The sequence below is a fragment of the Carassius auratus genome, linkage group LG28B, assembly GCF_003368295.1.
Source record: "Carassius auratus strain Wakin linkage group LG28B, ASM336829v1, whole genome shotgun sequence".
NCBI lineage: Eukaryota > Metazoa > Chordata > Actinopteri > Cypriniformes > Cyprinidae > Carassius > Carassius auratus.
The window spans coordinates 5,627,476-5,687,546 of record NC_039293.1 but is presented as its reverse complement, the minus strand read 5'-3'; the positions used below and the strand labels follow the sequence as shown (position 1 = coordinate 5,687,546).

The window sequence follows — 60,071 nt, the reverse complement described above, 5'->3', positions numbered from 1 at the left end:
CGTCAGATAATAGACATGACTCACTTAACACACACTGAACAACAGCTTTCTGTTCTCCCTCCTCTAGGAAGATATGGAGCGGCACGAAGGGCAATAACATAAAAACATACCAAATATTATTTGAATAAAATAAAAATAAAATAACTAAATATTAAATAATTAAATACTAAATTTAATAAATATTAAATTACATTTAAAAAGTAGCAATATAAAATATAATAAATATAAGATAAATAAAATAAAATGTGAAATATAACTGAAAATAAAATATAAATTATAAAAAAATGAAATATAAAATAAACATAGAATTAAATATATATTCTTAATATATTAATACATTTTAATAATTTAAAAGTAATATCATAAGAAAAAAAATTATATAAAATAAAATGTAAAATATAACTTATAAAGAAAAAAATTACATAAACTACAGTAAAATAAAAATGCAAAAAGCTCTGGCAAATTTCTTATAAATGAAACTATTAATAAAATGAAATAAAATGTGCTTCCTTGAGTTACACAGAATTATTAATTTTTTTCAATATTGGTGAGTATGTGTTTTATTCAGCAAGCTGAAATGTATGTGACGGTATGTAAAATATATATGAATAAAAAATGATGTTCCACCATTTTTAAATCAGCTCATGCATAATTAATAGTGTCATAAAAGCTGCATGCATGTGTAATGGTTACACAAGAGGTGTGTCTGCTGTCTGAGAGAGAGAGAGATAGATCCCACATCCTCTCCTGTGTCTCCTGGAGGTTTGTATATCACACATCAACTCGCTGCAGTTTAGAGATGTCCCACCCCACAAACCGTCAGAACTAGTTCCCCTCACTGACTGTCAGCAGCATGTCAGGATCCTGCGACCTGATTGGCCGACGCGGTCATCCGCAGTGAGGCTTTCAGTTAAACCTTATAATCAAGGCCATAGGCACTAGTTGAGAAATACATTTGTAACCGAATATATTCCACTTTGATAATATTAGTTAATACATAAAGTATAATACAAATTAAATTAATGCTTATTCAATTTATTCCGATTAAAGTTTCAGTCCAAGCACTTTACAACAAGGTCCCAATAGTTACATAGCAAAATATTTGCAACAGCATACATTAATCTTTTTTAATGCAAGTTAATATAATATATGTGTAAAATGTGTCTTTTTTTTTCCTTCTAGAAGAATCTTTCTGTCCAGTACGTTTACACTAGCATCCCATTAGTTGAGCAACACATTTGTAAACGTATTTCTCAAACACAATTGTTCATTGTTAGCTCATGTCAGCTCAGGTACATTAAATAAAACTAACAGAAACTTTTGATGCATCAGTAAATATTGAAATGACCATTAATTGAGATTATTACATGCTTTCTTTCATTGTCAGGTCATGTTAACTAATACAATGTTCACAAAGGCAGTCTTATTGTCAAGCACGACTGGTTTTTCTTGTCACATACTAAATTAATTTCAATATTTCAGCTCCATGTGATGCATTTTTTGTTGATTAGTCACGTAATGAGCAAAGACACGGATCAGCCCGTCATGCATTATTTTGCAATAACGCCAGTTTTACGGTACATTATCCCTAATAAAACCTCCAGCTAACTCAATGACCCGTGTGTGTGTGTGTGTGTGTGTGTGTGTGTGTGTGAGATACGGCCCTGCCCTGTCATAAAGATAAATCACACACTCCAGTCAGCTCACAGCTATTACACATAAACCGCTTAAAGACAGATCTGCCATTCATTCAGGTGTGTGTCTGTGATCTTATGACCCATAATGCTCTCGCTACAGGTGTAAACATCATACGAGAGCCAACAGAAACAAGAAGTGATAGAAACTCACTGCCCGGCCTTGACAGGACTGTATTCCTTCTTCTTAAACATGCCGTGTGCTGCGTCTGTGATCCGTCTCTGCGTCTCTGTGCTGTCCAGGTCCCGTCTGTCTTGTGCTATGCTTGTCTGTCACCTGCTGTGGCTCCGCCCACTGAAACAGGTGTGTCTCATTCAGGCAGTTCAGACTGGACGTACCTGTTCCTGTCCAACTCTTCCTCTTCTGCACTCTGACCGTCCCCTGAAAAACCTGCTCGACTGACGATCCCCAGAAACAGCGATCATGTGTCACAGAGCAGATGGAAATGCTGATTTTAATGCATAGACAACTTACACACATATATATACACACATTACTGTTCAAAAGTTGATGTTTTTTTAACAAACTTAAACTTTTATTTGGCAAGGATGCATTCTTCTGATCAAAAGTGACAGTAAAGACATTTATAGTGTTACAAAAGATTACTATTTCTGTTTTTGGGCTTTGCATGAATGTAAATATACGGCAATGAGAATTATTGGGTCTGAAATGCTAAAAATCAATAGATTAGATTAGATTCAACTTTATTGTGATTGCACATGTGGGTACAAGGCGATGAAATGCAGTAAAGAAATATTAATCTGCTCTTACAAACGTATAACAGGTGTGTAAATGCATGAGTGTTTGGTGTGTGGTGGAGCAGGAATGCTGTCAATCCAGTCAGATGAACATTAGAAACTCTCTCTGACGCTGCTCATTTATCAGCATAACTCAAAAGACGAGGCATTAAGCCACTCACACATGACATACTGTCAGTCTGTTATTAATCCCATCGAGTCACAGAAGGGTAATTCAATGCACAGTCACCTGTGACAGAAGAAACTCTGTGTACTAGCGTCCCACAGACAGATGAAACACCTGAGGGACACATTAAAGCTAAACCTGCTCCGACACGCATGCGGCGGCGTGTTAGCGTGCCGTTCTCAGCATTAGCGCTGATCTCTAGAGTGTGTTCAGCCTGCAGGGCATCTCAAATAATGTTTAGAGCCAAATTAAATATTTTGTCTGCATATATATGGTTTTTTTTTTTCGTTCAAAAAGTACAAATATCTAAAGATTCTTATGCCAAAATGCATTTATTTAATAAAGAAAACTGACTAATTTGCCAATCAAGAGTGAGGTTTAAAAAAAACTTTTTTTCTTTTAACTGAAGGATTAGTTAACCCCATTTGCAATAAATATAATCGCCCTCAGACCATCTGAGATGTAGATGATTTTGTTTCTTCATCAGATTTTGAGAAATGTACTGCAGCATTACATCTCTTGCTCACCAATGGATGCTCTGCAGTGAATGGGTGCCGTCAGAATGAGAGTCCAAACAGCTGATTAAAACATCACAATAATCCACAAGTAATCCACACCACTCCAGTTCATCAGTTAATTCTTGTGAAGTGAAAAGTTGCAAGTTTTTAGGCAATACTTCAATCCTTTGCTAAAATATGATTCCATTATCCGCATTATTGCTTTCTCCGCTGAAAAAGTCGACTGGTCTGAATGAGGAGAGAAATCTGCACAGATCAAACACCGTTTATGAGTCCAAAACAGATCTAAACAGCTCTAAACAAATATTTGGGTGTATTTTGATCATGTGAGAGACAACAGATGGACTTTTTCACTGGATGAAGATGATGATGATGATGATGATATGGATTATGGAGTTGGAAGCAGCAGTTTGAAGTTAAAACATCTTAATAATAGATTTGTTTCTTACCAACACAGCTTTTCACTTCACAAGTCATTAACTGATGAACTGGAGTGGTGTGGATTATTCTGATGTTTTTATCAGCTGTTTGGACTCTCATTCTGACGGCACCCATTCACTGCAGAGGATCCATTGCTGAGCAAGTGATGAAATGCTACATTTCTCTAATTCTGTTCTGATAAATCCTTTAAGTTTATTTTTCTAAACACACTGGCAGATAGGTGTTTTTTTCAACATTCACTATGAACTTCAAGAGCATCTGTACAGAATCCCTGTCGAAAGTCCCTGAAAGGATCAATGACTGTAAAAACAGTCACAATATCATCAATCAGAATAAACATGCCAAGCAACATAGCAACTTGCCGCATCACTTTAGAATCTACTGAACATTCCAAACACAGCTCGTCCCATCAGAATTCTGAATTTAAATTATTTGTTGGAATATAATTCTCCCATTCACTTTTCTTTAAACAAAGACTTGTGTATAATAACATGCACATCTGTTAGGTTTTCAATATGGAAGAAGAGGATCATCCTAGACAGTGTTACTAAATATTTATTCATATTCGATGCATTTTAGATTCTATTTGTTTTTAATGTTGGACAACACTGAATGTGGATTCAGTCTTGTTATGCATCCACCCTACAAACAAACACAGATGAATAACACACACACACCGGCTCTCACACTGATTAAAATAGACTGTGAGAGAGAGAATGTGTAAAAAAGTCAGCGATTATGACCTTAAATATTAATAACGTTCTTCGCATCATTACATCCAGCTTCCTATTACATCACATAAATGTTACCTGACCAACACTGACCTCAAAAACACTTCAGTCACAATTGAACTGCATTAGATAATGCAAAACAATCTCATGGCAGTTCCTACATATTTTACAAGCAGGAGGCTAATTAATATGAATTCATCAGACCTCACTCATACAAATTCGTATGATTTTGACGTACAATAGCTTAGCCCTAACCCGCCTCTAAACCTATCCGTCACTGGGGTCTAGACAAATCATACAAAATCGAACAAATGAGGTACTACAAATGTGTATAAATTAGCCACCTCATAAAACATGCACGAATTGACCGTGAAATAGCATTGGATAAATGTTACAATATACAACGAACAAAATTATAAACCCAACATTTTTCATGAGCTGAACTCAAAGATCTAAGTCTTTTTCTGTTGTTCACAAATCTGTCTAAATCTGTGTTCGTGAGCACTTCTCCTTTGCTGAGATAATCCATCCACCTCACAGGTGTGTCATATCAAGATCTGATTAGACAGCATGATTATTGCACAGGTGTGTCTTAGGTTGGCCACAGTAAAAGGCCACTCTAAAAACAAAAGTGTTGCATTTATACTTTTGTTCAGTGTATATTGTCTTAGTTTTCAATATTGGATCTGATATTTTTTAAACCAAACTTTTTTCTTTTTTTTTTATACAGTAAATTACATTTTGCTTTTATTTCTATATTACTGCCTTCAGTAGAGCTGCTTAATAGCCAAGTTGTTTTGCAGTTATATAAATAAATGTGTCTATGTTGACATCTAATCCAACGACATTCAGACATTAAGTAGGACAATTATTTAAGTATAATGCATATTGCACTGCACCGTAACAAACACTATGAAAAAGCGTGACTGGTCACCAGCACTCAAAAGAGATGCATTTCATCCACAGATTAAATGAGCCTGTCACTTATACCTCATACTGATTAGATTATCTACTGTACATTCACTTCAAAGAAAATACATAATCAGTTTATTTAAACAATACTGGTGCAAAGAAGACATAATATTTACTGATCCTGCAGTGTATTAGAACTTAACCAGGATAAAAGAAAGCCTCTAAAAGTGACAAAAATGGCATTTTCCCATATAGCTAGTAAATCAGCTTGATATTTTATCTGTTATCTAACATTCAGTGTATTTTGAAATATTATATTAGTCATCTCAGCGGGAGTCTTGTTGAATGTGGTGCCAATTAAAGAGTTTTAGTTCTCTTTTTTCATGGAAACAAACTAAATCAGTTTCTAGGTAGAAAAATAATTACTAAAGGTCAATTATGACACCTGTATTTGGCAACAAGAGTTCTGCAAACGTGATTCACAATTAAAAAGTGAATTAAGCCGATATCAAGTGTGGAATGCCTGAGCGATCTGATGTGTGTAACATCAGTTTATTTGTACCCTAGTATCTGCAATGGAAATGTGTTTTTTTGTGTTCACAAGACTATTGAAACAGGTGTGTCTCCTTCACACCCTACACAGGAACTTAACACACATACACACCTACATACCTGCGTCCGGACAACACACACACACACACACACACACACACATGTAAACTGTAATCATGACCAAACGCTCACACACCGACCGTTGTTATATTGACCGAATATTGACCTTGGCTTGAAGATGACTTCTGTGTGAACAGTGCTTCAAACATCACTACGCTTGGTCGCGAAATTTTGCTAATGTGACTGCATATTAATTTCTATGATACTGTTATATTTAGGGGTGGGGTTATGGGGGAAGCTTCATTCGTTCATTTTTTATGGTTCACATTGTGCAAATTCTTACAATATCACCACCTCTTAAAAGTGTTGTTTACCCAAAAATGAAAACTATATTAACAGCAAATGAAATTTTGGGGTGAACTATCGCTTTAATCTGCAGAACTTTATTCTTACCCTCCTCAGTTACGGTTATATCAAGGGGCGTGGTTAAAGGCGGAGCCTCATTCTTACGTTTTTCATTTTTAGTTGGAAGCACTGTCTCACGAATAACAGAGAATTTGGCGGGGAAAGAGTTAAAAATTTTACACTTTTCTGTTCTATAAAATAAAAGCATGTACAGTATTATAATGGTACAAAAAAATAGTGATAACATCACACAGAAACATAATAAACCGTTACGAAGTTCATACCTGTTCAGGTTCTTCTCCAAATAGTCTCGATGCCCTGCAGGTTCTGCTCACAACACACATGAGAACACTTTTAATGTCATTCAAGACTAAACACACAGCATTTGCATATGTATGCAATAATGTGAGATGATCTAACACACACTCATACACACACACACACAGCACAAATCTACAGGGAGAGACTCGTCCCAGATACTTCAGTCCAGCTCCACCTACTAATTACAGATGATTATAAACACAGAAATAGACTTCACTGTACAGAGAATGAGATATTTATATCATGTGAAGTGCGGTTAAACCGTATGAATAACTGTCAAATACTGTGAACTTACCGGTTCAAGTCAAAAAGGCCACGCTCTCTAGATGAGACTCGTGCCCCTCTTTCATTGAGAAGTCTTTGAGATTTATTGATGTTGTTGTTGTTTTGCATCCTCTTCTAAAATTCTAAAATTGGAATTTTAAATGTAAGACACAAGAGGCAAAGACACTGTTTTAATGCACTTCTGAGATATTTGGGCTATTTTGTTTCCATAAATGTGTCTTATTTCAGACTATAGTGGAAATAAAGCCACTCTGAAGTACACATGTTTTAGACCTTTATCTATATTTGAAGGACAAAGCATACTTAATCTTTACAAATGTTACTGGAATGTTGGTATCCATTAACATGGCAAGATTAAAACTATCTTTAGAGCACTGCATCTTTTCCCTGTCTGAGTGGACTTTGAAGATGATCCAGCACTGAAGCTGCTGTATACGAGCTGTCAGCGTCTGTCATCTGAGCATCCGCCCGTAACAACCACATTTATTAGCGGCAAACAACAGGGTTTGAAGAATGCAGCGCTGCCTGATGTGTGCCAGAGGTGAACGTGTGTAATAACATCAGCAATAAAACCTTATCGGCACACAGTGAGGGCGATGTGTGTGTTGTGAAAGTGTGTTTCTCAGTAGAGGGTTGGAAACACTGAAGCTTTATGGCGGAGGTTTTGTAGTTTAAAACTCAGAAACCTATTAAACGCTTACATCTTTGTCAGCGCACTTTACTTCTAGTGTCAGCAAAGTCTGAAACACACCTTCAGCTGCGATCAGACGGGACTCTGATGTTGTTCCACACATATTTCTGCCAGTATTTACTCTAATACGACGCTGGAAATATGCTCGCCTCGCCCTTCGCCTCTGCAGAACACAAGATATGAGGCACAATCTCACGAAAACCTGTCGAGATCAGCATGTACTGAAGAGAACGCCATCAAGACTTCCATGATCCTTTTTTAAACTCCAGATTGTCATCATTTTAAAAATGAAAAACCTAGAGATTGTGAAGTTTTAATAATTCCTGGTTTGTTTTCCTGCCCTTGATTATTGCTGATTTAAATAAAAATATTGCATCAATCGTCAGTGAGAATACAGGGAATCTCAACCATTTTGGATACATTATGATAAATGTTTTCTTACATAACAGTATTGAGAATTTTGCAAGAAAATATTGTCACAAATGCATTAAAAAAGTAAAAATAAATGCAAAAAATATACCCTTGTTAAAAAAAAGATCTCATTTGTAAACGACATAAAATTAATTATAGCATCTAATAATCTTAATGTCATTTTCAAAACATTTTTTTATCAAAATGTGCATCTTTTGACATAATTGATTCATTGTGAATGAACATGAACAACTATTTCTACTTTAGTAACATTAATTAATATTAAAAGTAAAAATGTACTGCTTACTGCATTAATGGAAACTAACAAGAACTCACTTTTATTAACTGTAATTCTGACATTTACAAGTATATTCGTTTTTTTCCAAATCAAATCAAAAATTGCATCAGTGAATGCACTGTGAACATCTGTATTTGTATTAACTAACATTAGTAAACGCTGTAAAATGTGAGCTAATGAGATCTCATTGTAAAGTGCTTTCTTTCTATGAAATGTGACCTGAGTGATGTCGGGATCAAATTCATCAGTTAGGTGTGGATCTGTGCTGAGAAGCGACATTCATGCATGTAAGCCTCTTTTAAAAGTGTGGCTTTAAATCTTTTCAGCCGTGCATGTGGAGAATTTCTGACCTTTAGAGTTTGCCTGATCCGTCAGCAGTGAATGAGTGAAGCAGCGCTCGTGGTAAATCACAAATGTAGACTGAGTCTCATGAAGTGGTCAGGAACGTCTTTGGGTCATACTGCAGTTAACCTCTAGATACAAAGAAAGAACAATACATGACATTTAGAGAGTCAGAGGACTACTGTAGTGGGACAAATATAATAACTGCATTATTTCAACTGACATCATTTTTTATGCACATAATAAATTTAATATATGCCAATTAAAAATTGCTGTAAATAAGGCAAAAAAATATTTAAAAATATTATATATATATATATATATATATACAAAATGGACAAGAAATAGCTTTCATCTTCTTTATGTAAAATATAGCCTACTTTCTTTTACTATATTATGGTAGAAAAAAACCTATTGTTAACAGGCAATAAAAATTTAGGCAACTAGATTTAGTCATCAAAGTTGACTGAATGAAGCTGTAATTTGGTTTCGAGTTAATTCTTAATTAGGCGTCTAAGTAATTATAGTTTAAGAGAAAAATCTTCATTAGCATATGAGCACTTGACACATACTTGCCAACCATTTCTCATAATAAACACAAAATAGCTTATAACAGAGAAATATTTACACATGAGACTCATCATTCATGCTGTACACAGACAAATAAACATGCAAACGTGTGAATAATTACTCATGAAGGAGAAGTAATGCTGATTTCACTCACCACCAAAATATAACGTTTTATTTACATAATATATGCTTGTTCTGTGTATATTTATTATGTATTTATAAATACACACGTGCATGCATATATATATTTAGATATAAAATATACTGTGAAATTGATCAAATGAAGTTGAGTTTAAAACAAGAACAAATATCTACTAATGGGGTCAGAAAAATCTACTTAAATAAAAGGTAAAACCAGTTTTCAGATCCCAGATTTGTTCTTGTGTTGAGCATGAATTTACCTAATTGTGTCCAGTTTCTCAGAAAACAAGATTTAATCTCTTCACGTTGCATCGCAAGACAATGTATCTTGAATTAAGGATGTTTACACATTAGTACTGGAATAAAGGACAAAAACACAGAAGATGTGCAGTTATTTCTTTCTTTTTGCAGTGCTTTCAACATTTACTTAAGATTTTACACTCTGATTTGAGAGCTTTATAAGATCTTTAATCCTGTAAGGACAACTTACAACTTTTTAAGAACCCTAGATATCTAAATGAGGATTTCTGGATGCAAACAAGCTTTTGTCCTTATAATTTTTGCCCCCCCCCCCCCCCCCCCCCAACACCTCAAATCTTGTCCTGGAGGGCCAATAAGCTTCAGAGTTTAGCTCCAACCTTGATCAAATTCACCTACCTGATGCTAAAGACAATGATTAGCATGCTCAGGTGTGTTTGATTAGGGTTAGAGCTAAACTCTACAGGAAAGTGGATCTTGTGGGCCAGATTTGAGGATCCCGGTTTTACACTGTCTATAAGCGTGACTGATACTCGAGCCAACTCTGCTCTAACTGCGGACTAGGTGGGAGTCAGACTGCCCACTAGTGGATGGTTAAAGGTTTGCTAAATCACATTCATAAATCCTCAATGGAATGTCTCTGAATTAACTGATGCTCACACACCCCTTGACAGGTGCTTGAAAACCCCTGGCTTTAAGGCACCAATGTGCAACCTAAAGGGGTAAATAAAATGTGTTACTTTTTTTGGTACTGCTACAGTGACATCTTTTGCACTTTTTCTGAGAGTGTAGGTTGGATGGATCAAGTCAGTCATTAACAACATATTCTTGACCTCTTTCTTCAGACCATTAATGACTGTTCAAGGGTTTTAGTGAGCTTTAAACCAAACAAGTTCTTCTATCTCGCTCTCTCTCTGTCTCAGATTTACAGTGGCATTTGTGGATGAGTTGCCTCCGGGTTCATCTCAGTTTGACTTGCTCTGCAGTCACATGCGTTTGGACCTGCGGGAGGTGAGGAAGGTGATGCCCCAGAATGCTGTCTTCATCACGCTCTTGCGAGACCCAATCAAGACCTTTGAGTCAGTCTTTGGGTACTACACCTCCACTGTCCCAGCGTTCTTTACTGCACATCGAGCCGCCTCCAGCGAAGGTAAATCTGCACTCTGTGTTGCTGGACTCTCCGGAGATCTTCTGGGACCCGAAGGAACCTAGGAATGGTCTTGCCAAGAACCACATGAGCTTTGACATGGGGCTCAACCACCAGAAGTGGAACGGCTCATGGCCGGAGGACTTGGCCCAACTGGAGGAAGCGTTTCACCTGGTGATGTTCGCTGAGCACTTTGATGAGTCCCTGGTTCTCCTGGGGGCTCTTTTCAGACTGGAGCATGAGGATTTGGCTTATCTTCGGCTCAATGTTCGTGCCGGCAACAGCATGACAGAGCTGAACGAGAACATGCAAGCAAAAGTGCGATTGTGGAACGTGCTGGACATGCTACTCTACGACTTCTTTGTGCAGGTGTTCTGGGAGAAGGCGGCTCAGTTCGGGACGGAAAGGTTGAAAGCAGAGGTGGAACGACTCAGGGCCTTTACTGAGGATGCAAGACAGAAATGTGTATCCAGGGCTGAGGTTCCTCCGGGAGAGCTGGAGGACTTGCTGCGCCCATGGCAGGTGGAAACGGCCACTAGTTTGGGATAAGAGGTGCAGGGGAACCTGTCGCTACAGGATCAAGGGTTCTGCATTCGGATGATGCTTCCTGAGCTTCAGTATCACTCGCACTTGTACTTCAAGCAGTATGGTAGAGATACGAGAGCCGCTCCAGCTGACTGAAACCTTGGACCAGGTGGGGACTCAACGGTCCCAGGCCTGGTCTTGGCTCATGGGACTCCATCAACTCTTCACAGAACACGTCTGGTGGAGTTGAAATAAGATGGACCATTGCACCATTAAAATGCAAGTCCTGGATAATACAGGATAACAACACTCCTTGCCCAAACGGTGGTCTTCATCAGTGGTTCCCAACCTATGTCCTGGAAATCCCCAAACAATACACATTTTGGATGTTTCTCTCATCAGACACAACCATTTCTTGGAGTTTTTAATATCAAACTGATGATCTGAAACAGGTGCTTCTCATTAGGATAGTTGTGTCCAGTGATCCTGCTCTTGGAGAGCCAATGTGCCAATGTGAGCCAATGTCAGCTGTTTTATTAAAGTTAGCGCTAAACGCAGGTCAGTGGCTCTATATGGAGAAGGACTGGACACCACTGTATTAGGAAGACGTACAAAATGTGCAGAGTTGAGGGTAATTTAAGACAAGGATTGGGAACAACTGGTCTACATCGATCTTGCACAAAGATCTGCACTGTGATAACCACTCGCTACCTGTACTACACTTACAGCCTTTGATGTAAACCATGGGTGTCCAATTCTGCTGAGCGTCACTTTCTGGCTTCCTTCACATGCAACTGGGAATTTCCTACTACCCGATTTTTAAGACAGAATTATACGCTTGTTGCATTTAACGGCTTTATTGTTGGGAAGAATAGGAATCATGGAGGACACCTGGTTCATTCATGCCTATTTCTTGGGAAAAAGCTAAAATATTCTGAAGAGTTTCAATGAAAATCCTATTAATTTTTAATTAAATGCAGCGTCCCATTCTTTGACAACCATATAAACGTTAACTGCACTATTGTATACATTTACCATAGATTCTAAAGTTTCAATCGAATACATGCTGTTATCATGTGAAACTATACAATATGCATCAAACTGTTATTTATATAAGTAAATATAGATGGCTGTAAGGGCAAGTGAAAGAAAGTAGAAGATGTGGGGGAAAAACATTGCGGTTACCATTTAAATATTTCTTTCTTCTTGCATGTTCAAAGTTCATGGCATGGAAAGTCAGATATAAACATTTTCAACAAGTATCCCAGTTGCAAATATGACTTGAGATGCTTTTCATGTCTATTTTTCATTCTGGGTTTACCGACCTCTGTTCAAAAGGGGACTGCAGGGGGGAAATCATAAGTTAAAAAATAAATGAAATGAAATAAATAAATAATCAGTATATACAGTAGTTGCTGGTGTTAACAGCAGATCATATGTCTTAAGAATTTGGGTAGAAATCTACGTCACAACACCGACAAAAAAGGGCTGATTTAAAATATTTTACTTTATCTTTGAAAAATTAACATGACAATAAAAGCTCTCACTTTATACAGTAGTCAGACAAACAGCAAAATGCAGATAAAACGATTCTAAATCACAGTGTTTACAACAGCCAAATCCCATGTTTGCCTGTCAAAGAGTAACGTGTGCACCTCGTCTCTCTGAGAGCCGCACTGTCTGCTGTCATTAGCATCACACCAAACACATGTAATCTGCTTAGCCTCCTGCGCAGCCAACTCTTCACAGCCTCCCGTATGGTGCCTTTAAATACAGTAACAGCAGCAGTCTGTAAAAAAAACACTCGAAGACAGACAAAATACTCCAAGTGAGTGTGGCAGTCTTGATCACATGACTGAAACTGGAGGAAGTACTGGAGCACCAAACAGGAAATAGAGTGTGTGCATCACAGGAGCACAAACTCCTCCAAACAGCTCTTCTTTTTGATTCGGGCCGGCCTGTCTTTGGACTTCATGTGAGTGAATGAGTCTGACGTACAGCTCATCTCCTCCTCATTATGACCCTCCACAAACGTGAAGATGGGGTACTTCTCCTCGGATGACGTCAGAGCCTGTCCATCAGAGGAAAGACGGAGGGGAAGTAGTAGATATTGCAGGAATTTAGATGCGTAATATATTCAGAAAAAGCTTTGGTTTTGTAGCATGTGCTTGTCTTCCTCTCACCTTAGTGACGTCTGAGCACAGATCCTGGAAATCCGCTCTGCTTCCGGCGTAGAAACCCACCGTACAGCTCGGGTCCATGCGGTTAAACGGCATCTTCCTGACAGTTTTACAGTGAAACGACTGCAGACAGAGACAACAGACAGAGGCATTTATATAATCAATTCAGATTTATCTGTAAAGCGCTTTTTACAATGCACATTAATTCAAAGCTTATCATCTGAAATATATTAGTAGCAGCAACTTTACATGGATGCTCAATCTGGTGTTAATCGAGAAATATGTGTGTTTATAATGATTTAAATGGTTTATTAATAAACGTACGATTAGTCGACTAATGCTTCAAATGAATGACTACTTTTATTATATTGCATTTCAGCAAATTTGAATTAAATTGAAAATCAAATAAGTTTTTTTTTGTTCATTTTAATCAATGAAATTATTGACATTTTAATCAACTATAACCCTGTATTCAAAAAGGGGAGGCATTTAAATATTTATATAGTTTTGATTTATATTTTGAATCAGTTATCATTTTTATATTTTCAATTTTACATATTATAATTTAAATTTTTGTTAAAGTTGTAATAAATTTTATTCAATGTTTTTGTCATTTATATGAGGTTTTATGTATTTTATGTATAGTTCTTGATTTCTATTTTAGTTTTTGTTTTAGTCATTTTAGAAATTTAAACAGAAATAAAAATATGTTGAGTTGGACACTATCTGCAATAAAGCAGATTAAAAAAAAAAAAAATTATATATATGATTAATATTTTTCTTAGTTAAATTAAAAACAACCATGTTTTTATATTTTATATTTTAAATTTCTGTTTTGCAAGTATTCCATTTTAACTTTCGATTTAAATTTTGTGCAGTTTTTTCCATTTACTGGTACTCATACTTTTATTTATATGTATATTTTTGATTACTAATTCAGTTTTTGTTTTAGAAATCTTTGTAAAAATAAAAATAAATAAATAACGAACTGAAATAAGTTTACTGTATTATATATTAGTTTTTATTATAATGTTTGTTTGTTTTTTCAGTTAAAAAAAGTTTTTTATTAGTTTTAGTTAATTATACAAACCCTGTAAAAGAGAAACGGAGGTGTGTTCTTTAGATACGTGCTCACCTCTAAAGGGAAGTTGTCCTGTTGGACGTCTACAGCAGCCTGACAGTAATGAGGATCCAAATAGATCAGCTGATCATCTGCATGAAGCACACAGAAACCACAAACACACAGACGCTGAGCGATTCGTTACACATTACAAACACAAACATGTGTCACGTGACTCACCCTGGAATCCCACGAAGAACAGCGAGTGTTTGGGTTTCCCTCCGATGATCCCCATGCAGCAGCGCAGCTCCAGCAACCTCTGCACACACACACACACACACACAGAGAGAGAGAAAACATGAGTTCAGACCATCACAACAGCATCACTTCACGTCTGTGTGTGTCTCGTAACACACCTTGACACATCGGGTGTAAGCCGGATTCAACATATCAGAGCCCAAACGCACAGGCACCAGCAGAACCAGCGGCTTCCAGCCAGACCTGCAGCTCGCGGAGAGATCTGTACGGGACGTCCCGCACAGGTTTAACACGTCTCCAACATACACTACAGAGAAACACAGAGATTTAGTGCTGAGGAGTTACAGCCTGCTCACAATTGATCCATGATTATTGCAGTTTGCGCCAAATTTGCAGGTAATCTCCTGCAAAAATAAAGACCGTTTCCAGATGAGAAAAAAAACAGGGGGACCTAAAACTGACCAGGATTCATTGCTAAATCATGACTGACGGACCTGTGCAGTTCTGTGCCACGTACACCGCCAGATCGGACACCTCGGACGCTGCCACGGCCTTCCTGAAACACACGAACATTTACCTTCAACCATCACCGAAAGGACTCTATATTGACATGCAATTCAATTTATAATATGAACAATAATATATGTTATAATGCTATAATGTGTTTTTCACATGTTGCATATGAAATTACTGAAATATAAAAAATGCCAGCAATACACTATGAAATGTTGTGCATTACAGTGATTTTACCATAACATTTACTAAAAAACAATTGCATTATTTCAAAATTAAAATAAATAAAATATAATATTAACATTTACTTAATTTTACAAAAACATAAAAACCTTTTTGTTTCAGTCAGTCACGAAATAAAAATTTCACATTTTATTTAGTTAAGTACTAAATTTACTAACACTACAAATGAATTAAAAATTGCAATAAAATTAAAAGCTAAGGAGACAATGACTAAAAAGCAACAAAAGTACTAAAACATAAAACAATTTTTTTAAATTCAATTCTTTGTAAAAACAAACTGCAAAAAATTATTAAAAACTAAATAGACATACAGTTTTTAAAGAAAAACGGATAAAAATAGGTAAAACAACTAAATTGCTAAAATGTTTAAATATAACTAAATCAACAAAATAATCATCTTTGCGCACAAAAAGTATTCTTGTAGCGACATGAGGGACATGAGTGTGAGTATTTAATGACAGAAATTTCATTTTTGGGTGAACTAACCCTTTAATATAGTGTCCAGATCTGTGTTCACAGGTGTATAGTATATTGGCTTCAAATATAGCTCATCCAATCACATTAATATTTCCTCGCATGTATGTATGTAGAAGCTGTGTTCTCAGATCAGTTCATTAAGTCCCCTGTGCTTTAACCCACTGCACGGTTCACTTACTGCAGTATGTTGGCCACAATGGCCGGTCCGTACCAGTCGCCCGCTCTCTTCCCAGAGTCCCTGCCCAACTCCACCAGCCGGTGCAGGCCGAACGGGGCGGAGGGCAGATCGCCGAACCAGGACACGATCCTCCTGTGAGTCTGCTCCTCGTGAGTCTCACAGTCTAGCGTGGTTCCCAGACTGCGTCTGCGATGCTTTCCTGAGTCGCGCCGGCTCTCTCTGAGGGGACCGTCCAGCACACGAGCGTCCACCACCTCCAGGTCATCTTTGGTCTGATGATGCGTCACAGGCCACGTCCAGCCTGAAGAGAGTCACACAGACCAGATTAATGCTGCTCTTATTTTTGTACATAACTGTGCAAGTATAGTATAACTTAAAATAACTGTTTTCCATGTGAGTATGATGTAAAATGTTTATGCAGAATTGTGATATATATATATGAATTTTTACTCATAATTTAATGATTTATTTGCAACATTTTATCTCAACCTTTTTTCTCAAATGTTTATTCTCGAAATCTAATTCTCCAGGTTTAATTTCAACATTTTATTTCCAAAATTTTCTTGAGATTTAATTAGTTTAATCTCACATTATTATAACTTTAATCTTGGTTTAATCTGGTTTTATTTATTTATTTTATTATTGCTTGGTCCTAATCCTCTTCCCTAAAAAGGGACATATCTGTTAAAAATAAAAAAAATTAAATAAATAAAATTGTTATTATGTGTATTTTCATTTATAATCTATAATCATTTATAATTGCATTAATTCATATGAATTAATCCAATATTAAAAATATTAGGGGTGTAACGGTTCACAAAATTCACGGTTCGGTTCGATTCGATACACTGATGTCACGGTTCGGTTCGGTTCGGTACGTTTTAGATACAGCAAAATGTAAAAACATCTCAACTTTTCAGAATGCCGCAAGCGCACCGCGGGTCATGTGACAAGAACTAACCAATCAGCTTCATCCTTTCCTGTAACAACGTTGAGAGCTCAGCCAAGATGTAGGAACAGCTGATCATAGTTGTATATGGATTGCAATTTTGAAATAAATTTAGTAGCAGAGTTACTGCAAGCGATTTTTAGAGCTGCAAATCCATTTATCCTTCGCTGAAATTTCCGCGTCTCATGGAGAGAGCACGTCATTGTTGCTTAGCAAAGACAGACGCCTCATGAGCGCTTCTGCCCGAGCGCTTTGGAAAGGAGGAGAAAGACGCGCTTAGCGTTTTCTATGCGTTTTTAGGCACGATATGTGAACGCTCGCTCGCTCACTCAGGCGCTCGCTCACTCAGCACGCGCTGAAGGCTCGTTGCAAAATGTCAAATGCATATAACAGACCAGAAATATAAGATCCTAAAATAACCAACAGGTCTGGTGTTTGGGTGCACTTTGGATTCCCTGTAAGCTATAATACCGGTGTCTAAATGCTGCAGGGAGAGTTTGTTGCGTGCATGTTTCTCCTTTTTTTCGTCTTTTCCCAGATAGTACTGACGCATATATCCCAGATATTCCCGCTGGTGTTTTTTTTTTTTTTTTTTTTTTTGTATTCCCGCTGGTGTACCCTGTCATGTTGCAGATGCGACATACCGTTGTTTTTTTATCCACCACTCTCTTGCCATCACCATTATAGCTTAAAGGGAATCCAAAGTGCACCCAAACACCAGACCTGTTGGTTATTGGAGGATCTTCTCATTTCTAGTCTGTTAAACGCATTGGCTATTTTGCAACGAGCCTTCAGCGCGTACTGAGTGAGCGAGCGCCTGACTGAATAGCCTAACATAAACATATAAGTTGGTGTTTTTTCCTTCTTCGGGAGTGTCAGGGGCGTTGCCTGTTGCGTTGTTTGGGTTATTTGGCTACCTTGTTGAACGCATATCATTATATTTCTCTCTCGCTTTTTTTTTTTTTTTTTTCAAATATAATTAATCACTCCAACGAACCGTTCGGTATACATAATGCGTACCGCGTACCGAACCGAAAGCGTCGTACCGAACGGTTCAATACGAATACGCGTATCCTTACACCCCTAAAAAATATGCATTTTTTTTTTTCAAACTATTACAATTAATTTCTGTCAATAATGGTTATACATGTTGTCCTGATATGTACTGTCTATAGTTTAGTCAGACCAATATTAATTGATCTCACACTAAAACCTGTGCAACTTTTTGAACCTTTCAGAATGTGTTGCAGCTTAAAAAGGTCTGAATGCATTAAAGGGTTAAGTCCCTTTAGGTGTGTCTGTACCCGCGGGCATCATGTGCAGCATCAGTCCGTGAGCTAACAGCATCTGTGCGCTGCGGAGCATGCAGCCCCATCCCGCGTCAGACGTGAGCGCCGAGCCGTCCAGCGGCGGGATACCTCTCCTGTAGGTCATCCACAACAGAGAGGAGAACGCCCGCCGGAAACACTCCCGCTCTCCTGAGAGGAAACACACACACTTACAGTGAAAACACCACACAGCGAGCCTTCAGTCACTCACTGCTTACCGCTGTAGCTTAGCTGATAGGACTGTCCCAGCAGACACACGGGGATGCTCTTACTGAGGCGCGGCCTGCTCTTCAGAGACCAGCCTGCACAGAAACAGAGCTGTGTCAAGATGACAGTGTGACCTCTACATCTGGCTTTAGTGAAACCAGTCGATTAGTGAGGGAGGAAGGTCAAGGACAAAACAGTAGAGCTATCAAACAGCTAGAAATCTACCGGCTATCTTTTGATATATATAAATATAACTTATATAATATAATATAACATATCATGGATTCTGGACGGAACCGTTTTCAACATTTACAATAATAAAATGTTTCTTGAGTACTTAAACTGCAAGAAATAAAAATGTTAGGACACCAAAATATAGTTTTTTTTTTATAAAAAACTGATCCCACACCTCCGTATCTGACATTATTCCATGCTGAAATGAGTTTTGTTTTGAGCTTGGTCCTGTCCTTTGACTCCTGGACGTGTCCGTCAGCGTCTGTGCCCAGCTCCAGCAGGCCCGGGTTCGACAGGTTGACCACCTCAAACGACGCTAGGTCATCTGTGGCCTCCGTCCCGCTGTCAAACTCATCACTCAAATCCATGATCCCTGGGATACTGTTGCCATGACGCCCGGAGACTCTGAATCCCTGCTGTCCAATCAGAGAAGGGATGCGATGCTTGGATGTTATAGTGAAGCTGTGGGACAGTGATACAAAAGTTAATGTGTAACACAGCTCTTTAGAGGAAAGTACTGAGCCATGTGACAACCACGTGACTGAAGGAATCTGACAAATGTGTCAAAGCAAATGTTAAGCCACATTATATCTTAACTCCCATCTACAGCACACTACAGTAATAAAAATGTTAGATAACTATTATGTGTTTATGCATTAAAAACACGTGATGATTTCGGTTTATCTTCATCTTATAGTGTGACACTACTATGGTAAACTAATGGGAGTTACAGTGAATTTATAAGTTTGTTGTTGACTGAGGTTTGTTGATACGGAAATCATGTTTATACGTGCAGATTCACCTCTCGGATAAAAAGACGGGTCAATATTTGAATATTTGAATAACGTGGTCAAATCCTTACCTTAGAAGTAGCTTTAACTGTTATGTCATTGTGAAAAACGCAAGATTTTAGCTGGAAACTTACCGCAGTAAGTTACAGACATACCACGACGCCACTGCCTGACTGAAACTCCGCCCCTTTCCTCCTTCACTCTGCAACGGAGTTCGTATCTGTTCTCTGATTGGCTGTCTGGTTCCTCAGCGCTCTGATTGGTCAACTGGGTTACTATGCAAGTAGAACGTACACTTTCCTCATAAGTATTAGCTAGCTAGATCATTAAAACTGGGTGTTATCATATTATGTAGCGTTTGGTCTGAGGCAACACAAAACGGTAAGAGTTTGTACCTTTATTGATTTATCTGTGTTAAATCACATTCAAACTACTGCTAAATTATCAGTAAGTTAGTTCAGACTCATCTATTACTATATGATTGTTGACATTACATATAACGAACACTTCATGAAATTATAGCTATTATACTTTAACTAAGCTTTTTTATTATTATATCATTTATCTACAAACACATGCAAGTGGACAGACAACACAAAACAAACAACTGGCTTAATTCGTATTACTGCACTTTATTATTAATATTTTTTTTTTAATTGCATTAGTTTATAACATTGCCTGAGGTGAGAAAACATAAAAAAATGTAAATAAACAATGCTATAAGAAGTGAACATACAAAACCAAAAAAATTCACAGGTAAAACAGTTTGAGGAAGATTTATGCAAAGCAGCAGTTTTTAATTATCAAACAGGGTGAAAATCTTTCAAATTAAGTTTTAAACAATTAAATGAATACAAAGAGATAAATCAATAAAGTGCATTCTGTAACATTGTTTGTACTTTTTGTATGGGTAACAGTGTCTCAGGCAAACGCTATGCCTACAGAATCTAAACACAGACGGAAAACTGACACGATCTATCCTACATACACACAGTTCACAGCACAAATCAATTGGAAACACAATAAGGGTTTTTACACCGTACCCAAATATTATTAAACAAATAAAAGATGACATCCTCATAAAAAGTACTGTGTTGTTACCGTGGTACAATGATGCTACGTGATCCATGTATATTCAATATGTATGTCCAAAAATGCTATTATTATGGTACAATGTCAAAAAAAAAAAAAAACATGATAATACCAAAGAAAATAGTTGGGTTAATAAATTTGGGTAAAGTGTAAAGTCCTTTATTGGCAGAAGATAGTCAATCAGGGATCAAGGATCAGCTGATTTGGAAGAAAATCATTGCAATAACGTGGCACCATACACTCCTAAGACATCGCTAGATTTACTACACAAAGAGTCTCCAAAAAGACGTTCACACAAACGCGAGAGTGACCGTGTGATTTAAAGTGTAAACAGATTGGATCAGTTCCACATGTAACATGAAGCCCCTTCCAGAACATCGTTGCATCTCTCGCAGACCACCAGACACGTCAACCTACTACGTAATTAATTCCTATAAATGTTGGACACAATGTAGCAAAATTGAATTAAAAGCCCTGAATGGATTAAAATTAAACACATCTACACACGTACTACCTCATACTTTTACAAACTCTTCTGCATATACTTAAGAATAATTCAGGCTTCTTCAGAGTTGTAAGAATTCAAGTGTATAATCCACAGTGCATTTACTGGCCTATAATATATATATAATCTAACACAATGACATCATAGTGACCAATATTTTTCATAGACTTAATCTAATAATCTCAATATAATCTCGCAATGTCATTTTTGAGATTTTCCCTCCAGTCTCAGAGTGGCAAATTAAAACTATATACACTCTCCTTGTTTCTTTCCAAGGATATTTAAATTAATCCACATAAAAGTCAACATGAAACGACATCTGCAACCCAATTTACTTCCATAATGGTCATGCTTCCAAATCTATGTTTATTACTGCCATTTTGATAATTGGTATTAAATTACTCCACTAACTAGTCGATAAAAAGGCTGCATTTTCCTACTACTAGTAGTAGTATATTTTTATTTAATGCCAAGTCAGGATCTTAGGCTATTTTCATGGCAAAAATTAATAAATAAAAATACAAGGATAACAAATACAATCAAAACCAGCAAACAAACAATCACAAGTTAAATTACACAAGATTTTTTACATTAATATATGATAAAAATTCTAAAACTTTTTCTGGCAAAATTATACTAAATAACTCTTTAAGGGAGTTCACTTCATAAAAGAGTTTTCTACATACATAAAAAGCTGGGCAGTCCAATAAAATTTGTTTGACAGAAAGGAGAATCTTGCAAAACATGCACTGAGTAAGGTCTTCACCTTAAAGCAAAAATGCATGAGTATTGCATTTTCCTACTAAGTAGCTATTTGACTACAGACCTTAGTCAGGGTGGATGCAGATTAAATAACATAGCAATCAATTAAGAAGTAAATTGATTTCATGTTGCCTTTTTGCTGGGCATTTCCAGTGCAAATGTAATTAAGACAGCAGAAACAACCACTTATACACATGGTTCTGTCCTTGTGCAACAATCATTTCCCTTTTTCCACCAGTGCAACCCTCCCAAACCTCTAGTTAGGCATTCTGTTGTCTCTAGTATAGCGCTACTGTTGGCAGTTTAACAGTATAGCTGAGGTACTGGACTGAGATTGTTTAAAGTCTATGGTGTTGGTCACTAGGTAAACACTGACTACCTCTCCTTTCTAAATCTGACAAACTTGATTGGTTGATATGGTGATGAATGACATGTCATGCCCTCTACAGGCCACGCAGCAATGATTGGATGTGCAGTGTTCACTAGCATTAGGTCTTTATTTTTCATCTTATTTTTTTTTTACTCTTCTATTCACAATATACATGTAACATGCATCTAGAGAGACATACTGGTTTATACTGGCATATGCACAAACAAACATATTTGACAACAGTCATTTTGAAGCACCTTTACTTGTTTACGTTTTTTTTTTCCGTTTATATCTTGGTTTGATGGCTGTAGAGTCTTTTGAGTAGTCTGCATTTGGACAATTACAGGGAATGCATTCCATTTAAAGTTCCGAACAGAACATATCTGTTAAGAATATTACGGATGCTTGGAAGAGCTCTTCGATGCCTTTTCAGCCTTTGATGATCCAGGACCGGGCCATGTTCCCGTCAACCCGCGGCGACTCCCAGACGAGGCCTCTGACTTTCCCAACGTTGCTGCTCGTTTGTCCTCATTGGTTTTGGAGCTATCCTTGGTCTTCCCGCCATCCTGAGAGCCCAACTTCATCGGCCCAAGAACGGTTTTAGCCACACTGGTGAGCTGCGTCACAAAGCTGGACCTGTCACCAGGAGATACGGCACGTGATTTGCTTGTGCAAGGTGACCTGGCGGTTGGAGACGGAGAGGCTGGGGACTCTTCAGCCACTTCCAGACGACATCTTTCCTCTTGAGGGACTCTGGATGACCCTGATGGGGTTTGAACGCGTTCTTCAATAGATTTGGACTGGGCAGGAAATGCTGCTGAGACTTTCATTACACCAGCAGAACTAGCTCCAGTCCCCTCAATGGTCAGAGGTCCTTTGCCTGACTTGCTTGCCTCTGGAGCCATTGTCTGTGCATTTTTCTCCTTCACTGGAATCTTTCCCATGTCTTTGCCATTTTCCAGCCCTTTAAGACCATCGGTTTGAAGGCTATGGGGTTTGAGTTCCTGTGATCCATAGCTCTGGACAACCGGCGTTCGTTCTGGAACCTTGGGACCAGATCCCATTGCATAAAGTGATTCACCCTTTCCCACATCCTTGGCTGCCTCCTTCCCTGTCAAGATGACTTGAGAAGACTCAGATTTGGAGGCTACTTTCTCCTCCTGAGTTGGCTCACCAAACTGGGTTGAGGATTTAGGATCCAAAGTGGTTGCTGCTGAAAAGTTTTTTGACACAGTCCTTAAAACGGCTTCACTTGAGTCATGCTGCCTCACTGTCCCTTCGGTCTCTCTTCCTGCTATCGAGTCTTGTCTCCCGAGTTGCCTTAATGGACTCATTGTGAGCTGAGTGGGTGTGTGTATTGGCTTCTGGTCGGGTGGAGAGGGCGGAGCCGCAGGTGTATTCTCACCCTCGATCTCCATCAGGCTCTGGAGGGCATGTTCACAGTGGAACGACTCCCGGCGGTAATCGGCATGCACAACCTCCAAGCCATGCTTCCTCATGGACACGCAAAGCCCTCCTTTTCTGTCCGAGCCAACAGAAGATGTGGAGGATGGAAATGAAGGTGGAGGGGGTGGGCCAAGCTTCTCGGCTGACTGCACCCTTTGGAGGAGAGGTGAACGGGGTGGTTCTGCACTCTTGGGGCGAGGGCGTGTGATTGGAGGAGAGGCGTGGAGCTTGGCAGGGAAGGCCTGGGTAGTGTTAGAGCTGCCGACAGTGTGTCCAGCAATGGGAGGTGGAGAAGATGAAGTAGGGGATGGCGTGTGGGCCAGCGGAGACAGAGGAATGTTGCCAGCGGATTTGCAGCGAGCAGAACGGTATTGGCGGTGGAGTTTGGGCGATAGGCCGTAAAGAGAGCTCGGCCGCATGTGCTGAGATGTTGCAGGCGAGTTTGGTGTGCTGGACGCCGGTGAGCTGCTCTGAGATGAGGTGCCTGAGAGGACAAGGACAGAACGGGTCAGAACCTCAAAGAAACATGAAAAGGGCACACAATCAGTCGAAAAACCCAAGACTGACTGAAGCCAAATATCAAAGGCTAATTTAGGTCATTTCAATACACATCTGCTTGAAAAGAAGAGTGACTACACTTGACAGAAATGTTATCTTCAGTTGGCCAAATGTCACTCAAGTACATGATATGAGGCCGAAAGTTTTAATTAAAACTCAATGTTACACTTATTATTTCTTTCTCTAGAAAGGCATTATTTTGTAACCAGACATTTGTGTATGCATAAAACTATTAAAATTGTACAGCTAAAACTTGCCTGAATCATAGTTATGTCATGCATTATATTTATATGAATATGTACATGAACAAATGCTTCTAGCAATAAACTTGGTCTTCAGAGACACTGGATTCTGTGAGTCAAATAATGAGTGATATTCATGTACATATATAAAATATATTTCTTGTTTTATTTACCCATTTAAAAAAATACAATTTATCTAAAATAATATTGTTTTTTTTATTTATTAATAATATTGTTGAATTTATAATTTAGCATTGGCTTTTAACTGGAAAACGCTGGTCTAGAAAAACTAATTTACTAAAAGTGTAAATCTGTGACACTACCAAATCAGTCAACGAGATTCCACATCTGACAATCATTTTCAATAGATAATAAAGCAGTGGGAGGAGCTCTGACCTAGGTAGGCGGAGTCTGGAGGAGAGCGGTACGTCTGCGTGGGCGAGCGAGCAGACAGGTTGTGAGTGGGCGATCCAGGCAGACTGTCTCCAGACGAAAGAGAGCGATTCAGAGAGGACAGACTACGACTAGTGTGAAGCAGGTTGGACTGTTTCGTGATCTTACGAAAGAGAGAGCTGCGCTTCTTACTGCAGACAGAGAAGGAGTAAAGCAAATGAGTAAAGCATTTACATAGATAATATGTATATTTATGTGAAGGCATTCACTCTTTCTGACCTCTCTTGTCCATCTTTTGTGGCTGACTTCTTGTTGCGTCTGGCCATCTTGGCTTTGTAGCTAAGCTTCCTTGCTGGTCCGACCTTTATGGACGTGTTTTCGAATGGAGTGGTCGTCACTGTTACTTTGCTGTCACTCTGAAAATTCAGTGAACCATGTTAAATTTATTGAGTGATATCTCTAGAAAGTAACAGTCAGAAGTGTTTGTGATGACCATACCTTCAGAATGAGCTCCACCACCTCTGTGTGCACCAATCCGTGCACAGACTCCCCGTTCACATGGGTGATGAGGTCGCCAGCACAAAGCCCCGCCTCCTGGGCTGGCCCGCCACACTCAACATTCTGTGATTGGACAAAAGCAATGTCAATCATCACCTGTAACACATTCTTTAGCTATAAATGAGAAGAATGTTCCAGAATGTGTCCGTACCCAGACCATGTGCTGTACGCTGTAGATGTTACTGTCACCCATGTAGACTCTGATGGCGCGTAAGGTGAAGCCATACTTCTTTCCAGAGCGATGGATGGTGATTGGTGAGCGCAGGACATTGACAGTAGGTGAGTAATCACGACTCGGAGACGAGTCACGAGACGAGGGATTGGAGGAGATGGAGCGAGGAGACATGGGACTGGCTTGTGGTGACGTACCATGCTGCTCAACTATGAAACCAAACATCAAAAGAACGAAAATTACACTTGCTACATTTCTGGACCATGATCGTGGTAGTACCCTTGCTGTCTACAGAGGGTCAGAGAGCTCTCGGATTCCATCATTAACATCTTAATTTGTGTTCCGAAGATTATTTTGGGGTGAACTAACCCTTTATACATAAACTACGTAGTTTATAGAGCGTATACACAAATAATAAAAAAAACAAAAAATACATTTGTACATTTATTTAAATTAATCAGAATATTTTCTATATATAGTGTATATACTATAGAGTATGAAAAGTAGTGTTTCAATTTTGTGAGTTGTTGATCTTTAAACTTAAAATATCCTAACAGACACTGAAATATTTCATGTAAATGTATTTTTTTTATATATGCATGAAAAAAAATACATATTATATAAAAAATACATATTTTTTTAGTTGTGAATCAATATTAATGTATTTTTTACTATTACACATAAAACATGAGCTAAAAAGGGCAAAAATAAAAAAGAAAATATTAAATTTATTTTAATGTTGAATTGTTGTGATTTTATTGGGTTTTGCTAACTATAATAATAATGATGATAATAATAATAATAACTGAATCGTGTCTGAGGCCTCACCTGCAGGTATGATGACAGACAGGGCCGTGGCAGAGGCTGACTTTATGACTTTGGTTCCAGAGCGAGTCGCGCTAAGTTTCTCGGTATCGGTCGGAATCTGATGATGTCGCGCTCTTCGTAAGACGAGGTCACTTCCGACGCGAGGCACAAACGGGTCTGGCATGTGTAGAGGAACCGCGGGAGTGGCAGCCACGGCGTCAGCAGGCCGCAGCAGTTTATCTGACAAACAGGAAGATAAAACATGAAAATGTGAGACCTCACTGGACGTCACAATGAGTGATTGAGACCCAGGAACACAAGAGTAAAATGTATGACGGTATTCTATTTATGTTTATAGTGAAAACCAAATAACCTCCAGGATGTCCCACTGATGCCGTGGAGCTGGACTCCACCAGTCCGGAGCAGACGGGCACGCTGGCGCCCTCTAGTGATAAGCCCCTGGTTTTGATGGGTGTTTGTCGTGTGTGTACGTCACCGTCTCCCTCTAGCGGAGAAGCGAAGCGGTGCGTGTCCATCAGTGCTGAGAAACGCCGGCGAGCACCAGGAGGACTGGAGTCTGATTCAGTGAAAGACAACTCTGAGCATGACAAACGCTTCCTACAGAGACAGCAGAACAACATGGAGGGTGTTAGTGAAGATTATGTCTCTCTGAATATCATCGTTGGTGTTGGTAGGTTGTTGTGAGTGGTCAGTGGCATTTTGAATGTATTTAAATGCATTCCTTCCAGTTGTTTTCAGTAGTTTTAAAAGTATATGGTTGCCAGTGCTGGGTATATTACTTACAAATTGTAGTCTATTACTGATTCTAAATTACATGACAAAAAATGTAGTCAGTAACGTAATCAATTACATTAAACATTTTAGGTAATATAATCAGACTACTTTTAGACAACCTTTAGATCAGATTTGACCTACATTGATCTGAACTGAATCACATTGATTTAAACAGGATATTCCTGTACATTACTTATATTAGTATACTGCTTTACATGCAAATAAGAAATAAGGTGAATTTGTGCATTTTATTCTGGGAGGTTGTTGTACTGTCTGTCTTACATCTCTGGAGATCTGGTTCTCCAGCTCTTGTCTCGGAGGGTCAGGCTGCCCAGACTTTCTCTCTTGCTGCGGTCTTCTCTGTGAGCTTTGGGCTCTCGACGGGTCACCACAGGTTTGTGCTCCAGCTGTGACAGGTGCTCCATGCTGCTGTACACCTGTGATTCAGAGGCACTAGATGAGTCCTTGAATGGACTACATTACCCATAATCCTCAGTGTGGTGTAAAGAGCAGAATCTAGGTCTCACCTTGCTGAAGCGCGGCGAGCAGGAGGAGAAGCGGTGAATCTCCACTGGCTCGTCGTCATTGGTGTCGTCTTCATCGTACGAGTGAACGTGATGATATCGCTCTGATCGCGCTGAGACAGACGAATGGGTTACTCACTAATGCACACCAACAGCACAAACACACACACACACATCATCCATCCGTCCATTTACTCACTGTCGAAGTAGCTGGTGTCCTCTTCCGACTCCAGATGAGGGATGAACTCGGCTTTCTGCCGGAGCAAGCTGCTCCAGTCCACATCACAGAAGAACGGATGCTGCTTCACCTCGAATGCTCCACCTGCGCACAAACACACGTCTTAATTCAGTGCATGGAGAACATGTGACTCTGTCGACCAACAGCAGCAATATGAATAAAGACATTCAACGATCACTAATCAAATTAACTATTTATAACAGAAAAAACAGACTTAAACAGTGGTTCAGAGTGGTGTTAAACGTGCTACAATGTGTTTGCTAAATTGCTAGGTAGTATAGATGGTGCTCTACTTGATTGCTAGGGTGTTGTTAAGGCGTTTTAGTGTTTAGGTAGTTACTATGTGGTTGCTAGAGTGATGCAAGGGTGTTATTGTCATGTTGTTAAGTCTTTGGGAACTTTTCACTTGTTATACTGTCAACCAAAGGACTGTAGATCAAAAGTGCTTGAGTTTTGAGCTATTCTTCTGCCAAGATATAACACTTTTTAATCATCATTATTGATCATCTAATGGTCAGTGTTACAGTACAGCTTCAATCCAAGTGGTGAACAGCTGTAACAGTCAGAGCACATCAGCGTGTAGTCACATGACTGGAGGTGTGTGACGTCACCTGTGCCCAGTCTGAGCAGCGGGTTGGTCTGCAGGAGAGATGAGATCAGGTGCTGCGCGTCAGTGGGGAGAGCGTCATCATCCTCAGGCCACACAATGTCATCTACACACACACACATCTTTTACATCGTGTACACCTTTTTTATTTAGATTCATGAGATTAGATTTTTGTCTGTACCTGTGATCACCTGACCAAACAGCTCCTCTGGTGTGTCGCCGAAGAACGGCACGCAGCCCACCAGGAACTCGTAGAGGATGATGCCCATGGCCCACCAGTCCACCGGCTTGCCGTAACCCTGCCGCAGGATCACCTCCGGGGCGATGTACTCTGGGGTGCCGCACACCTGGGGTCAAAGGTCAACGTTTCTACGTGGTTTCTGCACGTTTCTATGATGTTTTGAATTGTTTTCAGTGTATTGTTATGTAGTTGCAAGAGTTAGAGGGTCAAATAAAGATATAAAGAGATGGGTTTTAATGCAGATTCTTGAAGATGGCTAAGGACTCAGCTGCTCGGATTAAGTTGGGAAGATTGTTAAACTTGAATGTGTAAATTTAAAAGTGATTAAAAGTGTGGTTTGGTGGCTTTTTAACCATGAATATGCACAGAACAGAATATTGAAAGTGGTACCTGTTTATCCAGGAACTCTCTGGTGTCCTTCTCAATGTGTCCTTCATACAGGTTTGTGGTGAGACTCATGAGACCCATTTTAGACAAACCGAAATCTGTGAGTTTAATGTGACCCATTGATGTGATCAACAGACTGACAGAGAGAGCGAGAGAGATAGAGAGAGATGATGTGAGACAGTCTCTACAGTAACACACACTCAAGCTGAGTGGCACTTCTGACATGTGTTTAATTATATAACACAATCTGTCCAAATTAAATGATTTCATTAATCTCACACAGGAAATGCTGTATGTCATTGCCCAACAGATGGCAAATGAATCCCAGCAATCATTTAATTGACTGTGCATGGACACTTAGTAAATAACATGCCCCCGGCCATTGTCATTACATATAATGCAAAATTATTTGAACTGTTATTGGCATATTACTTGTCCGGTTTGAGATCTCGGTGCACGATTCCATAGTTATGTATGTATTCGAGAGCCAGGACGGTTTCAGCGAAGTACATGCGTGCCATTTCCACAGGCAATGCTCCGATATTCTTAAGCAGTGTCGCGCAGTCGCCTCCTGAAACGAAACACACAGATCAGATCTCGTTGACATTCACAAATAAATCTTTAAAAGAGCATTAGAAGTGTATGCTTGTCTCACCTTCCACATACTCTATCACCATACACAGGTGTCTTCTGGTCTCAAAGGAGCAGAACATGCTGACCACGAAGGGGTTCTCAGCGAAGGTCAGGATGTCTCGCTCAACAAACGCCTGCTGGATCTGGTTCCTCAGAATCAGGTTCTGTTTGTTGATTTTCTTCATAGCGAAGCGCTGTCGTGTCTCCAGATGGCGGACCAGATACACCGCGCTGAGAAACACAGCGTCTTCTGTCAGTGTCTCAAATCCTCTGTGTGTGTTTGCTTATTTAGTGACAGTACTTATGTAACATTTTCAGCTACAAATAATGCTGTGCTTTTAAGCTTTATATCCCCATTTAGATATTGAAGCAAATGTGTGTGCGCACATGTGTTTCTGTGAATTGTGGGGACTTTCCATAGACTTCTAATACTTTTATACTGACCAAATTATATTTTCTATTCCTTAACCCTAAACCTACCCCTAACAGTTTGCATTGTTACACTTTCAGATAAACATCATTTACTATTTTAACAATTTTTTTCCCTCAATGTCAGGTTTTATAATGTGGCATGAACAAGTACACGTGTGTGTGTGTGTGTGTGTGTGTGTGTGTGTTTGTGTGTGCTGGTTTACCCATAGGCTCCATTGCTGATCAGTTTGATAGTCTGGAAATCTGCCTCTCCAGGTGGCTTCATGGGTTTTATCTTTCCCTGGAAAAGAGAAAAATCGCCTCAAACTCTTGCACAAAGATGTTATCATCATCTTGTGACAGACGCTTTACTAACAAACAATCGTTTTCAGATTTCCTGGGGCTATGTGTGTGTGTGGGTGTGTGTGTGATCAGACCTCTGCGGAGTCATCTGTCTCTGGTGTGACCGGCCCCTCGCTGTCATAATGCTCTCGGCTGACTATCTCTGAAACACAGATGTGGCAGTCGCTCAGTGATCAGCAGTACTGGGATCAGTGTTGTGTGATTGTTGTGTGACCGAGGTCTCACCCTCCAGAGGATCTCTGGTCAGACCCAGCTGACTGATGATGTATCGCGGGATGTCGGTCTTCATCAGGTGTCCTTCTTTAGCGTGATCTTCAGCCGCCTCCAGCAGATGATAGAACTCTTCAGGATTAAACTCCTGGAAAACATGGCAGAGCAACATCTGTTAGTGCTGCTGTGAGGTTGCTGGTGTTTGTTTTAATTTTTAGAATATTGCTCTGAGGTTGCTGGGGTGTTTGGAATAGTGTTTAGAATGTTGCTCTGAGGTTGCTGGGGGGTTTGGAATAGTGTTTAGAATGTTGCTCTGAGGTTGCTGGGGGGTTTGGAATAGTGTTTAGAATGTTGCTCTGAGGTTTGTTTAGAATGTTGCTCTGAGGTTTGTTTAGAATGTTGCTCTGAGGTTGCTGGGGTGTTCGGAATAGTGTTTAGAATGTTGCTCTGAGGTTTGTTTAGAATGTTGCTCTGAGGTTGCTGGGGTGTTCGGAATAGTGTTTAGAATGTTGCTCTGAGGTTTGTTTAGAATGTTGCTCTGAGGTTGCTGGGGGGTTTGGAATAGTGTTTAGAATTTTGACTACATGCTGTTTCATTCTGAAATAAGTCGTAAATGCAATACAAGTTCAATTGGATTTAGGGTTGGTTATTATTGTTTGGTTGAAGATCCACACTGGTTCAGTTTCTGTGACAGTCTAAAAATAAAGTTGAATTATACTGAATATTTGTAATTTGCTGAAGTACATGAACACACTCTCATTTTGGGGACATCTCTGTTTAACAGGGATAATGAATGGCTCATGTGGTTTAATCCTGGAGGAGCACAGAAACATTTCCAAATGAGTTTTTCAGGCAGTGAATCACAGAAGGTCAATGATAACAGCAGCACGCTCGCAGCTCCCAATCTAAATGCTAATGCAGCCGAAGGTTTAACTCACTCTCTCGCCTTTTGTGTGTTTTGTGGCAACTCTGGTTTAAAACACTTTTCTGAAGTAGGAGTGTAAATTGGAGAACAACAGGCCTGTGTTGTTGGTGTCCAGAGGGGTTTGAAGCATCATGTTATCTGATGAATGGATAAAAGAACAAACAAAAGAAAGCATTTTCTCACCAAACACTCCAAAAGTCGAGCAGGCCGAGCGATGATGAAGAGGAGTTTCTTCACCAACTCTGTGACGAAGGTCAACTCTGAACTCTCCGACCGCTTATAAGCCTGAGAGACACAAAGACAGAAAAAAAAAAACTAAATAATGTTTCATTACTTCTTCACATTACAGTAAAGGGACCGTTCTTGGCCGGTTTAATGAGATCACAGGTGTGCTGATGAACTCACATCATCCAGAAGTTTCTCCAGGTTCTCCTGCAGCTCAAAGAAGTAGATGGACGTGATGAGACCCTCCTTAGATTTAGTCAGGCAGTCTCTGGACAGCTCGATGATCTGGTGGTGGATGAAGCTTAGGACCCCATCGGCCAGTGGCAGAACGCTCTCGGGACAATTTGAGTGAATGAAATCACACAACCTGCCCTCCATCTGCGCCGTAGCCTGACAAGAACAAATTATTTATCATTTTATAATAATTTGCATATGAGAGTATTTTAAAACTACTACTAATAATAGCTAATAATAACATTGTTATAGTTATATAGCATTTTGTAATAAATTATCTATTATTATTTATGTTTGAGGAGTATTTCTAGATTATTTATATATATAAAAAATACTAAATAGCTAATAATTATAATAAAGTATTTTGGATATTTTAGAAATGTATAATAATAATAAATAAGCATTTTAAATATTCTAGATTTTTTTATAATAATAATATATAAATAATAATTCTGCAAGTTATTATTACTATGACGTATTTTGTAATAAATACTATTATTACTTCAAGAGTAATAATATAATTATGTGAATTACATAATATAATAATTTGTATTAATTATATTACAATTATAACTATTAATAACATATAATTATTGTAATTATACTAGGTAATAGTAATAATTACTTAGTAATATTAAGTAGATGTTAAAATATAAGTATATTTCATATATATTTATCTTAAATATGCACACATGTGATGTATGATGCATAGTTGTGCAAATCAAGATTATATATTAGTATATTATATATTAGTGATTTTATTTAGATTTTTCATCTCTACACTGTCGATTACTCCAGTGGTCCTCAGTTAACCTGGTGCTGTTCTGACCATATTAATGTGTTTATCTTACAGCAAACTGAGAGACAGACACCAGACACCTCTCTTTCTCTCTCTCTGTGTGTGTGTGTGTGTGTGTGTGAATCAATACAGTCTCCCATAAGACGGCTAATGTTAGAGAAGAGCGTCACGTGACGAAGCTCATGAAGTACACTCACAGCAAAGCCTTTTACAGTAATTTAACACTAAGATTCATAAATGCTATATAAGTATTGTTCATGTTTACTTGTATAGTTAACTAATGTTTCCATAGGAAACCTCGTTGTAAAGTGTTACTGTAGATAATTATAGAAATTATGATATTTAGAAAAGTTCATATTAACATATATTGATATTGATATTATTGTAGAATCTGTTCAGCATTTCTGTGTTGGAGAGGTGGACAGGTGTGAGAAACAGACAGGTGTGTGTTACCTTAGGGAAACGCTCCCTGTAAACATGATTCATCATGATGATCTCATTGTCGTAGCAGGAGTGAGAGCGACCCGGACTGAACACATGACAGAGAAAGAGAGAGAGAGTTAAACACAACTACTGCAACACACACACCTGAGCATGAGTGTGTTTGTGTGTGTGTGTTTGTGTGTTTGCAGACCTCAGGCTGCGCGAGCGGGGTCTTATGTGGGGTGAACAGCGTCCCCCGTCATCGTCAGTGATGCTCTCTGTACTGCCGAAGTGTTTGGACAGGAAGTGCAGCTCGTCCATGGTGGGCTGATACGGCAGCTGGTGCAGACGCTCCTGAGACGAGCTGGAGGACTGCAGATAAACAGACATTAAACACATCTAATATGCATCATAAATGAAGTGCATCTGATGTGTGTTTGTCATAAGACGTCTCTAGATCATGTGTTCACATGAGAAACTCTTACCGTTGAGCTGGGAGTGTTTGTTCCATAGCCAGAAGACGGAAGAGACGCCAGCGACCATCGACGCCCATCCCTGCACACACAACAGGACAGGAGATGCATTAACAGCAGCTAAGGGTTTCTGTTAGACGTCCAGTCTGAAGTGTGTGTGTGTGTGTGTGTTTGTTTACCTTCTTGAGGAAGCAAAGGAGAAATGTGCCGGAGTGCTGGGAGAGAAGTTTCGAGGGCTGTCCAGAGGACTACTTCCTGTGAGGACAGGAACAACAAATGATGCACAGTTGCGAACAAAACTCAAGAATGTGAGAAAAGCGCATCGGTGAGTCTGTAAGCAGAATCAGAATCAGAGACACATCAGTATCTGTAAAGGTGTTTTGTCCAGCAGGGGGCGTGGCCTCTCACCGATGTGTCCTGGTAAAGGGGAATGTGGGCGGGGCAGAGTCGGGGAGGTGGAGGTCAGAATCAAACTCTTCCGGTTACTGCGGCAACTGCACACACAAACAGAGAATTCATCCGTTTAAAACATATCAATAAAAAATCTTAAGAACATCAAACGTGGGACATCCAGAGGAAAGGAAGAACCCGCTTAAGATCAGCACAATACACCACTGCTAAAAAAAAAAGTCATAAATACAAATGAAAATAAAGAATTTAATAAACGAACAAATGAACAAACAAAGAAATAAATGCAAAAAATAAATGCATTTAAAAAAATTAAAAATAAATAAAACATTTTTAAATGAATGAATAAATAAACAAACCAATAAATAAATACTGAAAGAAACCTTAAAAACATTAAAAATAATAATAAAAGAGTTAAATAAACTAATAAATAAAAAATAAAGAAAGGAACTTTAAAATTAAACAAACATAAATAAAATAAATAATTAAATAATAAGAATAAATAAAACTCAATAATAAAATAAAAATGAAAAACAAATATTAATAAATTAAACAAAAAAACTATTTATAAACAAACAAATAAATATTAATAAACTAAAAAAATAAATACAAATAAAATAAATACTTAACTGTAAAAAATACATCACCTTACTAAACAGCAAATACAACCAACTGAATATGCCAAACCCGTGTTTATGTTCAAGATTATGTTCATGAAAAATCACATCAGAACCGAGAACAGAGAAACTGCTGTGTGTGTGTCTGTGTGTGTGTGTGTGTGTGCACGCTCTGCAGCAGAACCAGTGCGATACAGAAAATTCCATTTCCACAGTCATCAATCTGAGTCAGCATCTCAAGAAACAGAGAGACACTCTGGGCGAGAGGGATACAGATAAACAGAGAGAGAGAGAGAGAGAGAGAGAGAGCTAATGGAGGACAGAGTAAAAGAGAGACACTTGATATGCCTTGAGTGACTGTATGAGAGCCATTACACACCATTACTGTGTGTGTGTGTGTGTGTGTGTGTGTGTGTGTCAGGCTTCATCTACATTGTGAGCAGTGACTGTCCCCACAAGGAAAGCTAAAATCAGCTACACTGAGCTGGAAAAAGCTTAATAATCAGACTAAACAAAGCCTTTCAAATTCAATTTCATTAATAAATCAAAATCCCAAAAAGCAACATTTGATCTTTTTAATTTCATGATCTTTTTCACAAAATGATGATGGCATCATGACAGAGCACATACTGTGCAGCTAATAGAGCACTAGTAAACACACACACACACACAGGTGTAGACAGATGGTTAATTAATGGTCTTTGGGGATCATCCTGAACAGAACCCTGTCCCTCTCTTAAAGAGACAGCGACCTTATTTAATATACAGTACCTCTCTTAAAGAGACAGCGCTCCTTCTAAACATTTGCTTCCAGAAGCTTTACTTTCACTGTTCCTTAGTGGAGGAATGACCTTCGCAAACCTCTAATTCATCTCACATCTTTTAAGGAACATTTATTTGTCAATCATCATTGTATTGCATTGCATTATAGGTTTTGATCATCCAACTAAGCAGGTAAATATCATCTTACTGAGACATTTTATTGGGAGATATTGTGCCATATTTTAACGATCTAAGTGAATGGTCTAAAGTGTCCGGTGCAGGTACACTCAGGGAGTGTCCTAATCCACTTTTGCTAGTTTAACGATGGGTAAACAGTCGGTGTGCCCAGCCGCATGGTCTAAACGGGTTGTCCCTATTCTCTTAATGAGTAATTGGTGGGGTTTTTTTGGTGTAACGTGCAATAAACCAATCAGAATCTCATCTCCCATCCCCTTTAAAAAGACTTTAAAAAGAAAGAGTTAAAAGCACGGTAAACCTCTCTTAAAGAGACAGTACCTTCTAATGTCACCATTCAAGAACAACAACTACTGAGAAATTTTTAGTATCATCATGGATGATTTAAGACAAAAACTACAAGCTAATAGATTAATTAGTCACCAACGCATTCAAACGATCAACAAGTTGTTTACAAAACAAAAATGTTCACAGGAGTTTGTTACCAAAAACACTCATAAAACTCAACGAAAAGTAAATGTAGTTCATTTTGAGTCATAGTTATTGGCTCAAATACACAAGATAAACAATTTAATGCAACTCAATCAAAACTATAATATATACACTACACACATGAAATATCATATGAAAGCAGATGCTTTAATCACAACATTTACTAACAAGTGAAACTCACTACACGAATGATGTCACTCAGTTAAGTGTATCGCCAGCTGCAGGTAAACAGTGACCTCAGCAACATCCTCATGTGCAGAAAGACACATTTCAAACAGATTTTAAAATAATTTCACCTTTTAGTGCGACGAAACACACCGCCCTGCATGACTGAGAGCACAAAGCAGCCGAACGCTCAGAAACACGCAGCATGCATCACAAACATCATCAGATGGAGAGCGCTCAGACCGTCTGCCTTTCCCTGCACACTGGAAAATAGAGCGCAGGGGGGAATTCTGGGTAAAATCTCGAGGGCAGCGGATGATACCAAGACGAGCATTAAAAGAGGGGAGCAGGTGCAGCACATCCGCTCACAAGATGCACACTGTGTGTGTGTGTGTGTGTGTGTGTTTGTGTGTGTGTTTCAAAGCGTAAGTGCAATATGCTTTTTTCCCAGAGGTCATGGTGATATAACTGAGATTCATGGAAAAAAGTAAATGAGAGTGAAAAAAGAAAGCTTTTAGAGAAATGGACAGAGAGAGACGGAGAAAGACAAATAAACCTGACAAAGAAAGACGGGTGAGTCAGAGTTAATACAGTTAACTAAAACTAAAAGCATAAAAGCATTTTCCTTCCTTAAAATAACATAAATGTCAACTGAAATAACTTAAAAATTATTTATTTCAGCTAGTTGGTAAGGCAAAATTTCTTGAATCACTAAATATCTAAATTGATCTAAATCTTATGAGACGATGTTAAATGAAATACAATATATTACAAAAAAAACGTATTTTATTTACGCTGACTGCAAACACAACATTTCCTATTTTAGTTTCATTTAACTTGAAGTACTAAAATAACTAAAACTAAATAAACCTCTAAAAAAATTATTACTACAAATAACTGAAATACAACTAAATATAAAATAAATAGATGCAAATACAAAATTTTTGTTTGGTTTAATTTGAAGTATTGGAAAATAACTAAATAAACTAATTAATAAATAAAAGATATATGGACATAAAAAAACTAATAGGCCTACAAATTACAAAAAAAACAGATGATTAGCATTACTGAAAGGGTAAAACATACATGTTTAATTGTAAAATACATATTAGTTAATATTTAATTATTTATAATAATTTCAATATTATAAAATTGTTTCGTAAAAAACAACATCCTACTAAAAATAAGACGCAGTTTCTAATGAAGTCGATATTTTAACGTACAAATGACAAAACACACAACAAAATGACCAAACCTTCGACTAAAGTGAAAACAGAAAAATACAATCTAATTCAAAATATTAAAGCATGCTATAATAATATGATCTTAAAACACACTGGGCTGAGTTTATACTGTAAACAAAATGATGCCATATGAAAACGGACCACAGTAATCTCTCAAATACCACAGTTACTACACTTACAGTATCAGTGGGAGGAAACTACTCGGTTTAGTAGCTTGACGCCTCCAACCCAAATTAAAAATATAATTTAAGAATTTATTTATTCATCTATGTATTATTATGACTTAAAAGAGACTCACCTGCTGTTTTTACGAGGCAGAGGAAGATCCTTCATGGCCAAAGACAGAGAGACAAAAACGACCGAGAAAACAGAGAGAGAAACCAGAGATCAGACATGATAAACGCACATAAAGTCACGCTTGTACATGTCATTAAACAGAAATAGCATCACAAGCACACATTACAAGCAGAACCTCAAATACATGAGAAGCTATTTAACATGGATGTGAAGTGTGTGAATGTCACTGAGTTTGTATTTGAAAGAGTTTGGCACATCATTGTTGCGCATGATGGTTTCTGTGGACGAATGGATCAAGGAGAGATGCTGCTGCTGTTCTTCACTTCTCTCTGTGATCGAACACATAATCCGCTCTCATTCGTCTTTCTGACAGACTCTGTCTCTGTGACAAACAGGCCGTGCATGCTAAACACATTCACCCAAACAAAACCACTCCATTTACAGTACTACACTGACTCAATTTGGCAGTGCATGTTAGCGTACAGAACTGAGTTAGACAAGCTTCATCCCATCAATCACTCTCCAAGCCCCGCCTTCCAAAGACATCTCAGCCAATCCGATGTCAGCAAAACGTTTCCTGGCTAAAAAAGAGCACAGGCCACTATTATAGTTGAGCAGAGCAATAATAAAATGTGAATAGGACATGTATCATGCATGTTATTCAACATGAAGTTGACTCTGAGGAGCTTTAGTCAGCAAATTCCATTAGCATTGATTGGCAGACATCACTAATCGATAGGAGCAGCTCAGATGTCCTTGAACGCTGATGTGCTTTCAGGATTAACCCTGTGCCTCATTTAACAACATTCACACTGGAAACCAGATCCACATGAAACACAGTCCAGAGACGAAACCTGTCAAAACATGTCAACAACAACAGATCAAACTGATAGTTCCGTCGCTGCACTCTGATTGGTTGAGCCGTTTGTTTACTTCTGTGTGTTGCTCAGCAACCACTTTGTTGGAACCACAACTGTTTCTGCGGAACTACATTGTTTTTATTTGTATCATCAACTTTATTTGCTCTGTTTTATTATGTGAGACCTTATACGTATATTAAAGAACCGTTTTATAAAAGCAACGAGCCCTGTGAATTTACAACACCTCGGCTTCTTATTGCTTTAAAAATAAGACAATTCGTTTTGCATAAAGAAATGTGATCCTAATTTCAGGACCAGCGAGATACTGTGGAATTATTTTGAGGATGATTATACACAATCTGTCACCTGAGTTTATGAACAGCTACAAGAATAAACCCAGGTTTGATCATATAAGAAGAGCTGGACAGCATCTTAAGGTGTTGTATTTTTAGCTGTATTATAACTCAGCAGCAGAAGACGCTCAGTTTGTGTTGAGTGACTGATCAGACGCAGCATCTCTGCGCTCTCGTATTGATCCTCAATATAAGCGTGTGCTTCCATGACAACAGTTAATGTGCTGCTGACACGTTAAGGCCGCTCGTCCCGTGAATAATCGCTGCTGAGGGTCTGACCGAGCCGTCGGGTCAATTACACTGTACATAACCTGAGAGATCAACCCAAGGACATTACAGCACACACATAGATTCACACAGCTGCGCCAAACCTTTTCTCCTGCATCCTTCTGTTCGATCCTACTGCGCATAAACATGATGACTGAAGAAGATCTTTCACCAGAATATTCACATTTAATAAAGATGTGCAGGCAAAAGAATAGCATGCAGCACTTTTTCCTAGTATTTCCTCATTTCATGAATAATAATAATAAAAGATTGTTTTATTAATATATAGTGATGATGCTTATTTGATGACTTTATTACTTTAGTAATTAATAATCAGTAATTAAAAAATATTTTCATATGTTTTGATTTAAATTGTTTAATTTCTGCAACCGCAATATGTTAAAAATGACATTTAAGAAATAATTTATTACAAATTGAATTTAAATGTAAGAACATGGAATTTGTGCCTTCATTGTTTTAAAAATATAATATAATAGATAAAAGATTTGTTTTATATATGCATAATGTTATTTTTTTGTGCCAAATATATAACTTAAACCTGGGGTAATTATAGCTAACTAAAAGTAAAACCATATTTATTTCAGCAATGTATAAATAAACTTTAACTGAAACTTAAAAAATTCAGCTTGTTTTATTTCAGCGAGTTGCGAGGGCAGCATTAAAAAAAAAAATCATTTAGTTTACCTTGATGTACATAACTAAAACTAAAACTGAAATAAAAACAAATAATTAAAACTATACAGATGTAAATGAAAATGAATAAAACACACAATAAAATGATTAAAACTTTAACTAAAGTGAAAATGAAAACAGAAAATATAAAAAACTAAACTATATCTCAATAATACTAAAACTACACTGCTCAAGTTTCTAGATGTTTTTAAGCATTTTCTGAGCTGTATTAATTAATTGTAGAAGTTAAAACCGTTATTTTCTTTGAACAGGTGATGCTCTCCGACTCATATAAAACACTGAAGCTCTTAGAGTTAAACTCAGTCATATGAAATGAAATTTTAGACATAAAAGTTGTGTAAAATGTACAACTTGCATTTTCAGTGTGCAATTTTATCAAACTATCCAAATATTCTCTCATTATCGTTACACAATAAATAATTATTATTATTATTTTTTGTTTGTTTTATGATGTGTACCATGTACCAAAACATCTGGCAATGAAAATATGTATTCAGTTTCAGCGTCGTGAATTCGCGGAGCATTATTAACTTGTTTAAATGAGTTTTCCACTCATGTAAAGCTGCAGAAGGCTGCAGATCATCTCTAGTTTCTCTGAAGAAAGACACTCACGCTGTCTGTTTGTTTCTCTGTGACTCACGTGTTTAATTTTAGACAGTAATTGAGTTTTCCGTCTTTAAATGCTGTAAAAGCTTCCTAGAAACCCTGTGGAGAAGAGCAGCCCGGTAAACTCATGAGGACAGATGGAGCCGGTCCAGAAGCCAAACTCTGAGCAGAGCTCAGCCGAGCAAAAGCACTTCAGCTGCGCTAATGAAGCGTTCTCTCCATGCGTCCGTCAGCCATACTCAACACAGAGATGCTCCTAACACATCACAGCTAGGAGTCATCACAATATATCTGGGAAAAAAACATATCAGTATATAACACATAATACCAGTCACCACTGGTTAGAATGTATTTTTGTAGTCCAATCAGAGGTAAAACCATGGTATTTTTGGTATATACTGATATGTATTTTTGATAGTACTGAATGTTTACAATATTCATATACCACGTTTCTTTAAAGTACTTCAAACAATACCACGGTACTACCTCTATAGGCTATATGGACAAAAACTACATTATCATTGTGCATAAAAACCAGAAAACATATTACTAAAATGAACTACAAATAGGAGAATTGTTTATTAAAAAGGCTTTAAAAAAATGCTTTTTCTTTTAGTTAAATTACAATAAACCCTACCACATAACCCTATGACAATGAGTTTTCAATGAGTAGGCTCATTTTCTTAAAAAAAAGACATTTCTGTTTGTGATACAGGTTGAATAGAGTCTGATCTCCGTTGAAGTATTATTCCAGATGATCTGTCTGGATGATGACGGGCTGAAGAAGCAGTCTGAGCGGTAATGAAATAGCACTATCTGGGCCTCCTGCCCACCGTTTGGTGCAAGCCCATCATTTCCCAAGCCAACCCCATAATCTGAGCCTCATTAACCTAAGAGCGTCCCGGTGCCAGCGTACGCAAAACAGCCCCTGAGTTATCACTGCGCCTTCATTTTCGGGATTTCCTCCAACCGTTTTTACTAATGGCTCTGCGCATCAGGAGAAAATGTGCACCGGACGACTTCAGTAATTAAACGACAGACTTCCGGAAATCTGCTGGAGTCTGCGTCACAGTGAAAATCGCCAGATTTGAGGGACAGCTACAGAGACGAACACTGAGCTGAGCGCCCAAAAATGACAAAATGTCAAATATGATAAAACATTTTTTTACTTAAGTCTAATTTAGAGCCACATGCATGCACCTAAAACCCTCCTGCATCAGCCCTTAATCTGTACACAGCACCCTGCTGCATGATGGGAGTGACCTTTGACCTCTGAGACAGTGTGTTGCACCATATGGCAGCAAGAGTGCAGTGAAGCGGGGAGGGGTGTTAACTGAATAACCAACACAATGAGTGTGTGTGTGTGTGTGTGTGTGTGCGCGAGCGCGCGGGATGAACGAGACAGACCCGGGGGACACAGGAAAATTCGTTGAGGGCAATTATTTTCACACCAAGCGAAAAATATGTCACATGTTTGAAACACGTTTAAACAAGATGCCAAGCAATTATATTTTGCATAAATGAATTCTATTTTTAGGAGCATTAGGGGTTTTTTTGCACTGTGACATTGTTTTCATGACAATGAAACGCATTTCACCCCAAATTCTGTGGCTACATGTGGCTGTTTACAGAAAGATTAATGTCTGCATTGTCTAAAAATGCATGTGCATATGTTGGTTACATTCATATTGTGATACAATGTATTCTTTTTTGGTTTGGTTTTTATTTCTTTTTTTCACCCCTAATTCTCATTAATGCCAAATAATCTTTGAAAACCGATAAGATGTCAATATAATTTAACTGTAAAATGATTGTACATGATGCAACTTTTTGTTGTGCTGCATTTAGATACATTTTTGCATTAAAATAATGATAAATCTGGGGTAAAAGTTAATGTGTGCAAAATGAGCAGTTACTGAGAGCTTATTGAAAGGTTTCAGGATTCACTGTGCTCTCAGATAACACAGACGCTCCGTCTCTCTCTGACCATGTCTGAGACTTCATGATTGACTCTCCACTGATGATACTGTGTGTGTGTGTGTGTGTGTGTGTAATATCATATCAGACTGTTTAACTTATTGTGCAAATCCTAGATACAGAACCAGTTTGTGTCGACACACACACATTTGTCCTGACAAAGCAGCAGATTCTGATAAACCTCACTTAACACACACACACATGCAAATATCTCATCATCGCAGATCAGAGATGCTCAGCATTTTCACCTTAAAAAAGCCTCAGATGCCTATATATTCTCTAAAAATGGAAGTAAATGAAAATCACATGAAAATACCATTGTATTTACATGCAAAGAAATCCATATTACTGCCAGTGTTCAAAAACATGGCATTACCATGAACAGTTGTCAACTTCGTTTACAATGGTATTTCACAGAATACCGTTTCCTTACACTCTTCTTATGTGGACTAGAGTATCAGACAGTATATTATTACAGTATATTTTTACAGATAAAAACATACGTATCCCATGTTATTATACTGCATGCGATGATATGTATTAATTTACCATGGTACTCCAAAGAATACCACTCTTCAGTCTGTCCAGTTGTGGTCCATTCGGAGAATAACAGTAGTAATACCATGATATTTCAGTACATAATGTTTACTATATTCAGATACCATGTTACTTCAAGGTAATTCAAAGAATATAATGGTGCTACCCCAGTAATGGCCATTGATATATACCATGGAACTGAATGAATACCAAATTCATTTACCATGGTTTTCCAAAGAATCCCACTCCCCATTGGTTACACTGTGTCTGTAGTAATGGGAGTATCAGACAGTAACCCCATGGTGTTCTTGATATAGTCTATGTAATGAGCTGAATGTTCACCATACTCAGATACTATCTTACTTCAAGGCACCTCAAAGAATACCATGCTAGTACCTCAAGACATTGCCAAAAACGCAATATTACTATAGTACATGTCTAGAAAGCAGGGTTTCACTAAATGTCTACAAAAACACACTAATAGCAGGGTACTGAAGGATTACCATGGCCATTTACCATGGTATTTCAAAGAATACCACTCCCCACAGGTTACACCTTTATTATGTAGTGTAGTATCAGATCAGCATACCATGGTATTTTTGATAGTAATGAACGTTTACCATATTAAAATACCATGTTACTTCAAAAATTACCATGATACTACCTCGATACATCACCAAAACCACAATTTATGTACGTATTTGTCCAGACAACATTGCACGTTTACAGAAACACACTAATAGCATGGTACTGAAGGACTGCCATGTCCATTTACCATGGCATTTTTAAGAATACCACTCCCAACTGGTTCCCCTATCTTTATGTGGTCCAATCAGATCGTAATACAATGGCGTACCATAGTAATGAATGTTTACCCTATTAAAATACCATGTTAATTCAAGGTACTTCAAAAGAACACTATTGTTTCTCCACTATATGTGACCCGGGACCACAGCATCATCGTGGTACACATCCCGAGCTCACGGTGTTGGTGTTAAACGGTGCATGTCTGACCTGGAGCCGCCTGCGTCTGATTATCCCGGAGTCGTCCATGTCGTGTCCGGCGGAGAAGACGCTGCTGCGTGGATCAGGAGGAGAGCTCAGTCCGCTCGCGTCCACCGGGACTCCGTCATCCGCACGACACCGTAATCCGACTCATACCGAGCGTCTGAGAGGCTGGAGGGGGCTTCGCGACGCTCGCATCCCGCAGAAGACCGAGCGCTGGACGTGACGTCATAAAGGACCGTGCGCGAGACCAACACGAGTGACTGGGCGCGAGCGCGTGCGCTCCTTTTACCATCACCCTCTCTCTCTCTCTCTCTCTCTCTCTCTCTCTCTCTCTCAGTGTTGTTTCATTCATGACATCCCCTCTGTCTCCGGGATGTTTTTGTCTCCTCCTCTCGCTCCTCCCTCCAAGACCTCATGAGCTGCATCGGGGAGTTTTATTAATAATTACGCATGTTATTTTGGGATATCATGGGCATGTTATGCGTGTGAGCGTCATTCAGCATTTGTTTGATACAAAGCAGCAGATTTTTTGGCCAACGCACAATTATCAGTCCCTAAATTCCTGTTTAGATAGACAGCTCCCTGGATTTTGAGACACAAGCCAATGCCCTCCAGTGACCCATGCAGCGGTTCAGTGACATCTGCTTTCTGTTCGCGTGACATCTATGACGACGGGGCGCCGTTTATAAAATAGTTCTGCCATATTTATTATTATTAAAAATAATAATATTAAAATACATTTGAAAGATTGAAATAAATAAGCTTTATGCAATTTTTTAGTAGGCTATCAACATAAAAGACCAACGCTAAATCTAAATCTAAATATTTTGATTGTATTGTATTGCAATGTATATAGATTTAACGTTTTAAATTTAACATTATATATTTTAAACGCACACATTTTGAGTTCTGGACTTCAAAAAAAAAAACCTATAGCTGAATGAATATATCAGTTATTTATTTTTAAACATGTGTCTCTTATATATATATATATATATATATATATATATATATATATATATATATATATATATATATATATATATATATATATATATATATATATATATATATATTTTTTTTTTTTTTTTTAATTTATGCATTGATTGATTGATTCATTTTATTTTTAAACTATGTCTCTTATATTCCAAACAATATATTTATTTATATATGCATTGATTTAAAGTATGTTTCTTACATACCAAACACTATGTATTTATCGATTTGTTTAGATCTTTATTTTTTAAAGTATCTCTCTTGTTTTATTTTTTATTTTTTTCAGCATGGGTTCTCTCACATAATAAACACTATACTGAAAAAAATATGTCAGAAGTTTATGTAGTTTTATATAAAAATGACCAACATTGTAGCTATATAACTCATGATTAAAAATAAAATAAAAATAAAAATAATAATAAATAAAAAGGCTTGCACAGGGTTAACAGTCATATCTTCCTCCCAGAGACATTCGTATGTAGAATGCGGTCAATAGATTTGCCCCCCATTGACACATTCACTGATGGATTTATCTCTGACATGGTTTACACACAATGACTTTGATCAGGACAGGAACTAGAATCCTGTTGCTTTGGCCCGATGAGCTCCTGATCGCACAGGAGAGCATGACATGAAGAGAGTAAAATGACAGAATTAGAAAAGCTCTGATTCTGTGCTAAATCTTTTCTTAGTTTCATTGTGGCCCTCGGATGAGAACGACACTACTGGATCATCGCATAATACTGAGCAGCGGAGGATTAGGTCATGATCTCACTGTTTTTACATAACATATGGCCACATCAACAGTGTTCTCTAGCACTGGTGACATCACTCATCCGTACAGGAAAACTGGACAAATGCTGCGCTGGGATCAGTCCGACAGACCCGATCTGACTAATCCAGACAGCAGCGCACTGGATGACTGACATACAGCAACACATTTCTGTCACACATGGCGAGAATGCCACAGTAGCATGCTAACATCACAATTTCAGCAGCATGAGTACTGTGTTAGGAATTTTGTTTGTTTAAAAGTATAAAATTGCATTCAAGAAATTAAAATTGGCTGAAAATGTGCTCACTCTCAGGTCATTCAAGATGTAGATGGGTTTGTTTCTTCATCAGATTTGGAGAAATGCAGCATTGCATCTATGGATTCTCTGCAGTGAATGGGTGCCGTCAGAATGAGAGTCTAAACAGCTGATTTAAACATCACAATAATCCACAAGCAATCCACCCCAATCCAGTCCAATAATGAATGTCTTGTGAATCAAAAAGTTGTTTTTATAAAAATATAATAAATATTCATTCATATGTACTATATTAGTACACTGTATATTAACAGCGGCTATATTTGTTTGGATACTGAATAAGGTTTGGAAAATACAATGCTTTAATAACAGATGGTGTGTGGAGCATCTGCTCTTCTCTAAAACATCCAAATGAACAAATCAGGGTCCCGTGGGGATGTCCAACACAGGAACAGATGTAGGAGCTTTGAAAAGATGTCAGCTGTTCTGTTCTGAACATTAAACTTTTGAGATGATATTTAGCATCATCACATCATCACATGGTGACCTCATCAAAGACAGACTCATCTATATGTCATCAGTAGGTCATGATTGACTCACAGCAGTCGGTCTGTAATGACTCACTGTATTTGTGTTACAGTATATTGTGAGATATAGGAGATGATAACTGTAATATGTTAAAACTGCATCTGATATTTCAGAGTTGTTTAAAATATATATATATATTGTAAGTATTTAGTCTTGCTGGCAAATACTTTTAAATTCATTGAGGTTTATGCTTCAAAACCAGCAAAACAATGTGCTAACAGTCTGAAACAGTTTTAAACCTCTAGTTTTGGATGCTTGGTTATAATTTGCCAGTTTTTATTAGCAATGTGCAGAATGTGTGGGTTTTGCACACAAGCAAATGCACCAGTGAGCTGTTGCTGGTTTTCATATTTCCACTGAAGCATTGTTGAGTCTCTGTCCATGGTGCTGATCATCAGACCGATGAACTTCACTGCGCTCACATTCACCACAAAACATTCCTGATTGCTTAAATCACACTTGACATAGTGTGTGTATGTCATCAGACCGTAAAACAAAACACCAAGTCAGCACTAGCATACTTTTTTAAGCACAAAAATTTAAGTTTGTTGGGTTTGAAATGCTAAAACAATAGATGTAATATTTGTAAAACGATTTGTAAAACAGTAAAACTTGTGCATAGTTAATGTGATGAATTATACCATAATTACACCAATTAAACCAAAAGGATCACATTTACTTGCTGTCATGAATATGTGACATATGGATTTTCTGTGATGCTCACATTGACGTCTTGAAGTTCAATGGAGGATTTATTTGAGCGCAGACGAATAGAAAACACACAATCCTTCAGATTTTCTGCGAGAGACACAGGCTGGAGCAGGACTTACTCCAAACACACACACAAGCTGTTGATTCATGAACAAGACTCAGTCCAGAAATACCCGGCAGACGGACATCATTCATTACGTATTCAGTGACAAGCATTGCTGTGTGATGCAGAGTGAATCAGTGCTCCCCATGAGTCTATACATTACAGAAATTAAAGAGTATGATTAGCGTCATATTTCAGATGAAAATAACATTTAACCCTGTAAAGTCTGACATACAGTATGAAATAATATATATATTTTTTGGAAGAGTTTATTGAAACTTTAGACCAAATGAAACAAATAAATAAAGTGCATGAGAGTTGAGTAACATATTTGATTCTTAAGACTTTTATGGTTCATATTGTATGATATAGTGAGAATATGGACGAAGAAAAAACAGCCCAGTTTCATACAGAAGCCCAAACTGAGCAAAAACATGATTTGGTGCAGATGCTGATATTGTCACAGTGTCTGGTCTGTGTATCCCTGGGTGTCCACTAGAGGTCTCACTTCCCCTTATCGTCACCCCACTTCAGAACTACAATTCCCACCAGTCTTGTTGGTACTCGTCACTGTTCATTGTATTTCAGCTGTTCCCACTTACATCGTTTGCACCTGTCTATAAATACCTGGTTTGTTACGGAGTCCTTGGTTAATGTTAAAGTTATTTCATGTCCGTCATCCTTGCCTTGCCTTGCCTTGCCTTGCCTTGCCTTGCCTTGCCTTGCCTTGCCTAGCCTAGCCTAGCCTAGCCTAGCCTAGCCTAGTGTTCGTGTCTTGTTTATGTTATGTTTCGGATCTTCTGGTTTTGACCCTGCCTGGCTTGTTTACCCGTTTGGATTACCCTTAAATAAAGATTCATACCTGCACTTGGTTCTCTCTCCTCGTTCCTGTATCACCGAACGTGACAGATATCTATATGGCCAAAAATATGAAAGGGGGCAATGGCTCCAAAGCACAATTTTGGCTTTGGTACAATATCAGAATTTAATAGATAATAAATCGACACCATATGACAAATAAGCAGCATCAAAACATAACTGAATTAAAAACAATTTTATTAAGAGTCCTTAATGAAACTCTGCAGTAACAAATGTGATACTTGTTTTCAAACATAAACAAATAAACAGCATTTCTCAGTGCTCCAAAACAACTTTAATGATACATTTAAAATTGTAATTAAGGTCATACAAAACCTAACTCTAAACTTAATATCATAGTAAAACATGATAGAGGATTATTGAATTATACCAGAAACTGTTAATCATGTATTGTTCAACCAGTTATGAACACAAAAGGAATGAACTCGGAAGAGAATTACAGGCTATAGAAGGAAAATAATTGACAATATACAATATATTCAATTCAGAACAAGGATCTGGAAAAATGATCAAGCAAATGATACAATGCATTAAAAATGTGTGGTTTTAGGAATAGAAGACAGGAAATGATCTCATCCAGTTATACCTAGACTGAAATCCAGCATACCAGGTGCTGATATGTTCCTAAAAAGCTGGTTTGCAGCCTGCTATTGAAACCCACCAAAGAAGAAGAGTTACAATAAATTACATAAAAGTTCAAGAAGGACACAGTTGGGAAGAGGAACAAGCAACTAATGTATACATGCTGAAATACACCCAGATAAAACATTTATGAACTACATGTTAATATAGCCTACTTTAAAATGGTTTTATTATGCTCTGTTACTCTGTTAAAAGTATTTATCCAAACTCTCAATGGCATCCTGTTTTCTGAGCTTTTTCCATTTATTTGGAATCTCACCCTTTCCCACAATTTCCTTCTTGTAGTGATTTTCCAGATCTTTCTGAAATCTGCACACAAACCACTTCCAGTACGGCAGTTCAAAGCAGTCAGGAGTCTAAATGCGCATTCAGTAGACCAGTTAAAATACAATAATTTTTAGTCGATTATAGATATATATGTAGACTACACGGTGTAGCCTAATGCATAAACCGTTTTTGTTACTCTGAAATTAGAATATCTTATATAACAACTAACTAGGATAGTACACTTTTAAACTAATTTGAGTATATTATGTTTATAAAGGGTCCGATTCTCACCTTAAAGGCAGATTAGGGAAAAAATTTATAAACAACTTTCTTCCAAATTTGTTTAAACTTTCTATATATATCAATGCATACTTAAAATGTAAGTACTCTGATAAAAAGAGTATAAAAATCGAGTGACTCTAGACCGTTTAATCTGTATTAAACACAGCTCATTATTTCCTTTCGGCACAAAACATAGGATTGGCTTAGGCGACTGTCACTCTCTCACAACCATGGCAACCACCCTTTTGCCACACATGACCTGCCCACTTGCGTACGCACATTTGATTTGAGGAATTCAAGAGGCACGGATCCTAGGAATACCAAAACAATGGCAAAGAAACAGCAAGCAAAATTCACAGTACCGGCCTATGCAGTTAGTGAAGGCAAACCAGGGAAAAAAAGGAAGACAGTAACAGTACAAGGCAATGAACAAAAAGTCTTTGGATAAACAAAGAAATAAAACGCGAGTTAATATCGGCGTGGCTGTCCAGCGATGGCGAGAACTGAGGGAACTCAAAGAGCTGAAAAGTGACTCCTTGATGGCTTTATTTTTTTTCACTGGACAGGTAAATCTTTCTTTTTTTGTATTTTGATCATACATATTTTTTTGTTTATTTTTTCATGAAGCATTAGCACACATAGCTGCGTAATAAAGCTAACATAACATTACTTAGCGCGCCATAGTAGAGACGATAAATGATCTATAGGCCTAGCTCAAGATGATAGCTATAGTGTTGAATTGTGCATAATTTTGCTTTAGATAACTAAATACATGTTTAACAGATAGTAGGCCTAACGTTACTCCGCATCTAGGAACTTTTCTTAGAACTATATTTACCCTCTCCCTAACTCTTTTACCATGTTGACCTGTAAGTTTACCTGCACGTTTTTTTTTCGCCTTTGTTTTGTTTTTGGGGGCGTGGCTTTGGAAGGAGCCCAGAAGGGAGGGGGTGGAGTGAATGGAAATAATGAGATGTCTTTAAAACAGTCTTGAGAGGTCTACAGACACTCGATTTTTATACTTTCTTTTTCAGAGTACTTACATTTTAATTATGTATTGATATATAAATAAAGTTTAAACAAATAAAAAAAAAAGTTTTTTATACATTTTTTACCTACCCTGCCTTTAACTGAGGAACAGAGTTCGTAGTCAGGGGCGGCAGAGTAGGCGGTTGCCTAGGGCCTCGGGCATGGAGGCGGGGCCTCCAAATCATCCCTATATGCTTTTCCACTAATCAAGAACAGCAAAATACTAGGCTGTTTGTCCATTGAATATAACAATTGTCATTCACCTGTAGTAAAACCAATTAATATCCCCGTTTAAACCTGAGTCACGCCCACCCTCTGAATATTTGAATGAAGAGATTACATACATAACGTTACCGGTTTTATGAATGAGATCCAACTTTACTACAAATTGATCTGATGGCGCCGAAACGAACGCATCCTTCAGGGGCTGCTAAGCGTAAGGCTAAGAAAGTGCAGCTCGTCATGCAGGTATCATCTATTTTGTAGTGATTGTAATGTATTGTAAAAAAAATAAAAATAAAAATAAACTGAGCCTGATGATCAGCGTCGTTTTGGGATAGATCATTTGAAGGACCGTTGAAGGACAATTCGCTTCTGACACTTTGAATCTGAGCGTACAATGCAGAATTTTGTTAGAAAATAGATACGGTACGAACCGTCTGAAAGAATTTGTTCGCGGAAAGGAATCGTAATTCCAGTCACTGTTTCACTGAGGAGAATTAATGATGAACTGTTGATCTGAATCTTAAAAAGGAGTCGGTTCTCCTCGATGGAATCGATTACAACCTGTGGAATCAAATCTTGATTCCTTACGCCTGTGAATCAAGGAATCGATTCCTTTCCTTTGGAATCAATTTCCAGCCCTAGTCAGGCGCTGACTGTCAAAATACTTAGTTAAAGAAAAAAATAAAACAGCTACCTCAACTGTCTATATCTTCTAAAACGCAGATGTTTAGCCTACATTTACTGCTTGATCATAATACACCTACTTCATTTTTTTCGTTTTCCAATCATAAATACTGTTGCCATATTTATAAAAAATATTTTTAAGCATATGAACAAGCACACCCGATTACAGTTGAAGAAACGAACTAGACTTTTTGTTTAGTTGTTTATTTCTATCACTTCCACTAGCAGCTGATTTGTGTATATTCATATTAAATGTACTTCTCTACAAAACATTATATGAAATATTTAGTCTATTGAAAACAAAACTGTTCATTATCCCAAATAAGGGGTTAGTGTGTTACTATAAAGAAATTACTGAACAAATTACTGAAAAAATTCTGGGCCAAAATTCAGAGCCCAGAGCCCGGACAGCTGACCAGATACGCATAATCTTTACTATATTTAATTTGATGTGTAAGTGTGAACTCGTGAATTCTAAAAGGTGGAAGGGCAGGGGGGCCTCCAACATACATTTTGCCTAGGGCCTCCAAATGTCTAGACCGGCCCTGTTCGTAGTTTCCGTGTAAAGCTTCAAATAACCCCCATCAATTTCTGCTTCTTTAATGTTCTGATACGTGTAGAAAAAAATAATGGAAATCGCTGTGCTGTTCAAGTGATACAATTGTTAGACAACTATCGAAAGCGCTTTACTTACTGTTTTTTCCCTGTCTTCTTCAAAAGTTAGACCGTAATGGCGTAAGCGTGCTCCTGATCATAAAGTTAAGTGCAGTGTTTAAGAGTAGTCTAGATGCGATTTCGGTGCTCAGCCAGAACGCATTGTCATTACACCGGGCATTATCACGCGTTTCAGATGCGTTTTTCTGACCTCTTGCGTCCTAATTTTGACACTCGCCTCTTTTTTCTTCACTCTCACTCAACTACATCCATTTCAGTTTCAGATGTCTGCAAAGCACTGTTGCCAACTTTCGCGAGACAAATAAGGCTTCGAAAACAAGCCCAATAATTTTTGGGGCGGCGTTCAATGCATTAGAGCAGTGGTACCCAAACCTGTCCTGGAGGACCCCCTGCCCTGCACATTTTGTATGTCTCCCTAATCAGGTGTGTTAAGGGAGACACAAAAAGTGCAGGGCAGGGGGGCCTTCAGGACAGGTTTGGGTACCACTGCATTAGAGAATATGGTGAACATAAATAAAGAAATGAATTTGCTTTCCCTAAAGAGCAACCATATTTTTTTACAATAAGCCCAAAAAAAGTGACCCGGGATTTTTCCACTAAACTTTACAAAACTTTACTTTTGTTGTTTCCAAAATGTCAATTTTAAACTAGTGGCTTGAGCCGTCGATGGCATTGTAATGCATTTATTAATGAAGTTATTAATGAAGTTATTAGAAAGAGAGTGAGAGAGACAGAGACACACAGAGAAAGAAAGAGAAAGAGAGAGTTTGTGTGAATTAGGCTACCTCTGTGCGTCTCTAAACTCCAAACAAGTACTAATAAAATAGATACTATGTAATTTGGACTACATTTATTGTTCTGGGAAAAAAAATAGTAAAATATTGATTTATGGTTTGACACACTTTGTGTTTTATTTACTTATTTGTGCATTTGTTAAATCTAAACCATTTAACAGTGAATCTCACAGAAACCATGATGTATGTGGTTTTATTTCAACCCAATAAATAAAGATCTTCATATGGGGAAGTTATGACTGTGATATGTTCGAGATTACCGCTGTCATCTGCTTCTAGTTATTTTTAGTCGTAAGACATATAAGATGCACGATATTGAAAACTGATTGTTGTTGTATTACTTTATGTATTATCATGCACTTATTTAATACTGCACTAATTCATAGAAAATATCATATTTATGCATTGCAAAATAAGGCGAATATTATTTAATATTATATTTAAAAATAATAAGAGACAATTATCTGATTCAAATAGCAAAATATTTTTAGATTTAGATTTCAGTTTATTTATTCAAATTTTCAAGAGATTCACCAATAAACCATCAGTATTGATCCGTCAGAGCAGCTCATATTTTAAAACTGCAACATGAAGAAAATTTAAATATAATTTTTCATGCTAACTGCTGACAGCCAAATCACAGATGACAGACAATGCGTCCCAGAAAACCCCAAGTCTTATTTATTCTCAAATAAAAGACATTACAGCAACAGACACGCAGTGGGGATCTTATCTGTGGTCCGTCTGGTGACGCAGTAAAGCAGCTTGGCCTGCAGAATGAGAACGAGGAGAATTAAGATCAGTTTAATTGAGAGCCACAGATGCTGTGTCAGACAGTCCAAATACTGCTTCAGGACACATCTGAGGTGTGTATGACCCTGAGAAAGACACGATACACCTGCTGCCGAACAGATCTGACCTGTCAATGTGAGACTGAGACATGACCTCTGGTGACCTCAGCACCACATCACTGTTCTCAGACTCAAATTCACTTTATAATGTATTATATGATGTAAATGTGAATAGTATAAAGAATCCCACAGACTTATAGTTCAATAACCTGAACCAGAACGACTCAAAGGTCACAGACACATGAGGGTGAAGGATTTATATTAATATTAATAAACAATTGAATTTAAAAATAAATAAATCACATTCAGTTAATCAATTTTTAAACATAAGCCAACTTTGAATGTTTTTACTATTTATTTATTTTTATTTATTTTATATTCATTTTTACATATTATATTACTTGATCTTTAAAATGTGTTAATTAAATTTTTTCTTGTATTATTTTTGCTTATTTAAATTTAACCCTCATTTATTTGATTTAATTTTACTTATTTATTATTTTGTACCTAATATGCATGCGTAAAATACATAAAATTTCCCTTCTGTTTAAAATAATGTGCTGTATTAATAAACCCACCTGCCAGATGAAATGTAAATTATTTTAAATTGTATCCAACAGTGCTTGGGACATTTAAACTGTGTTTGCTGAATATTACACAGCTAAAATACAAAGTAATTTAATAAAATCAGCTGGACAGTGAGTTTTCTTTATCTTCCTTCTATAATGCTCCATAAAACCTAAACTGCAGCCCATAAAATAATCATCAGGAGAAAATATGTATACATTATTTACATTTATGCATTTCTTGGGAATCGAACCCATGACCTTGCGGTTGTGAGCTCTGTTTGCTTTCCGTGTCCTTCTAAGAGTAACTAGATTCACACTTCTGATGTCACAGCTGTTTACCTACGTGCCTCTTTTCTGGTTTCTAATGAGCTTAAAGCATTAAGCTCCTGGCGTCTACCTGACCACACACATGGGTATCTATTTCTCATCCTATTGACGCAGTGTGACGTGTCTCCAGAGTCAGTCGAGGCTCTTATAAAGAGACCTGCTCAAGCGTCCATGCATTGATCACGACAGTCAGCTGCGCTCAAACACTTCTGGTCTCTCTCTGAGCAGACATGGAGCCCATCGGTCAGTCGCTGAGCACGAGCGTCTCAGACGTGGGTTACCCTCGCAGGCCGGTGCGTCTGACGCCGAGAGGAGCCTCCTCTCATTTCGTCGGGAGCACCATTGTGATTTTGTCCTCGTACGCCGTTGCAACTCTGGCCATGAACTGTGGCAAAAAGATCCAGGAGGAGAGACTGAGATCTTCTGAGAACTGACGCTGAGTGCCTCATCAGACACTGTTATTTGATACAGACATGCACCTTGGAGAGACTTTCTGCACTGAACAGTTCACCACGCTTTGATAACGTACTCGTCCTCAAGATCTTGGGTCAATGCATCTGTGTAGACTTTAAAGTGATTGTGTGCATCATCTGTCGTGTGAGTCTACGAGAGAAGTACTGAGTATCGGTTCATCTCAAGACTCAGAAACTAAAGACAAGAGGCCCGTGGAAGCAGATTTTATAGACCTTTTGAATTTAATGATAACTCTATTTTATATTTAGCTTGTGTTTGTTTCATTCCAGTAGTGAAGCACTGGGATACATAGACAATTTTACAAAATCAAGTGTCATTTGTACAGAATTTATTAAATTGCTTTAATACGTTGTGTAAAGAAGCTTGATTGACTTGCTTTATTGCTCATGCACTTGACTGAACACATCTAAAATAATTTCACATGATGACAGACCTTCACATAAGAAAACAGTCTGCTGCGGTCAGAAGTCAGTAATTTAATAACTGATATCACGATTCATTTGCATGCTACAAGAGCAGAGCGTTTTTTTTTCTTCTTTTTAATAGTGCAGATACCTTCCAATTAAAAAGAAATGTAAAAACTAGATTTTCCTTTTAAGTATTTCCGAGTGGTATTTACATGTGCAGAACTCACCGCCAAGGCCTGTCCACAAAAAAATAATGGTCTAACTCTATGAGAACAGAGAAGTCCACACCATAAATACAGTGATGATGATATTGTTAAAACTGCTGTCAGAACATGTTTAGGGAGTTCTGGGTGGTTTTAAGCACATGTTTGAAGGCAGTTCTGAGTGGTTGCTAATTCGAATCAAACAATGGTCTGATAACTTGGTAAAGTTACAACACACTCTCCTAAACAAGACACGATTTCTTTATTTTAATACTATTATTTTAATTACATTTAGTGTACGAGGTTTGGTCTTTTATTCCACAGAGAGACACTTTTATTTCTGTCATTAAACCGGTTAGTTTGGAGAACTGATCATGAATGCCCTTGATTGCCCTGATAGGCTGTGCTGCACTTCCTGTGCTCACCACTAGAGGGTGAGCTGCTTTACACACATCTATGGGGCGCTGCAGAAGAGTGACTGAAGTCCTCCAGCAGAGGGCGCTCCACTGATGAGAAACACAGGCATGTGCGTTCATCTAATGAAGAGAAGAGACCATGAACATATATCCGTGAGAGAGGGGGATGAACATTTGAGCCAGAGTGTCAGCTTTCATGAATTTTGTGACAAGTAAAGTGTAATCAAAAAAAAAAAAATTTTTTTAGGCCTGTTCAATTTCTGTAGTAGGCTATTTGTTATTTTGTTTTTGTGCTATATATTGTTTGTAATATGTTTCACTGTTCTTATGAATTTGGTAAGATAACAATATTAAATTAAATTAAATATGCATTTAGCAGACGCTTTTATCCATTCAGGCTATCAGTTTTTACATATCATAATATCATTTCATATCACAATATTTTTGCATAATATATAATTTAGTATAATGCTACAGTCGGATGGTAACAAACGTATCTGAATACTGTCTAAATGATAGCCATGTTCATGCAATTTATTAATTAAAAAAGTATATGATGATAAATACCATAGTATTACTAGCATAGCAGCAGTACTTCTAGTTTTTGTGATTGATATTGTATCATGTATCTGAGGTGTTTTAGGCATGATATGGCGGTCTCAGTGAAACTAGCTCTGACTGGTGGAACGAATGCGTTGCAATTAGCAGAAATGTGAGTGACCTCTCCAAACGAACACAACAGCTCATCCATGAATAGCTTTGACACAAAGGATTATTATTCCAGCTCAGATGACCAAAGGCTAATAGCTTCTGTCTGCTGTCTTCAGACCCAGAATAAGACCCGCGTCCCCGGCTCATGAAGCCGTCTGTATCATCACGAATCGCTCTGACAGGCCTTGAATTCAGAAAACAGCTGATGACATGAGCCAAAACATTCATGCCTTGAGCCGAGGCGTCCTGCAGCTCTGTCTCAGCTCTCTAACTAGGGCACAGTGTTTGCGTTTGGGGCCAGAAACATCTTAAAGCAGCGCATGGAGGTGGGATTATTCCAGAAGGAAGATTAGAGACCGAATAACCAGCAAAACAAGCCTTCAGCGTCTCACCATTAGTGTCCGTTTACTGCAAACGAGTCTCTTTAGTTTCATAAACATGTCATTTTCAAATAATCAGACAAACTGGCTTTTGAGATTATTAGACACTTTTACATCCACGTTATCTTACCAGTGTTATTTTAGCAAGCGTGAGATACCATTATAGTTTTCTACATCAACAAATCATGTTTAATTCAACCTGTTGCTGTTTCTTTTTAATTCTTTGTTCAATTTACTAGCCATTTTTAAGCGAAATCCCATTTTTTTTTTTTAGTGTACTTAATTTTATTTTTGATTTTATAATCTTAAATAGCTGAAATGAAACCACTTTTAGTATATATATATTAAAATATATTCACAAAATACATATTGCTTCCAAATAACTATTTTTTTATGGTTTTAGTTTTAATGCAATGTATATGCATTATGTTGTTTTTGTAAACTTTAATTAGTATTTCATGAAAGTAATATTCATCTCACTTCTCTGTGCATAATTGTACATTTTCTGCACTTGCTGTGTATTCCAACAGTTTTCTGAAGAAAAGAGACATTGAAGCAGCTAGAATACGCTCATGTTGACACGCTTGTAACGGGACAAGAAGCTTAGGCGTCCCAATTTACCCACCGTCCCAGATTATGCTAATTCCCCCTGGATTCACCTCCAGTAAACTGTCATCAATGTCCCGGGACAGGTTTTTGTAAGAGAAAATGTCAGAAAACGCAGAGAGTGACTCAGTAGCACATAATGAGATGCATTTAGAAACCAGGTCAAATGAAATAAAGCCTCTGTCTTCTTATTATTAGACTGCATTATCAAGGATGCATTCTGTTCATATTAGGCTGTTATTGTGTTTGCTTGATATCTGCACTCACTGAGATCCAACTGATGATCTGTGTGTGTGTGTGTGTGCGTGTGTGTGTGTGTGTGTGTGTGAGAGAGAGAGAGAGGGAGGGGCGTTGTCATCGAGATGTCCTTGGTCTCCAGCTCCGGGTAAAGAGTGTGGATCAGAGCGAGAGCATCCGACACTAACAGCAGCCGCTGCACGCCTCCAGGATCAGGTATGAAGCTGTTTTATGGTCATGCAAACAGTCTTTTGTGCTTTGAAAGAGTCAAGTCTGGCATGAGGTGTTTGTCATGTGTAGAAGAGTAAATCGATCCTCTTAGACCGTTGGACACAGTTAAAGATATTAATATGAGCAGCACAGGAAGACTGAAATTAGTCCGCTTATGAAATCATGATCTTGTCTATTAGGATTCTTTCAGCTTATCAGACTTAATGTGTTGAACTGAACGTCTTCAAGACTGTAACGGTGATGAAAACACAACTGAAAGTTTCTGTAGATCATGATGTGGCGTCTTTCTTGAGCAAACAAAACAAGATTTAAACTGGGCCTTAACTAAAACTCATCTGAAGTGTTTATAGACTGATGGATTCATTCATTTTAGGTTTTATTTTATTTTAATTATTAATAGATTAATAATTCATTATAATTGTAAAGGAAAAACAACAACACTCCTCTAAGAATCAAATAAGATCCTGATAAATAAACAAATTCTTACTTTTAATATTTTCAGAATTTCAGTTTATCCAGCAGGATTTATTTTATTTTATTTTATTTTAGTTTAGTTTAGTTTCAAAATGTCAGTTCATCCAGCAGAATTTATCATTTTATTTTATTTTATTTTCAAAATGTCAGTTTATCCAGCAGAATTTATCATTTTATTTTATTTTATTTTCAAAATGTCAGTTTATCCAGCAGGATTTATCATTTTATTTTATTTTATTTTATTTTATTTTCAAAATGTCAGTTTATCCAGCAGGATTTATCATTTTATTTTATTTTATTTTATTTTATTTTATTTTATTTTCAAAATGTCAGTTTATCCAGCAGGATTTATCATTTTATTTTATTTTATTTTATTTTATTTTAATTCTAAAGAAAGAACAAGAAGACCCGTCTGAGAATTGCAGATTTTGCTGCATAAATAAATTCTTAATTTTAAGTCTATATTTTCAGAAATGTATTTTCTGTTTATCCTGCAGGAATTATGTGATTTGTGGAAGATTCACATTTGATTCCATTAGAACTGATTCCAAATCATGACGGCATTATGACGGACATCCCTCTAAAATTGCTTGAGGATTTTAGAGAGAGAAAATATATATATAAATACATCAAATAACCTCAGATGTCCATGTTTAACTGTGTTTACTTAAATTCAGTTTTATAGTTGAGTAAATCATTATGAAGCAGAATTTAAATGCAAATATGAATCAAAGTTTCA

The 60,071-nt window shown here is 37.7% G+C and overlaps 3 protein-coding genes and 2 pseudogenes across 4 annotated transcripts in view; 1 reads left to right on the top strand and 4 right to left on the bottom strand.

Moving 5' to 3' along the window:
- LOC113067850 (envoplakin-like) overlaps positions 1-1,909 on the bottom strand; it is an 18,061-nt gene extending 16,152 nt beyond the window's left edge. The window contains exon 1 of the mRNA XM_026240339.1: positions 1,849-1,909. Coding sequence (XP_026096124.1) covers positions 1,849-1,889 — 41 coding nt within the window. The 5' untranslated portion in view covers positions 1,890-1,909. The remainder of the gene's footprint in view (positions 1-1,848) is intronic.
- Positions 1-19,825, bottom strand: part of LOC113067858 (cysteine protease ATG4D-like) — a 591,286-nt pseudogene extending 571,461 nt beyond the window's left edge.
- LOC113067563 (galactose-3-O-sulfotransferase 2-like) lies at positions 10,261-11,383 on the top strand (annotated as a pseudogene).
- On the bottom strand, positions 13,074-19,851 carry LOC113067860 (cysteine protease ATG4D-like). 2 transcript variants are annotated; one of them, XM_026240355.1, is made up of 10 exons: positions 19,717-19,851; positions 19,030-19,316; positions 18,390-18,715; positions 16,137-16,437; positions 15,220-15,281; positions 14,884-15,032; positions 14,708-14,786; positions 14,543-14,619; positions 13,411-13,530; positions 13,074-13,298 (listed from the first exon to the last, which is right to left on the bottom strand). In XM_026240355.1, the coding sequence occupies exons 3-10, from the start codon at positions 18,517-18,519 to the stop codon at positions 13,134-13,136; spliced, it is 1,083 nt and encodes a 360-aa protein (XP_026096140.1). In that variant the 5' UTR covers positions 18,520-18,715; positions 19,030-19,316; positions 19,717-19,851; the 3' UTR covers positions 13,074-13,133. The 2 variants fall into 2 exon arrangements, with proteins under 2 accessions (XP_026096140.1, XP_026096141.1); XM_026240356.1 differs by having other exon boundaries at positions 19,030-19,270; positions 19,717-19,825.
- A 2,657-nt stretch (positions 19,852-22,508) lies between these two features.
- Positions 22,509-44,874, bottom strand: LOC113067868 (microtubule-associated serine/threonine-protein kinase 1-like). The gene is made up of 27 exons (XM_026240366.1): positions 44,547-44,874; positions 38,220-38,248; positions 34,447-34,532; positions 34,218-34,293; positions 34,051-34,120; positions 33,777-33,937; positions 33,596-33,671; positions 32,290-32,499; positions 32,068-32,169; positions 30,975-31,107; positions 30,824-30,891; positions 30,611-30,687; positions 29,998-30,206; positions 29,775-29,913; positions 29,346-29,478; positions 28,896-29,061; positions 28,719-28,820; positions 28,069-28,191; positions 27,873-27,982; positions 27,628-27,782; positions 26,924-27,168; positions 26,572-26,790; positions 25,723-25,952; positions 25,512-25,634; positions 25,293-25,429; positions 25,017-25,204; positions 22,509-24,304 (listed from the first exon to the last, which is right to left on the bottom strand). The coding sequence occupies exons 1-27, from the start codon at positions 44,583-44,585 to the stop codon at positions 22,770-22,772; spliced, it is 4,941 nt and encodes a 1,646-aa protein (XP_026096151.1). The 5' UTR covers positions 44,586-44,874; the 3' UTR covers positions 22,509-22,769.
- Positions 44,875-60,071: the final 15,197 nt, after the last annotated feature.

Bases quoted from the DNA above. Each gene is read 5' to 3' on its own strand.
- LOC113067860 (XM_026240355.1), bottom strand. From the start codon at position 18,519: ATGACCTACAGGAGAGGTATCCCGCCGCTGGACGGCTCGGCGCTCACG. The intron at 16,438-18,389 runs GTACAGACACAC...GACTCTCTTCAG, and splicing joins GCTGCACATGATGCCCGCGG to GCTGGACGTGGCCTGTGACG. The intron at 13,299-13,410 runs GTGAGAGGAAGA...TCTGATGGACAG, and splicing joins TGTGCTCAGACGTCACTAAG to GCTCTGACGTCATCCGAGGA.
- LOC113067868 (XM_026240366.1), bottom strand. From the start codon at position 44,585: ATGGACGACTCCGGGATAATCAGACGCAGGCGGCTCCAG. The intron at 34,121-34,217 runs GTAAACAAACAC...TTGTGTGTGCAG, and splicing joins TCCTTTGCTTCCTCAAGAAG to GGATGGGCGTCGATGGTCGC. The intron at 32,170-32,289 runs GTGAGTTCATCA...TGTGTCTCTCAG, and splicing joins TGGAGAAACTTCTGGATGAT to GCTTATAAGCGGTCGGAGAG.